The following is a 56,563-nucleotide window of genomic DNA, read 5'->3' on the forward strand; positions in this document are numbered from 1 at the left end:
ATAAATTGCCGTAATAAGGTTGAATATTTTTGATATGTTAAGCTTTTAAATAAAGATAAATTAGTTATTCAAAAACAACATGATACAATTGTCAAATAATTTCTAATAAATTATATTCTTTAATTTTATTGGTCCTAGGACACATATGTCTTGGCCTAGACGGTATAAAATTTCAAGAACCTGAAAAAAAGTGATACATTAACCTGAATTTCTATCGAATTGTCGCTAACCTTTACTTTATATAATGTGCAACCGGAAAAATAGAGGATGATTAAAAAAAACAAAAACGAACGCAATTAATGATAAAAGATTCCAACGAAGAATTTTTTAAACATCTGATCAGTCGCTTATGCATTGTGAATTTTATTCAGATCTGCGATATAATTTATTTTTGAAAGCAAGCGCAATTAACCCAAATTTTAAAAGTAGAGTCACTCTGTGGTCAATGTAACATATAACTCAAAACTGGATAGTAAAAAAAAATAACTGCAATAGAAAAGATACATCTTTCATAGTTTATAATTGATTTATTTCGAACATTTTTTTATTCTATATCCAACATACCTTTTTTTTTAATTTTATTTACAGAGTAAATGAATCTGGATAGGCTGGAAGCAAGTTAACTCGTACCATTGATAGGCTAACCCCTTTTAACTCGTCAAAGAATTTCGCGAACAAAACTTTTAGCACGTTCTGAAATTTGAAAAAAATCTTTCAATCTTAAATAATAGTATGTTTCAGGGAAATGGATTTTTTTTAATTTAAGGTTGTGTTACAAAATATTAAATTTTCTCCAATAAATGTGAACCACCAAGTGGAAAAGGGCAAGAATCTAGTCTTGAGTCTTAAGAAGCATAAAATAAGTAATTCATTAATTCTGGTTCCATGCTATTACCAAGCGGCAATATGAAACAATTATCATCGTTATTATAAACTGCCTAGATTATCGTAAAAGAGTAAGGTTTTAAAGACATGGCGATTCCAACTGTGAGGACCGAATTAAGACACAGCTTTGTTTTTTTCATTTGTTCCCTATAAATTGCCGTGATAAGGTTAAATATTTTTGATATGTTAAGCTTTTAAATAAAGGTAAATTAGTTATTCAAAAACAACATGATACAATTGTCAAATAATTTCTAATAAATTATATTCTTTAATTTTTATTGGTCCTAGCAGAGACACATATGTCTTAGCCCAGACGGTATCAAATTTCAAGAACTTGAAAAAAGCGATACAATAACCTGTTTTTCTATCGAATTGTCGCTAACCTTTACTTTATATAAGATGCAACCGGAAAAATAGCCGATGATTGAAAAAACAAAAACGAACGCAAATAATGATAAAAGATTCCTACGAAGAATTTTTTAAACATCTGATCAGTTTCTTATGCATTATGAATTTTATTCAGGTTTGCGATATGATTTATTTTTGAAAGCAAGTGCAATTATAACCCAAATTTTAACGATTATAATCATGATGACAAATTTTTTTTTGATGTCACATGACTCTATACAACCATTTTTAGAGAAATCTTGATGTTTTCTGTTTAATCGCAGGAAATATGGTGTACAGTATGTTTCTTTTACTGTAAAAGCTTTACTTTGATTTATTCATTTTTAATGAATGTCTAGAATAAGTCTTTAAATCAAAGTGTCTCATAAGTCAGTTGTGGCTTGATACCGAAATTTTAACTCAGATTAAAATGTGTTTTCGTATTTTTTTTACTGATGTTATGATGTATGATATTGTATTATATTGGTATGTGGTGACACTATAATAAAATATTCTGTCCGTCTGTCGGGTACAAGTCAAATCGGCACCTGGTCAAATCGGCACCTATAGAAAAAGTCAAATCGGCACCCGGTCAAATCGGCATACGATCAAATCGGCACCTATTTAAAGTCATTTCGGCATTTGGTTAATCACTTTGGCACCTAATATTTTTTTTACCATTTTTCTTTTTTTTTTTTATTTGAGATATGGGGAGAATATTTTTTTTTATATATTTTGTTTAATTTACTAACCAGAAGCTTTTACATTATTTTTTTTATTTCTGTTTGTCATTCTTTGTGTTTTGTGTTTTTCCATAGTTTCTTCAAGTTAAGACCAGCCGTTATGGATCTTCCATGTGATAGTTTCTTTCAAAAGTGTGACGACATGATGGCAGCTTTATTTGATGATGATGATTCTGGTCTTGGAATGGACTTTGATTTCAGAAATGTAAGTATTAAGATACTACTATATAATGTTCTCAAGATAATGGTAAAACACCGACTTCAACGTTGTCTGAAATTATTTAGCCTTTCAAATATTTGAAATATACAGGAAACAAAACAAAAGCAATTTGTAATGTAGAATCAAGTTCACAAAACCATAAAAAAAAACTAAATAAAACTTGTTAATACTAAAGATTTTTACTATAAAAATCCTTATTCCCAACTATACTTTGAAACTTTGAAAACACCGTTACCTAACAACCAATTATCAATACGCTAAGTCCGTTTGCAATTTTTTTTTGTGAAATAGTGAATAAAATAAAGAGCAAATATTACCCCCCCCCCCCCCCCCCAAAAAAAAAAATATAAAAAAGTCAAAGACACGACTAACTTAAATAATACCATTCAAAAAATGAAAATAAATGACAGACATGGGAAGATTTCAAGGACAGAGAAAGCGCTCTGATTGAATAAAAAAACTAAAGAATAAAAAAATCGATCATTATGTTGAAAAGAACAACAATCAAGCCAACTTACTGAGTTTAAGTTTTAAAAATATAACAGTTACCTATTTTCTTATGCTTGAAGTTCATGCAGTAATAGTCTTTTTACTTTCTCATTAGGATGGCGCCATTTCACCAGTCAAGCAAACAGCTATATCACAGAAACGTCAGAGGAGGTTCTCTCCAGAAACTGGTACCTACAGCAAACAGAGCCATGATCTTATAGCTGCTAAGTCGGAGGTAAGTATCGTTATTAAATAATTTGATTTTAGACTATTTGTCGAATGAATATAACAACACAGATTTTAAAAACTGAAATAACAAAATTAGGCTTCGTCTCATCGAAATTTCGTTTTGTGTTGCGTTTACCACAGCGTCTAAATGACAGAATTTGGAAATTTTACGTTGAATCCATGTATAAATGGGGAATAAATGTAATATTCAACGACTAAAAATGTCAAAAAGTACAAACTTTTATGAACATTATGTCTCACTGTAGAACATAAAAAACAAATATACTAGAAAATAGATAAAATCGAAAATAAAAACGTATTCAGCTATGAACAAGACTGCATGAGTTAAAATACTCGTCTGTTTTCATATTAATCTATTTTTTCCAAAGTTTAAGTTCTTCTTTAATCTTAATGCTGATTCTTTTTTTAAAGAACTATTGATTCATGATAGTATATGCAGTTTCAAATAACAACAATTTTTAAACAAAATAATCTAATCTATTATTTATCTTCTAGGCCCAAGCTACTGATCCTATAACTGATGGTGATATGATTGGTGACGGTTCCAGAAACTGTCGTCTGCCCACGGTGTTTGATTCCCGCCATGACATCAAATGTATCTCAGCAGATACGGTAAATATAAATAAATAATTTAAAATAGTTTTAATTACTAGAACCATTATTTGGGGATCAGTTTTGGGACCAATACATTCCTGTTAGTCCTATGTCAGTTTCTTTCTTCTTATGTTATCGAGACAAGGCCACAAACACACAACCCACTTTTTACCCCCCCCCCCCCCCCCCCCCAAAAAAAAAAAAAACAAAACAAAACAAACAAAAAACAAAAACAAAAACAACAATAAAGAAAAAAAAAACCAAACACATGATGTGACAACATGGTACTTGACGATTTAATTCCTACACTCTAGAAACAAGACTGATAACATTGTATTAAAAGTATATGCTATGTGAAGTTCACAAAATGAATGTTGGTTCTATTTTTTGTTCTCCATAATTAAAGTACATTTAATGATAATAGTCTTACATATTCACAATCTTGTATTACATATTTGCTACTGGACATTAATCAACTAGCAATCATTGAATCTATCGATCAAACATTTAATTATCTATTATAATAAAAAGACTAGTTGCTTATCATACGATGTTTTTGGTGTGTGGTCACAGTTTTTATGAGTAGGCACATTTTACCCTAATAATAATTTACTATGTTTTTTTTTTTTTGTAACAGCTAGCTGACGTCATTAGAGGTTCACACAACATTGGTAGCTATTCCATCATTGACTGCAGATATCCGTACGAGTTTCAAGGTGGACATATTATTGTAAGTTTTATTTGTACAATGTATCCATATACGTTCCTGTTCAGGTAGACATACCAATGGCAGTTCTTACAAAAATGTACATACATAAATATATACAAAGATATAAGTAATACATGTACTGTGAAAAAAATATATTGCTCCTATATATTATATAGCTAAACCGTTCGTGGTCTGGAGGCAAATATAACAGGATATATGCTGGGCATACATCAGAAGTCAATACAAAGCTATCAGAGCGCCGTGGTTTATTAGTTTTCACCATTATAGTTTTTTTAAGTTTAATTTAATTCGTTGGTTATGTTTAAAAAAAGATGTGGGGTATGCCTCAATGAGACAGCAACTCAAAACGAGACGAAAAACCATAGGACATTAGACATTAGACATTATTTTATGAACCAATCATGGGCCCTAGTCAGGCAAGATACATAAACATCATAATACAATTATTATCGTAAAACATGCAAGTTTTTAGTGAAAATACACAATACACAAATGACATCTAAAGGTCAACATACCGTCTCCTACAATTAATAAACAAATGTCTATTAAATATGTCAAATTCTAAATCGCTTCGACACTTAAAAAAATTGAATCATTTCAACAGAGAATATCAAAAATATTCTATTAACACTAATTCTTCAAATGATAAAAAAGCTTGCTTAGAGTTTTCATATGATTTGTTTTGTATGTGTGAGTTGTTCCTCATGTTCTGTCCTATCGTAAAATGACAAATTAACATTGTAGAATGCAGACAACATGTTTAAGCCAGAAGATATGAGCCGTCTGTTTACCGACACATCACCTACTGTGTTGATCTTTCATTGTGAGTTCTCCATTGAAAGAGGTCCAGCTATGTAAGTATCATTTACATACTATACAATTAGACGTAGACTTTTCAAGTTTTCAATTTAGTATTTATGAATGTATTTGCTACTTAATTGTGACTCTCTGCATTGACCAGCAGCTAATTACCTCCCTGCAAACCTACATCTTTTGATTTCTTATTCCTTTAGAAATTTAAATTCACCTCTTACAGTTGGTTTAACTTTCCATTCGAAAAATAGTTTTTCCCCAAAAGAAGCATTTTTTTCTAAAGTTTTTGTCGATGTATTGTTATGGGGAGGACATTCGTTTATTCGGAGTGGGTTTAAAAAAAAACGATCGTATTTTCTGATCAATAGCTTTCACTTTTTGGTAACGTCTTCGTTGATTATTACATCCACAAGCATTTTTTTGCAAAACATAAGATATGTTTAGATTAGTTACTGGTACATTATATAGAACATTGGTTTTCAAATTGTAATTTTCTTTTATAGATTGTCTTTTTTCTCTCTTTATAGGTGCCGCAATCTGCGACAGAAAGACCGAGAGACCAACGCTGATAACTACCCACATCTGTTTTACCCAGAGATCTACCTTCTACAAGGCGGTTACAAATCCTTCTATCAGACATACCCGGTAATTTAAGTTTACATACAGTATTAAATATATTTTTTTCTAAATGTATACTGTACATAATTTTAGTTAAATGTGATTTTTAAAAAATATAACAGTTTAATGAGTCCTCTACGGTCCGGCAGTCAGTCTTGATACTTGACGTGTTTTGGACTGGCCATTCCAAGACGGATATAATGAAAAGTAGAGGAATTATGAATTATAAGATACTAAACTGGTTCCCGAGTAAAGATAGCCCAGAAGGCAATAAACGAGCTATGCAAACACCAAAAATTAAAACAAAATTAAAATAAAACAAAAACCCATCATACACATGGATGATACTTCACATATAAATATGACTGAAAACTTTAGCCTTAGGCAATGTGAATATACAAACTTACACCAAGAAAATCTATGCAATTTTTTCATGATCCTTTAGAAGATATGTCTGAATATTTTGATTACGATGAAGGGTTTGATTAAAGAAAAAAAAACAAAAAAAAAAAACTCTTTGCATTTGGAACAATTGTTAGTAAAGCTAAATTTTTGCATGGTCTTGAGCACTGATTAAGTATTTTATAAGCTCCGTCTGGCAAGTCGTACATACTTATATCGAGACAATTATTGGATACATTTTACAACATACATTATATTTTTCCCTTTTTCAGGAACTATGTACTGCGGAAGGCTACCTGCCAATGCTTGATAAGAGTCATGCCTCCGATCTACGTCACTTCCGGGTAAAGTCCAAGTCATGGTCTGTTGGTCAGAAGAGTAAACCAAAGAAGTCCGTCCGTTTGTTCGATTGATTTAATTGTTAATAATTGTTGAATAATAGACATAGTCTGTTTTAGTTACATATATTTATATACAATTTAATGCTATGTAATAATAGTGCATATATTTCTTTATAATAATAATTTAAAACCAATTTATAATGTGTTTGTACTTTTATTGAGAGCTCCATTACCTAACTTGGCCTATGCTTAGCACTTGATACATTACTTTACTTTATCTATGCTTAGCACTTGATACATTCAGAGTGCAATGACAAGAACTGACTGAATTCACCGGATAGTTGAAACCATGCAACGTTTATTTCTTCCCAAAGGTTTTTCATTTATTACGTAATAAAATAGGGAAATGGTTAATTTTCAAAATTTGCATTTGTTTTAAACCACCCGTACTACAAGAGAAAGTTTGGTATAGAAATAAGACCTATTTACATTCGACAGTAAGACCTAAGCTAACAATCATTTTTTTTAAATTTTATTTTATACTTGATTAGCAATAATCAGCATATTTCACCCCGAATGGTCATACTCATGCCACCAAAGGTCGTTTGATAAGGAACTTTCCTTTTTGATGTTTCCTTGGAGTTTGTTATTTTACTTTTGGCTATATTAGCTGCTTAATGTCCGACGTCTAGTATGTCATGTATATTTTTCTAGATAAGAAATGCACAATTCATCAACACGAGAGTTTTACTAGATTGTTTTGGAACGTGAAGTGTCAATATTTTACCATTTCGAAGGGTTTTTTCTCATACTACAAAATAAGCCTTTTTCTCTAGTTGCAGTTAAAATTATCTTATTTTTGTCTGATAAATTTGATTGTCACTAGACACTATTGGCGGCAGCCATTTTCTATACACCATCAAAGATCCAGGACTGGAAAATTGACTATTCACTATTTCGCTTTTTACAAGAAATTCATCATATGAATTGTCTTCGTAAGTTTTCATAAATATATCGCAAAACCCTATCTTTATTTCTAATGAAAAAGGGGCGATGAAAGCAAGAGAATCGCAGACACCACAATGGCCAAAAGGAAAACGGCAAGATGACAATCAACAGTCAACAAAACAATAACAGAACACTTGATATTAAACAACGCGAACCCCACATAAAAACCAGTGGTGAACTTTGGAAAGATCATCGGTTTCTGCTCCACTAGTGACAACCGCCGTGTTACGACTGTTAACATACGTACGTAGAGGAGGTGAAATACTTATGTATACAGTTGAAAGTGAAGTTGAAAACATACTGAAGTAATGTTATAGATTATTGTTTTTATGAAAATATGTATTTTAAGTTTCTGCTCGACAGTTTCAAATATATTTTCTGGATTTTTTTAAAATTTTGTTTCGTGATCATATAACACAATCAATCATTTTTAACATAAAATGGCGTTGATGTAATGAGATAACTTTCGGTCAGATTATTCATGCTATGGTCAGTTTTGTACAGTTGCATTCGGTATTGAATATATCATTTATAACACCCATTTATAATTATTTTGACGATTGATTAAATATGTTATAACCACATTTGTCCTCTTAGATTCCATTATGACATTAAATCGGGTGTAAAATATTTAAATGATTCTGTTTTCATTACTTTCCAAGATTTCTAGCAGGGACGTATCTTCTTTTGGTAAGTTGATTATTTTTGCATGCTTGCTACAATGTATTATTTTCATTCCTTGCATTGTATTGCTGTACGTGTTTATTTATTTGTTTTCAAATAAAAAAGAAAAAACAACTAAATCAAGGAGCAGGTGACAAAATTTGATAAATACATATTAAGACTCGTTATGATTGAACTTGATAAGCGATTACTATCTACCTAAAAATCAAAAGAAAACCTAATTTCCATATTTATAAAAATTGTTTGAAAAATGTCAATTTTCTCAGCTTTAGATCTGGTAAGAAATATTTCTTACACCCTCATTTTCATCCGGCAATTTACCATGACATAACCAAAGATTTCGCAAATTTTATGTCAATACAAAGACATCGACGAAAATACGATATCGAAGATTGCCCCCCTCCCCCAAAAAGATGATTGTTTAAGAGGTTTTTTTATTGTTTATTATTTTGCGTCTTCTCCTCCTGATATATTGTTTATACGGCATTAGGAAAGACTTCTTAAATCTGTTTTAAACTTTAATTGATTCGTGGTTGAGAAGTAGGAAAATGAATTATATATAAGACCGTGTCCAGAATAGAAACTGGTGATTTTTTTTTTATTTCCTGTGGAGAAATGGACCATGTTTCCACACATTAATGAACGCATATTTTCATTAAAAAAAGATAAATTGGTACGTGCAAAGTCTGCCTTTTGTTACAATTTTGTATTCCCGAATGTCTGCTGCGTCAAACTTTTATTCCTTTGTTTATGTCTCATAGGGTTGAGCAGGTTGTATGTTACAAATTATTTTCACTCTGCTTGTTTGATAGCACTGTTCAATAGATTACAACACTCTGCTTAAATGATAGCACGGTTCATTAGATTACATCACTTTGCTTGTTTGATAGCACTGTTCAATAGATTACATCACTCTGCTTGTTCGATAGCACTGTTCAATAGATTACACCGCTCTGCTTGTCTGATAGAACTGTTCAATAGATTACACCACTATGCTTGTTTGATATCACTGTTCATTAGATTACACGACTCTGCTTGTTTGATAGCACTGTTCAATAGATTACATCACTCTGCTTGTTTGATAGCACTGTTCAATAGATTACACCACTCTGCTTGTTTGATAGCACTGTTCGACAGATAACACCATTCTGCTTGTTTGATATCACTGTTCAATAGATAACACCACTCTGCTTGTTTGATAGCACTGTTCAATAGATTACAATTGTGACCGATAATCATGTATTTGTAAATCGGTTTGGATCGTTTCGGTGAGTATCTTGCCTATCTTCGACTTTGACTTTTTATCCCATAACTAGGCAACACCCTGTATTTGTAAACCAAAATAACGCAACGTTTTATATTGCCTGACATTTATAACTCCATCAGCCTTTAAAAAAATGAAATGCTCGGTAAACCCTCGGAGGACCATTTCAAAACTTTTATGGTAGGGATGAGAAGTTGAGACATCCAGTATACCTAACCGTCATATATTTCACCTCGACCTTCTCATATACATCATGAAGCTTGGCATAGTGACCTATTCCAGCGGATCACCCCTATCACTCATTACATAGAAAGTGCATCTCCCCGAGCATTTTACAGTTTGATGATTGGTTAATGTTGTTTGCTTCATGTCCAGTAGCAAACGTTTCATGCATATAGGGACGAGAAGAAATTAACAATAAATACAATAGGTAGGTTCTGCAAAGCGGGATGAAGCAGAGGAAAATCTAACTGCAACTGAAAATTAGGGTATGTTAGATAGGATCAGAAATGTTGCCTTGCAACTGTCCACCTTCGGACCCTTAAATGATTTTTTTTTCAGTGCAGATAGCGTTGCACACTCTCTACACGAGGCATCGGATCAAACGTCCTCATTCTGACCAGATGTGGCTGCGAATACGGAACAGCCAAAGGGACGTCACACTTTGGCAAGGATTTTACTGCCGAACGGAAGAAGATCAATATGACCATATTTCTATACTCCAGTAATCCCTGGGGTCTTTTTAAAAGTTTTAAAAAAATATTACCAGTGGATAAATACCGATATAGACCGAGCAGTGTGGTATAATCTCTATGTATTATCTTGATATTTTTACTTTATTGCAGATTATTCTGGTTCTAAAATGGAAAGAATTGTAAAGTACCTTAATAACATAAAAGAAGACCGAAAGTTTATTGTCGCTATTGTTTTTTGTACCAATATTATTGACAATTTACTGATAAGTTGTATTGGTAAGTACAATTGTAAACAGTATTGGTAAGTACATTGGTAAGTACAATTGTAAACAGCATTGGTTAGTACAATTGTAAACAATATTGGATAGTATAATTGTAAACAGTATTGGTTAGTACAATTGTAAACAGCATTGGTTAGTACAATTGTAAACAGTATTGGTTAGTACAATTGTAAACAGCATTGGTTAGTACAATTGTAAACAATATTGGATAGTACAATTGTAAACAGTATTGGATAGTACAATTGTAAACAGCATTGGTTAGTACAATTGTAAACAGCATTGCTTAGTACAATTGTAAACATCATTGCTTAGTACAATTGTAAACAGCATTGGTTAGTACAATTATAAAAAACAGTATTGGTTAGTACAATTGTAAAGAGTATTGGATAGTACAATTGTAAACAGCATTGTTACAAATGTAAGTACAATAGTAAACAGTATTCGTATGTACATTGGTAAGTACAATGGTAGACAGTAATGTACAATGGATAGATAAATCTCGGATAATTTCAAACCTCAGTTCTAGGACACGTGAGGGGACAAGGATTTGATTATTATAGGAGATGTTGGCTGGAACAACAATGAAGGCGATGGAATTTCTATTTTAATATGAATAAAAGGATCCAATGTCAAAGAGACTACAACTCCACAACACATAGAAAATAGAAAAGTCATTTATCGGCTAGCACATGGTCTTCATCAATTATATACAGTATCTCCACCATACCATAAGCTCTAAAGCGCCAAGAGTAAATTATTTACAGCGTCTGCAGCATATCATAATCTCTACTTTGAAGCGCCCGGAGTCTAGATAAAATCAGAAGTCCATTATTAGGCAAGTAGCGGACTTCTGATAATAACAAGGATATAAGAGGTATATGATATGATATATGATTGTTTGTCTTAGTGGGGGGTGTACCCATTCCAACCTTCCCTCTTCACATCTTAACTAAAGGACACCTATCATTCATTAAACAAGAACGAAAGAAAATTATATTTAGAAAGAATTGATTTATTTCAGTCGTCATAAATGAGATCGCCAACACTCAATATTCCTGAAAATACTATTAAGACGTTTGTTCTTCCATGAAATCGCCTGATTAATATCTTAATATACTTGTCAAATGTATTTTTTTTCACAACTGAGAAAATAATTTGGGATTTCCTTATAAAATTGTTAAATGCCTTAAATGATTAAGTGTGATTATTTCAGTGTCAGTTTGTTAAACATTGGCAGATCAATAGAAGAGAAAAGCTGGAGAGAGAAAATTTGTTATACAGCCCGTCTGGTGAATTTTGAATTGCAAAAACTAGACTAAAATCTTAAATATCTTCCTAGCATTTAATCATATGGTTAAATAACAAAAGTTGTCTATATACCTTGAAAATTGGTATACTGATATTGGGTTATGTCAACAATTTTGTTCATAAGATTGGTTTACATGAGTGTAAAGTACCAATATTGCATTAATTCTAAGTAAAAATAATACTTCAAATACGCCAAAAATCGAGAGGGTAGAATAACCCACAAATTTATAAAAAAAAACGAAGCGGGAAGAGAAACTCGATTCGGAAAAAACAAAGTTTCTTTTGACAACTACGATTAAGGTTGATTCTTCTATATATGTGTGGACGACTCTGTTTACGTTATATTCGGGTGTCATATAAAGATGTTAGATGTGTAATCATCATGGCACTTTCCCCATCCCTTTCCGATCTAACGTGGCTGCGTATTTATACATCCAGCACAGCCGAAAGATGGTCATAGGTATTTTACCCATCCTCTATATTTAGAATTATAACTTAATTTAAATTAACATGATAAAGCTAAGAATATATATTGATTGTAAATAGAAACGCTACTATCATGATGATGTTTTTGCTCTATTGAATAAAATTCAAAGCGACGGATCTTCTTTGGAAGTTGACCATTCGTTCTAAAACTTTGAAGACTTCTTTAAACTAGATGTATGCATTCGATTGTAATTAGTTTTTAAAGCTTTTCGATTTTCGTTTAAATTATAAGTAGCAAAATATTTGAGGAATGCATTGAAGGAACATTTTATTCCAAAAGGGACTTAAGTGCCTTGAAAAATAATATGTTGCGTTTCTATAGGCACCCAATATTGAAAAAAATCGTATTACACACAGTATTAACAATCGATTGATTTCACTATAGAACCTTTGGTCCTCTACTTATATTGGTAACTTAGCATTAGATACGGATCTTTTCCTGCTTTTTGTCGAGCCTTCGACTTTAGTCGAAAAAGCGAGACATAGCGATCCTACATTCCGTCGGCGTCGTCGTCGTCGTCGTCGTCGTTGTCGTCTGCGGCGTCCACAAATATTCACTCTGTGGTTAAAGTTTTTGAAATTTTAATAACTTTCTTAAACTATCCTGGATTTCTACCAAACTTGGACAGAAGCTTGTTTATGATCATTAGATAGTATCCAGAAGTAAATTTTGTAAAAATAAAATTCCATTTTTTCCGTATTTTACTTATAAATGGACTTAGTTTTTCTGCCGGTAAATATTACATTCACTCTGTGGTTAAAGTTTTTAAAATTTTAATAACTTTCTTAAACTATCCTGGGTTTGTACCAAACTTGGACAGAAGCTTGTTTATGATCATAAGATAGTATCTAGAAGTAAATTTTGTAAAAAAATAAATCCATTTTTTCCTTATTTTACTTATAAATGGACTTAGATTTTCTGCCAGGAAACAACACATTCACTCTGTGGTTAAAGTTTTTAAAATTTTAATAACTTTCTTATACTAATTTGGATTTGTACCAAACTTGGACAGAAGCTTGTTTATGATCAAAAGCTAGTATCTAGAAGGAAATTTTGTAAAAATATAAATCCATTTTTTCCGTATATTACTTTTAAATGGACTTCGATTTTCTGCCAGGAAACAACATATTCACTCTGTGGTTAAAGTTTTTAAAATTTTAATAACTTTCTTATACTATTTTGGATTTGTACCAAACTTGGACAGAAGCTTGTTTATGATCAAATGCTAGTATCTAGAAGGAAATTTTGTTTTCTTCCAGTTAACATTACATTCAGTCTGCAGTTAAAGTTTTTAAACAGTTATTTTAAATCATAAACTATCCTAGAATTTTACCAAACTTGGACAGAAGCTTCTTACAATCAAAAGATAGTATCAAGAGGAATATTTTTATTGATTTACTTCCTCATTTTTGTTGAGTCTGCGATTAACAGAAAAAGTAGGCGAGACACTGGGTTCCGCGGAACCCTTACGAATTTTATTCTATAGTTCTAAAGTCAATTTTGTTTGTTTGAAGTACCCATAATACCCGAGATGCTTGTAATCCAAGATGAACAGATGATGGAGGACTGTTTGAATGTACAAAATCATTCCACTACAAATACTAGCATGAGTGAACTAATGGTTAAAAGGTGTCTGTCAGGCGACGAGCAAACTGTAAACATTAGCCTCAATATGACAACAGATGCACCAAGTACAAGTTTTTCAAGCATTAGCTTTGCAAAAAGACTGTTTGAGTTGTCATTTAATCCAGCGACAGAGAACAGTAAAATAGGATGGATATTAGCAGTAAAGGCTTTAGTTCAGATTGTTTTTAACCCTTTGACTGGATATTTAGCCAACTCGTAAGTATTAGACTAGTATTTACTGTAAATGATGTTCATCTTGTAAGTATGTTGGCTTTTGATCGTTAAGTACATCATACTAAGTAACCAAATTGTTGCGTACAGTTCCCTTCATCATATATTACAGACCCCATGGAATACTGAGGAATAAGGAATAAGTAAATAAACTTGACGACCTTTCATACATCATATATCCGTCGTTTAATTACTTTTTCAATGTTTTAATGTTTATTCTAATTGATTGATTGATTGATTGATTGATGGTTGTTTTATGCCACACCAGCACAAACGACTATATCTCGGTGAGGTGGCTATTCATACACTGAAGTTGACTAAAGTCTGGGAGAACATGATTTATTTATCATAGTTGTAATTGACTTTGAACTAGCTTTCAGAAACTGCGAGCCAGTGCTTTTTGTCTATTTTTATGCTAGTTGTTTTTTATGCTTCGTACTGTTCTATTGCGTTTAGTCATGTTTCTGACAAATTGTTCTTATGTTGTGCTGTTACACAATTGTCCCACGTTAGGGGGATGATTGAGCGATCACAAACATATTTAACCCATTCACATACTTTATGTGCCTGTTCCAAGTCACGATGATTGAGCTGCTCGGAGGAACTATCATGATGAAATGTTTATCTTATTTATTGTAGATTTGGAAATAACATTGTGCTGCTCGGAGGAACTATCATAATCGGCATTTCTTCTTTGGGTATGTAATAAAATTTATACAGATAATCTATGGTTTAAATGTAAGCGGAACGTCTAGATTATGTTTCATATCACACATGTTACAAATTTATGGACAATAGGATATGCTCACCCTTCCGAAGCATCCGATACCAATGTTTGTTTTTATAGAGTCTGCCCAAGCTTGAATTTTCCTTGGTGTTTATTTGTTTGTACGTCTGTTTCTATGATTATCCGTCTTTCATTGTCAGCTCGATTATCCGTCTTTCATTGTCAGCTGGATAAGTGATTGTTCAGACGCGAATCACCTAAATAGTAGATTCAGTTACCTTGAAGCATCTTTAGGATTAAGTTACACACACAGAGCCACTATAACTGTCTGGCAAGATACAAATTACAGAGCGTTTGCCAGTGTCATTCGGGCTTCACAGTTCTTATGGCATATATATCTAAATTTTGTGACAAAATCTGGGGTTTACAATGTTAAATTCCTTATGGTAAGGAGACTAATAACTATATAACGGCACAACTTTCAATTGTAAGATTTTCACCTTGGTTGTAGGAAGGACAACTCTGTGAACATGTTTTTCTACTTGTTGTCATTTTAAAACTTTGATTTCCCGAAATTCCCCCGTTTTCTCACGTCCCAAATCGCACATCTCCTTTATACAGTACCAAATAGATACGAAAACGTAACTCTTCAGGTAGAGTAGCGGACACATGGCCCTTCAGGTAGAGAAGCGGACACATGGTTACGTTATCGTATCTAAGTAACAAAGAAAACAAAAAATCGTATTTGTTATATACCGTAAGGTAACACAACTCTTAAAAAGTTTTTTAAACATTTTGTATTATTTTTTTCTACTTTTCTAAATGTCACCGTTCTTATCATTTTAGTTTGTCTAATTTTCATTGACCACACATTTTTATTGTGTCATTGTATTTTCCACTTTTGATAACGATAAAACTAGTTTGACCATTTATTTTGGTATTTTCTATTGGATCAGTTTATTCCATTTCCTCTTCGGTAGCCGGTTTATTGATTGCTAGAGGAATGCACGGCCTAGGATCATCAGCTACTAATGTTGCAGGTATATTCTCAGATATTCTCTAAATATAATGATATTCTCTAAATATAATGATATTCTCTAAATATAATGATATTCTCTAAATATAATGCGAGTGCGAAACTTAATGTAATGTGAGTAATATGTTTGTCAAGAATTAAATTACGTCTTTGAGAGTAAATGCTTACTTTGTTTAGTCGCTTGAAATTATTTAAGATTAACCTACTCGATCTTATCTTATATTACAAAAGACATTATAACATCATGCACGTACATTTTCCTACCTCCATGACAAATATGTTGTCCCCGCAGATAAAGCCCTAAACAATATCGTTTTTGTGTGTAAATCACAAATGCATAAACTGCTTGATAAATGAATTAGGTATTGACAATTCACTTGGAAACTCAACATATATCCCACGACACTTACTAAAGAGGAAATCCTGGATAATCATAGTTCTGTTCTGTGTTTCTTTGGAATTTCAACCAAAGATGAAAACTGGATCTTCCATCACTGTATTGGATACCTAAACTACATAAGTGTCCTTACAAACAACAGTATATTGCTGGGTCTTCCAAGTGTTCCACGAAACCTCGTTCCAAATTATTAACATCAATTTTATCAGAAATCAAAGCCAGGCTTCAAAGTTATTGTGAAACTACAGATTCTAGAGGTGGCGTGAATCAGATGTGGATACTAAAACATTCCAAAGATCTTTTAGAGTACATACAATCTAAGACTCTTTCATCTTGCAATAGTATTTAAACATTTGACTTTTCTACACTTTACACAAAGTATTCTCCATTCCAAACTAAAAGCCAAATCGAAAGAGTTGGTCCTGCTTTGTTTCATAAAAAAGAATTGGCAACGTAGAAAAATATCTTGTCTTAGGGAGGGATAAATCCTACTTTGTAAAAAATCACTCTGATTCTAACCAAAAAAATCTCTGAAACTGACATTATCAAGATGCTTGATTTCTTGATTGACAACATATTTGTTACGTTTGAAGGAGGTGTTTTTTAACAAACAATCGACATTCCCATGGGAACCAATTATGCCCCTCTTCTTGCCGACTTGTTCCTTTATTCATATGAGGCTGACTTCAAACAGGAAGAAAGAAAAGAAGTTAGCAGTATTTTTTAACTTTACTTTCCGCTACATAGATGATGTTCTCTCACTAAATAATTAAAAATTTGGTAGCTATGTTGAACGCATCTATCCCATCGAACTTGAGATAAAGGATACAACAGATACAGTTAAGTCTGCCTCATATCTTGACTTACATTTAGAAATTGACAATGAGGGTCGGTTGAAAACAAAAATTTATGACAAAAGAGATGATTTCAGCTTCCCAATTGTGAACTTTCCATTTTTATGTAGCAACATTCCAGCAGCGCCTGCATACGGAGTATATATCTCCAAGTTGATACGATACTCCAGGGCTTGTATTTCCTATCATGATTTCCTTGATAAAGGGTTGCTACTCACAAGGAAGCTATTAAACCAAGAGTTCCAATTGGTGAAGTTGAAATCATCCCTTCGTAAATTTTACGGACGCCGTCACGAGTTAGTTGACCGTTACGGAATATCCGTTTCACAGATGATAGCGGATATGTTCATAATGTCGTAAACTACAATCCCGTCCCCTTTTCCTGAATGTAACCTACCGAATTAGACTTATTACCGGGTTTGTACCAACATGAGCAACACGACGGGTGTCACATGTGGAGCAGGATCTACTTACCCTTCCGGAGCACCTGAGATCACCCTCAATTTTGGTGGGGATCGTGTTGCTCAGTCTTCAGTTTTCTATGTTGTGTTTTGTGAATTATTGTTTGTCTGTTTGTCTTTTTTCTTATTTAGCCATGTCGTTGTCAGTTTATTTTCGACTTATGAGTTTGAATGTCCCTTTGGTATCTTTCGCCTCTCTTTTATATACATTGTACAATGATATTTTGTGGATAAGAAATTGTGGCAAAGTTGGTTTGAGATCTTTGGTATTTATTAATTGTGTCTGCACTGAGCTAATGTTTCTGCATTTAATCTAAAACAGATAAATATCTACATGAAATCAGCATTTTATGAATGATAATATCAACGGGTATTTCAGTTGTTCTTATCTTATAACAACTGATATCTCACTCATTTCAGGTATGAGTTTATTGGCTGAGAGATATCACGAGGACGGCGAGAGAAGTCGTGTAATGGGTACAGCAATGGCAGGAATAGCAGTCGGAGTGTTGAGTAAGTGATGACAACTACAACACAGCGGTCAAACTCCAACTCATGTGTATTAGACAAAATTAAATTTAGGAGATATACGAGTCAATGTGCAAAAGTGCTGATAAATTCTTATATTAATCGCTGCATTATATTTCTGGGAAAAGTTTTATAAAACTTTAGTTTGCTTAATATATATCTAGATGAACCATGAATTCGTGATTAGCTATATTAATTGTAAATAAAGAAACAAACGGCCAAAAGATGATTTTTGGTCACCCTATTGTAACCAGTCCCAAGATTTGAGTGGTCCTAACAAAAACGAAAACTTGACTTTCTTATGTTTTTACATAATCTGGTCGGCTGTTAGTGAACAAGCGCTTACTTGAAGGATAAGCTATAGCTGCAGTAATCATGTAGTCCTTCATAAAACATGCAAGTAAACAACTTTAATTTCGTTCATAAGATACTTAGGTTTAATTTCTCATTTTAGACGTTTCCCTTATCAATTTAGTCTATACACTCGCAAACCGGATGAACCATTTTATGTCCCTTGATGAACTTTCTTTTCTAGTCAAATTAAAAAAGCTTTTAAGCAAACACTGTGTCACCTGTCAATTCAAATATATTCATTCACAGCATAAACAGCGACTATCGTGTCTACCAGGATGTGATGATTGTAGTAGATTTACAGAAGAACGTTCAGCCTTACTATTTAATTTTTTTTCTGTGTCATATGATAATGTTTCTCCCATTCTTTTGAGGACAATTGGTATCACCTTTTCCATACTTATGCCACTAACATAACATCTTGGAGTATATTATCTCTATTCCCTTTCAGTTGGATACCCATTTGGAAGTTTGCTTTACTTCTATGTAGGATCGAGTGCACCATTTTTATTGATCTTGGTATTTGTTGTTCTTGATATTGGCAAGTATATATATGTTCATTTGTGGCTTGTAAAACGACTTTAAGGATTCGGGAAATCGGGTGGTAATTCTTTTATAAAAAACAAATAAATAGGACTCCATATCTTCGTAAGAATGGTAAAATTATTTATATTTTTCATCCTTGGCAATTTAAAAAGAAGAAGATGTGGTAAGGTTGCCAATAAGACAACTACCTACCAAAAAAAGATCAAAAGCCTACCAGTCACTGTCCGGTTTTTCAACAATAAGCCAAAACCCATTCCATATTGTAAGCTATAAAAGGCTCCAGGATAACACACTGAAACCTTTCAATATAGAAAACAAACGGTCGTACTGTAAGCTATTACCATTAAACGAAACATAATTATGAAAGACGGCAACCAAAGACAACCACTAGACTGGCTTGGGACAGACCCATAAAGAATGTGGCGGGGTTATACATGTCTGTGATCGCTCAACCCTCTCACTTACATTGTGTAACAACACATCATAAAGAAAAAAACAGTAAAGACTCCAGTAAACATGAGTTGAAAAAGGCTTGACTCATCAGATCGAAATTAAGAACAAAATATAAATGGATTAGATATCAATGGTCAAGAAAAGCTTTCCAAATACGGGTACTAGTATTTAAATATTTAAGAGTGTAATCGGAAAGGATTTGTAAACACATTTACAAATACAATGTATACTTAAAATCAAGATTCTGAACTAAGTAGTTTAATCTGTTTAATTTGTTTTTATAAAAATTTGTCATCATGAATTAAGTAATAATTTTTGTTAACTTGTTTTTTTTTTTCTAATTTGTTATTGGTTTTGTAATGTTTTGTCCTTTTTTTTTTGTAATTGTATGTTGAACCTCTTGGTGTATCAGGGCTGAGTGTTCTTTTATAAGTCTTAAAATCATGTATGAAATAGTAATGCACAAGTATAATTGGCTGAATAAAAATCTCATCTTTTAAAAATCAATATGAAACACATATAATGGTACCATACTGTAGTGTCGTTTATTGTATTGTATTGTAATGTATTGTAGTATTATCCTTACAACTTTTGATCTTGATGATTTTTAAGTATTTTTTTGTGTGTTTCAGCCTTTATCATCCTTGTATGTAAACCAGTGCTTTTAGAAAAGGTACGATTTAATGCAAGATTATGCCATATCATATTTCTCCTTTTTCGAGTAAACAGTCGAGGAAATTCATGATTATTTTCCCCGAGGATGTTACACTGTCAACAATCAGTCAATCTTTTATTAAGTAGTTGTTTTTACTTTAATGAAATATTTTCAATAAATATCAATCGAAGGATTGACTTGTGTGTAGAAATATCGTACATGAACGTATTTGTTGCAAAAATAAGGCTAATGCTGAGAGGGCGTCCGTTTTAGTATGCGGGATGTATACATACACAGCCACGTTTGGTCGGAATGGGACTTTAATCCCGACGCCTCGTGAAAGGAAATTACCATGATCTCCGTCCACTCAAGAACCTTTGCAACGGCTGTTTAAGGGGTCCGTAAAGCAAAATTTCTGTCCCTATCCATATATATATATTACTTATTTTTTCTAAATTCACGCCCTTAATTCACCCCGGTCAACACACTTTGCAAAATCCTCTCTCAATGATATATTGATTGGTAATTAATAATGCATGACATATTTTTACTAGACTTTAAAGCAAACAACTACCAATCATAAAACTGATACCGTAAGATCTTCAATATTGCTACTATTATCGCTGTAACTCTACGCAGTCGCTTATGAATAATCATTGATTCAATGTTTTCCGCAACCTAAAAATAAATTTGAAGTAGCAATACTTTAATAATATTTTCCTTTTACTTTCAGAGAAGTTATCACGGATCAACAATTACAGTCCTTCTAAGAGACCCATACATATTAGTTGGAGCATGTAAGTTTATACCATTTCTGTATATTATAATGTCGATGACGTTCTTTGATATCCACATTTTAATCATATCGCCAAGTACCTGTATTTTCATCTAGGTATTCAATTTAAGAACGCCTTAGAACCATTAAACATTGATTTTGTATTTTAACAGAATGTCTGAACTTTTGTGTGCATCGCAGTGTTATCTTCGAGAGCTAATTCTAATATTAATATGTCACTTTTGAAAAAAAATACAAGTTTACATTTCACAAAATCTGTATTTTCTATTGTTCGAAACATATACCTCGTGGTGTCACAAACTTTCATATTCAAAAGCAAGTGATGAAGCACACTTTTTAAGCAAAAAGAGCTCTATCAGCACATAACACAAAATGCTGTACGTTACTTGCATACTTAGAAAGAGATTATTTCTATTGAAACGTCTATCAAATGTTCAATTCTGTATTTATCTTAGTATCTTTGACCGTTATTTACTGTTTTAATGTTTACAGGTATAATTATGTTAGCTACTATGTCTATTTCAACAGTAGAAGCAACTGTACCTATTTGGGTTCTTGATACAATGGATGTTGAAAAATGGGAGCTAGGTAAGATAAAACAAGTCAATATGTGCATCTTGTCCCTAATGGTCTGATTAGTGAAAGGACTACATGTATCTACTATTGCAATTATTTACCAAGTCAGAATGCACATATTCAAAATATATAGGAATTTTTTTTCTTTCGTAAAGCAAAGACTCGGATGTTGATCAAAGTTGACCCAAACTTGCCAGGCTTAAAAACTGGTTAAACACTTTAATCACTTACAAAATAAGAGATACGGCAAATATTTCCTGAAATGTCCATTAATTGCGCTAAAATCCATAAGTGTATAAAACCAGGTGGATTTAATTAACATTTTTAATTGGTCCAAGAATGGTATTCGTCTTCGTTTCATTGATAAGATGAGTGAATACTTTAGTATTGTTTAAACATGAATTATAAACTAGAAGTTTACAGATAAAATGTTGCATACCAATGCGAAAGCACATGCTGCTAGAGAATAGTCCTCTCTTGCACTAACAGCCCCGGTTCAGCCGTAGTTAAAACTTATATACCGATTTCAATGCGGACGACCCGTGTTTCAGGAATAAGCTTCGTCGGGTACGACCAAGATCAAAAGTTTAAGTCGGAGAAAAGTTACGTAGTGCAAAATGTCTTATTACAATAATCGTTTTATTCTTTTCTTTTTTAGCTGTGTTATTTATCCCAGATAGTGCCGGTTACGTGATAGGAACAAACTTCTTCGGGAATCTAGCTTTAAAAATGGGAAGGTATTCTACTTGATTTAGAAAAGATGAATTCAATTAATCATTAATAATTAAAAATTATTATTTTTAATCAACCCCAAAAATCACGATTCTTATTCTATTCCTTCAACATTTCTTAATCGTGTCTTTTTCACATCATGAAGTTGTTTACCTTCATTCTTAATTCAGCTGAATAGATACAATTGTTCCAGATATATTTTACTTGGAAAAGCCTTTGTCATCTTGACTTTTCTAATACATGATTTATCCAGTTGGATCAGCACTCTCAGAGTAAAAAAAGTACTTTAGTATAACGTATAATATAGATTACAAAAACAATAGTACGTACAGAAACAATAATAAACAATAGCATTTCAAAGAATGCTCGCACATTATAAGCTTATTCTATAATCATGTAATGTTATATGCTAAATAAACACAACAATTCCAATAAAATCTATCAACAACATAAAAAAAATCAAAAATAAAGTAATAACTCCTATACAAACACCGGACATAACTTTTACATTTGTTTCAACCAAAGGTCAATGCGACAGACGCCGAGAAGGATATATTAGTTCTGCGGATCGTAAAACAAAAGTTATATGCAAAACTTAAAAAATTTTCCGAATTGGTTGTAGACTAAAAATAGTTTTTTTCATACAGCTCTCAGATAGTGGCTCTCAATTGACTTCAATGACCCATCTTTCTTCTAAAAGTGTGAATATGATTATTTTCAGATGGATAGTCAGTATGGTGTGTTTGTTGTTAATTGGTATTTGTTTGATATCAGTAAGTACTAGTTAATAGTCTGCAGGTCTTTATGATGGATAGTCGGTATAGTGTGTTTGTTGTTAATCGGTGTTTGTTTGATATCAGTAAGTACTAGTTAATAGTCTGCAGGTCTTTATGATGGATAGTCAGTATGGTGTGTTTGTTGTTAATCAGTATTTGTTTGATATCAGTTAGTACTAGTTAATAGTCTGCAGGTATTTATGATGGACAGTCAGTATGGTGTGTTTGTTGTTAATCGGTGTTAAATTTTGTTTGATATCAGTAAGTACTAGTTAATAGTCTGCAGGTCTTTATGATGGATAGTCAGTATGGTGTGTTTGTTGTTAATCGGTATTTGTTTGATATCATTAAGTACCAATTAATAGTCTGAAGGTCTTTATGATGTTTAATATCTGTTTCTAAAACAATTCTAATGGACTCATTGTAAGCTTTGAATACTATATAGCCACTCAACTGATTTTTGTATTTGTAAAATAAAAATTCAATACGAAATCCACTGTCTCAAGATTATAGATAAAATATGCACCATTTAAAGCAAGCCATAATGAAATGCGTCAAGTTTTTCTTTTGCTAAGACGAATTATAATGAGATGCTTACCAATTTTTTAGTACACACGCAGCTCATAATACTGCAGATGGAAGCTCGTACAGCAGATACATAGCCTTTTACTTTCAGTGTTATCATTTCAGATTCCCTTTGCCACAACGCTGCCACATTTAATTGTCCCTCATTTTGGATTTGGATTAGGACTAGGTAAATATATCATTTTGATTTCAATTTAAAGAATATTACAGTTTTCCACAACATATTTAGGAAACTTTTTATTAACAAGCAATGTCAGCGTGGGTTCTATTGCATTTCATATTTGCCAAACCTAGATTCCATATACCATGCCGCTTTCTTTCCGCAGTTTTCTTTTTTGTCGTGGTGATGTCTGTATTTTTTAAACTCCTTTGGTATCTACCATCTCTTTGTCGAAAGTTTCGACCGTAATATTCTTTTCCAGGAGATACAAGAGATAAACCGTTTCCAAGTCCAGAAATACGCTTTCAATAATTATAATATATAATGAAAATTGTTTTACATTTCATAAACTTCCATCTACTCATAAATGCAGCTGAAGGATAAATTCTACCAAATGGCGTGACGAAATATCCTTTCAAGAAAATTGTTCTAAGTTATCTCCCTTAGACTTTCCGATACACTCTCACTATCGTGTACTTCTAGGAAAAGAAAAAAAACTTTTACTTTCGTACATTAAATTCTTATATTTATAATATGAGCGTTAATAAGACAGCAACCTAACAACCAAGAGACATATATCAGCATACGGTCTTCGACAATAGTGAATATGTATCTCATTAGAGTTAAAAAGAGATGATAGTTTGAAAGAATCATATATCTTTTAGGTATAATAGATGCAGCGATAGTGCCATTGTTAGCCTTGCTAGTAGACACTCGTCATGTAGCCATGTATGGATGTGTGTATGCCATTAACCAACTTTCAGTATGTCTAGCGTATGGACTAGGTAAAGACAATTACAGTGAAATTGCATTTAAAAATCTTTTGGGAGATTATAGGTAAAAAGTTAAGGATATAATTTGTATGGCCCGCCTACGATAGTAGGTAGCATTATGTGTTCCTATCTGTGCGCGCGTCCGTTTGTCACGTGATGATCATGCAGGTAAGGTAGTTTACCATGAAGCTGTGGTCAAATCAACAAGACATTTTTTTTAAACATGAAAAACTTAGTACGCATGTTCATTATGATGTGAACTTTTGAAAATATATGCCAAATAAGTTTTTTGACCAAATGTTCAGAGAATAGTCATTTAGCCATTTATACTATGAAAAAAATCAAGTCTGTTTACATTGTTGATGTCATTGAAATGTTGATGAGCTATCTACCTTTTGTAGTTTTGTATAAACATTGAACTATTTTGATTTTTTTCCGATACTTATCATAATTTTGAACCATTTTGACAGACATAATTCTTTTTCGGATTTTCCCAGCCTTTTGACAATACAACAGATTTCCCCATATATTTTGCAATTGGATAGCATTTAATTGTATTCACAATCCGATCTCAATACTTGTCCGCCGTTACTTATTCTTTCACGATAATTTTTTCCATTAAAACCGACAAAAACACCATTCACCATTGGATCACTGTGTTTCTATTGTTAATTCAAGTGTATTACTGTATATAATAATATAACCCGAATAATTCAGTCGTTATATTCCGCTGATCTACGAAGGCTACATTAACGCCTGAACGTCTTCCTCGATTAAGACCGTCAACCGGAAAATTCACACCGCTATGCAATATGGGAATTTTTATTTAAGTTGGCAGCTAAAGAAGGAGGAGTTCCGGATGTTAATTGATGTTAAATGATGTAAACTGATGTTAATTGATGTTAATTAATTATTATCGGATTTGTGTTAATTCAACACACGTGTTTGGTAAGACAATTACAAGACAGTTGCGCAGACTCATTATCCTGATCGCCGCCGATTGGCTCTCTCTCACAGAGAGCAGGCGACGTGGCCAATGATCATAAGGAGTTCAAGCCCTCGTGTGGGAGAAAATCGGACACAGAAAGGGCTTGAATTATTCGAGTTAATAATAATATTGGATATTTCATAAGTGAACACAGTTGGACAAATACTTTTCGTTTAATCATGTTTAAACAAACAAAACTAGAGGTTCTTAGAGCCTGTGTCGCTCACCTAGGTATATGTTCATAATCAACAATGGACTCTCTCAACATGGTAGACAAGAATAGAGTTCATGACAAAAATTTCTTTTTTGTTGATCTTGTATTGCTGATCATTTTGTCTGTTTATTTTCTCTCTATCTTCTTTGTTTTTTTCTCAAAACACAAAAGAGGGTAAAAAAATCCTCATTTAAGGGCAATCACTCCTATGAAACGTGACAGTCTACTAACTATATCGGAAAAATTTGACTTGTTTGTGGCTCTTGCCTTGCTGATCATTTTTATTATCTAAAGTTTCTATTTATCTATTATAATTTTTATCATCTAAGGCAAAATGCAAAACAAATTTATAAAAATCGTCATTAAAGGGCAACTTAGTAACTCCAATAAGGGGTCGTAGGAAAATTTCCTCCATATGGTCTTAAATGTAGATCTTGTCTTGCTGATAATTTTTGCTTATTTAAGTTTCTATCTTTCTATTATAATTTTAAGATATAAGGCAAAAACGCAAAAAATAGGTATAAATTGTCATCAAAGTGCAATAACTCTAGGAGTCGACTGACGATTTCAACCATGCATACTTATTCGTAAATGTTGGTTTGCTGATCATTTTTGCAACTTAAAGTTTCTCTCCATCTGTTATAGGGTTCAAGATTAAAGGCAAAAATGAATGAATATGGTAACATTTGTCATTTAAGGGAAATAACTCCTATCAGAAGTCGCCTGAGTTTTGACGTCAATGAACAATTGGTAGACCTCAACATTCTGAACACTTTTGCCCTTGACAGAATTTCTCTATTTATAACAGTTTTCTAAATAATAGACAAAACTTGAATTTTACCCCTATGTTCTATTTTTTGCCATGTCGGCCATCTTGGTTGGCGGGCGGGGTCACCGGACACATATTTTAAACTAGATACCACAATAATGATTGTGGCCAAGTTTGGTTAAATTTGGCCCAGTTGATTCAGAGGAGAAGATTTTTGTAAAAGTTAACGATGATGACGACAGACGACGGACGCCAAGTGATGAGAAAAGCTCACTTGGCCTTTCGGATAGGTGAGCTAAAAATTGAAATATAAAATTCGTTGTTTATAAAAATCTTTTCTGTATTATCTTTTGCCTTAGCAGCTGAGGTACACTGTATTATAGGTTTCACTACTACTTAACTACATACACAGATATATGAGATGACGATTAGAACTTCAAAAATGTATCGCACTTTTAACCTTGAAATAGTCCAACATATACATCTTATCGTTACATATCTTTCCTTCAGGACCCGGAATAGCTGGACAGATTGTAAAAGGTCTTGGCTTTTCATGGTAAGTATTTAATAGTCATCAAAGTTTATCTCTTATTATACCCCCGCTTTAAAAAAAGTGGGGGTATACTGTTTTACCTCTGTCTGTCCGTCCATCCGTCAGTCCATTCACCCGTCAGTCCATCCGTCAGTCCGTCGTCCGTCCCATGAATATTTTCGTCGCATCTTTCTCAGGAACTACATTACAAAGATTTCTGAAATTTGGTTTCAGGGTTTATATAAGTCAGTTATACTGTGTGATGCGTTTTCAGATTCACCACTCAACAACTTCCTGTTTATTGAACACTTGTATCATTTTACACATGATAGCCAAGTTGAAAATTTTCATCACATTTTTCTCAGGAACTACATTACAAGGATTTCTAAAATTTGGTTTCAGGGTTTATATAAGTCATCTATACCGTGAGATGCGTCTTCAGATTCATCACTCAACAACTTCCTGTTTACCGAAATATTTGGGCGGGGGTATCATCAGTGAGCAGTAGCTTGCAGTTTCACTTGTTTTTTTTTTATTTATTTCTTACTGAATGAATTCTTTCAAAATACCTTAATATTTGTATATTTTTTTTTTACATAAAATCGGCGAAAAACGTTCATAAATATTTTAAGCTTATATTTATATATATTATAAAACAAACCTCTGTGTTTTTATATGGATATTTCAATTTTATAGAGGAAGTTTTACCTATAGCATAAACACATCTCGAGTTTAATGATATTAGTTACTGACTCTTTTTTCAGGTCCATGTGGGTACTAGCTTCCGTAATCATCTTGGTTAGTCCAATCTGTATTTTCCTAAAAAGACCACCTGTAGAACAAGAAAATAAGGTAATTCATCTTCTAACAGTAAAATTATATGATATAAAATCTCTTGGGGAAAAGACATTTTTGAATCATGCTTAATAATAATGTATAGTCTAAAGATGCATAAATTAATTTCACAAACTCCATGATTGGTATGTTTTAACAAAACCCGTCGAAGAATGAATATTAGCTTCCGCAAGGGAAAATAATAACACTTATTACCCATTAAATTTAAAATAACCATTCAATAACTTACAATGGGATATTGACATTGTGTAAAAAGTTCGTCAAATTCAGAACGTTCTTGTTGAATAATGGAAAAATCTATTTTCCCCCAAATTCACACATCTTTCCATAATAAAAAAAAAAAGATGAAAAAAGTCAAACAGTATAATATACTAAACTAGTGATTATTGACGTTAGAAAAATTAAAACAACACGCTATAAATTTCATGTGTCCGAAGCGCTTTTCTGGATTTACCTTCAAAACCGAATATTTGAAAGCCAAGGATGTATAAGAACCGAAACAGTTGAAGAGCTAAACACCAAAAAAGGACCTAAAAAGTAGCCAAATCCATCTAAGGTCAACTTTGCTTGAGGGAGTTGAAACCTTAGTTTCTAACAATTTCAAAATCTATCAACGGACAATTTTAGAAAGGTTTGTTATAAATCATGTCAGTACCGAAGTACTAAAAACTGTTGAAAGTAAACACAAAAGAGCTCAGACATTCAGAATGATGCTCCTAGCCTAAAACACAACTCTTACAGATATAGTTAAGTCTGCTACATATCTTTATTTCAACTACTTTTTGACAGTGAGGGTCGGTTGAGAGTTAACTTTACGACAAAAGATTTGATTTTAATTTTCCCATTGTAAACCTTCCATTTCTAATAAGCAACAATCCAACAGCCTAATCAAATGGAGCATATATCTCCAAGTTAAAACGATATCTTCCTATCGGGATGTCCTTGGTAAAGGATTGTTTGTTGCAGGAGGGCAGAATATACCATGGCGTTGTCAGACTTTCATCGATCTATAGTTTTGTACTACCTGGTCTCGTTTTATTTAGATTTTAGATGACAGAATTGTTTAAATTCGAAATGTAATTCAGGCAAATTAATTACCGTTAAAGTTGCAAAACATTTTCTCTGTTCTCTTTGTATTTCTTTTCATGTTACACAACCACACCATAAAAGCGAAGAAAGTAAGATATATTAATGTCTACAACACATGATATTTATCTACGCACAACACAGATTTAAAATGAAAACAATGTACAATATCAACAATAGACAAGCAATATAATTATTTGCTGAATACTGTGGGTATATATGGCTAAAGCAGTGTTTTTGTACATTGAATGATATTTTAACAAAGTCAAACTATTCTTTTTATTTCAGCCTATTCTGGACGACAAAGAAACAATTCAAATGTACGACTGAAATGAAATTTATCGTATACAGCCTACAACAGTATGACACATAGCCTACCGCGAATTGTTGATATTAAACATGCTTGACTATTGTAGTTATTAGATAACCTGACTTTACGGACAAATCCTAGGTGATTCATTGGTTCAATATGTGACGTAAAATTAACGATTATGATTTCTAAGGTACATTGCCTATGACTGCCTATACATTGTCTATGTCTGCCAATACATTGTCTATGTCTGCCTATACATTGTCTATGTCTATACATATCGATATAATATATATCACATAGCTTTCCGGTATACGTCACTAGGATTAGGTTTTCAGTACTATATTTTGATTTTGCTGTTAAGTACAGTGTAATATATACTATAGTTTAGTCTACAATTTACTGTATAAATTACTATATTAACACGGTTTGTCTATATATATGCTTTAACGTCTAGTGGATAATTTGTTAATTAAGCGCATTTAATAAAAATGAAGTCAGCTTAACAATGGTTTGTTTTCTACGCTGCCCTATTTTGTATCATAAAAAACAAATTCTTAGACAAAGAACATACACACGGAAAAATACAGACAAATACTAGTATCGAAAGAGAAATTCATTTTTATAACACAAACACGCACATTACTAGGACATCATTATGATACAGAAACAAAAAAAAAACAATATTTGCTTGTTACTGAATCCAACTTGTTATCGTGAGAAATATTTTATTAATAGATATATATTTCATTTTATGAATCATTATTTACAGTAAGAAGTGTCCTATTGCAAGGTGATAGAATGTAATTTTACGTGACTTCCAAATGGACGTGATTGATTTGTTTCTAAAGGCATTTCATGTTTTGGTCAGTCGATTTGTTTCTATAGGCAATTCATGTTTTGGTCAGTCGATTTGATGGATTATCTCTTGGTCAAATCGTGCTTGAACATGTCGCTTGAATCAAAATTACTCTTAGAAAACTTGTGATTATAAATCAATTGATATGATGGAAAGCTACAATTTAATAAGATAGAAACACAAAATTCGGGGATGGGGGATGCTCCTTTGTTGTTGTATTTTCACCAAATTTAATGATTTTAAACCATTTAATACTGATGTAGAATAATAAAAGAAAAGAAAAATAACCAGTTGTCGCCTTAGATTTTATTTCCTTGCACAAAGGTTTTACTGTGAATTATTAGCATGTTCACTGGGTGTCTTTCTAAGCCATCAGTTTTGTCTAATAGATTTTACAACTAAAACAATCTTGTAAATTTACTTGTTGATTGTTGAGTTTGATATTTATTGTTGATATCATAACTTATCTCACTCCAAATTCAATTCAGCTAGATAAAAATTAAAATAGAAAATAAGACTCACTTCAGGTCTCGAGCGTATACGATGAATTTTTTCTCTCCAGAAACAGGTGTAGTGTACACTGGAATATGTATCATATGTTGCAGTTTTAGCCCGCCATATGTCTGGAATTGGTCAGTGGCTTTTGTTGAAATCGAGGGTGAACTCAGATTCTCAGGGAGGGTAGGCAGTTCTTGCTTCTTGTAAAGCTGGAACCTTGTCGTTGGGTGTTCTTTTATCTCAATGTTTATTGTCACATTTCGGAATTTAGTGTTGGGTGCAGTTCTTGAGATCTTTTGTTATCTTTAATTAGTTTAACAACTTTTGAAAACTCGCAACGATTTAGAAGTTGACCGATTTAGAAGTTGACAGATAGAATGGCCACTTGACTATCATTATTGACTGGCGTTTGCCTTTAAATGCTTGTGTATGAATATTTCCTGCTTTGTACTAAACCGATAAACTAAAGTGACAGTTCCCAAGAATACATATCGCCATACCAAGACACATTATTTTGACTCCGATCCGGCCACTCTTTGTTCAGTACACACTTAGTACCAATATAAGTGTACTTGTCGTTATTGAAAGATACTTCAAAGTCTAATTTTAGCTAAAAAAAATAGACCATGTTTTCAAATGTTAAAATATCAATCAGTACACCACAAATGGATGCAATGTAAAGACATCCTTAGCAATCTGATAAAAGAACGACTTTGTGCAATGCATTGCAATATATAGGTGTCGACAGGATGTAGGACCATAAGCGCTAGTTCTGGAAAGCAATATCTTTTACGTTAGGTCGTTATCTTTCTCAATTGAATTGTTTCACATTCTTCCTGTCGGGACTTTTATAGCCGACTATACGGTATGGGGTTTTCTCATTGTGGAAGGTCGTACGGTTGCCTATAGTTGATGGCATCCCATGTCATTTAAACTTTGGTGGATAGTTGTCTCTTTGACAATCATACCACATCACCTTATATCTATTAAAATATCCAAAAAGCTTTAACGGTCAGCCCAATTTCTTCTGTAGTTGTTTCACTCACGCATGGTCAAAATCTAAAAACTGTTTAAAACTTCTACTGGTATTCGGTAGTTAAAGAATCTTAATAATATTCTCTTACAATTTATCAGCAATTTTGAATGTTATAAAACTAGTAATATAAAAGTATTATTCTGCGCTGTTAAAGATAATACTGCAAAATGTACATGCCTCATAGGACGGCTTTATACAAAATAAAATCATTTGTATTCGAAAGAAATTATATTCCTTTACTTCTCATATAAATTGTGTTTATGTAAAGGATGTCTTTTCAATACCGTTTCAAAATATTAGTATATATTCCAAATGAGTAGGTCCGGTAAGACCCCTTTTCAGCCCCAAAATATAGCGTTTTTACAAAGATGTTAAAAATGTAAACTTTCATTAGCTATTTATTGGAGAGTAGAATACTTTTGTTACATAAATATGGGCTGTTTTTGACAATACAATGGATATGCATCAGGTACTAGCATCATTATGTCATGCAAAAAAAATGAAATCTTCACAATTTTAGCATTAGTGCTTATTTTAAGACGGTTTTTGTCTAAAATGGAAGTGGCCGCACTTGTGTTCAGTCTTAATTTTTAGATATATGTTGTATTTAATGATTATACACAACGTATATAAATGTTGAGACTGAACACGAATGCGGCCACTTCCATTTTAGACAAAAACCGTATGAAAAGTGACGTTTTATGGCATATTTGATAGATTTTTCATTTTTAAGCTTAAATTTGAGCGTCTTTAATTACCAAATTAGTTCAAATCTTTAACATAAACTAATTGAATCGACTGGAGTAGACACTTAAGTGTTTAAAAAAATCTTTCATCAGATGTATTTTGGTAAAATTTTTGAACTTTAGGCCGAAATTAGCCCTTAACGGACCTTCTCCTTTGTCAAAGTCTGTCAAAATTGCAGTTTAGAGTTTGTCCACATGTTTGAAAGTACACCAAAATATTGTGAAAACCTTTCAGTAAAAATTGAATATGTGAATTTTAGAAAAAAATAAAGATTAAAGGAAGTCTAGAAAATGACCCTAGTGTAAAATAAATTCAGGAAAAAGTGGCCTTTCTATTCTATAGAAAATAAGATTATTTGGTCAGTTGATCATTTGATGGAGTAAAAGGTATATATAGATGTAAAAAGTTAAGAAAAAGCACGAAGAGAGCACGAAGTCGCGACACATGTATATGTTACACGAAAAACGAATATCCATAAGTCGAAGTTTGATTTCCAATACAATGTGAATCAAAAGATTTTCAAAATCCTACACACGAATGTGTTAAATCTGTCTTGTTTAAAAAGTATTATGATAAGTTGTGCATTATTAAATTCATCTCAAATAATGTCCCTTTATTATAGCGATTAAAAAAACTTCACATCAAAATGTGCGTCAACGACGACTTTTTGGTATTTCAGTTCTGCCTTAAACCTATATCAAAGATGGAAGTCTAAAAAGTAAAACCCCAATTGGCAACAACACATGATAACTATGAAACGAATTAAATGTATAAGTAAATTATAGTTTGCATTTTAATGAGGAAAAATACACGGGTCATTAATTTATGCCATGAAGCAAATTTCATTTAAACTTGGTATCGTCCGAGTTGATTCTTCAAAAGAAAAACATATCGTTTTGAAAGAAAATAACCTCATATAGGTATAAAACAGCTTTTATCGTCTCACCATAGCTCTAGTAAGTATACCTTGCGTTACACCGAAAAATGGCTTAATATGGGTTGCAGCAATCAGATAGTTTAAAGACCATTTGATTAAATAACACAACCAGTAGATTATGAGCAAGTGTAGTGCAGAGATTTAAAAAGTATTAACAGTCAACGGAATTGAAAGGGCCTTTAAAAGCATGCAATTTATCTAAAACTCCAAAGTTTTTTTTACACTGGAGAAGTAATCAACACTATTATTTCATATGGTTTACTACAAAATTTAATAATATCAAAAATATCGTCATTCACCTCAAAAGCTAACCAAACATTTAAACAGACTTATTCACAACGGATATAGTTTGATACTGTTGTCAAGTCATAAAAATGGTATATTTCGGAATTAATATTGATTCACTCATAGGGTCTTTGCATCGGAAATAAACACGTTTATTCTAAAACAAGTTGTTGGCATGATACGGGTTATGTTCTTCTCGTATAATTTATGATGGCATGATACTAAACCCCTAATTGGAGGGATTGTTGTTGTTTTTCATATGATGAAGACATAATCTTTCGATCAGTTTGATTGAAGTCGAGAGCTGGCATGTCAGTAACTGCTAGTAGTCCTTTGTTAATTTATGTATATCATTGTCATTTTGCTTAGTTTCTTCTGTTACATATTCTAACATCGGACTCTGACTCCTTTTTAAACTGACTTTTACTGAGCGTTTTGCTGTTTGTTTGTTTTTTCCACATTGGCTATAGGGGGAGGGTTGAAATCTCTCAAAACATGTTTATCCTTGTCGCATTTTTGCGCCTGTTGTCACAGTGGTAAAATGGACAAAAATTGAATTTTAGACTGTTTAAGTCAGGAACCTCTAGCCTTTGTTAGTCTTGTGTGATTTATAAAATTTTGGTTCATTTGTATGTTTCGGAGTTGAGCGTGGCGTCCATTTCGCTGAAATAGTATACATTATTGTTTAGGGGCCAGCTGAAGCACGCCTCCGAGTGCGGGATTTTCTCGCTGCGTTAAAGACCATAGGCTGTTTTCTGCTCTTTGGTCGGATTGTTGTCTCTTTGACACATTCTCCGTTTCCATTCTCTATTCTAAAGACCTTCCTTGTACAACTTAGTACTTGAACTTCAAATGGACGTTTTACAAACCCTTTTATCTTAATTCCTAAATTATTTTTTTAAATGTGATATGCGAATATCTACAACATTTTTACGTTGATTGCAATAGAACTTATGTGATTTTTTATCAGATTTCTCTCGTTTACATTTCATTTTACCAACAACTGAAACGAATCGTTAATAATCAATTTATTTTTGATGGTATATTATATTTTGGTCCTTTTCCAGAAAGTTTTGAGCGATCACAAACATGTTTAACTCCGCCACATTCTTAATGCGCCTGTCCCAAGTCAGGAGCCTGTAGTTCATGTCCGTCATATTTGTGTTTCGTAAACTGCATTGTTATAAATTAGGCCGCGAGTTTTCTCGTTTGAATTATTTCACAGTATGTATCTCCCAGTTGATACGATATCTTAAATAATAACTAAATAATGACTTTCTTACATGATAGAGGGTTGCTGCTCACAAGGAAGCTATCAAACCAAGAGTTCCAAGTGGTGAAGTTGAAATCATCCCTTCGAAAATTTTACGGACGCAATCACGAGTTGGTTGACCGTTATGGAATATCTGTTTCACAGATGACGACGGATATGTTCCAATCGTAGTAACCACAATCTCGTCCTGCCTTTTCCCGCATGTGACCTACCGAATTAGACTTATCACCGGGTTTGTACTTACACGAGCAACACGACGGGTGCCACATGTGGAACACTGTCTGCTTACTCATCCTGAGCAACTGAGATCTCCCCCGATTTTATGTGTTGTTCGTGTTGCTCAGTCTAAAATGTTTCATGTTGTGTTTTGTATACTGTTGTTTGTCTATTGGTCTTTTTCTTCTTTTTTTGTAATGGCGTTGTCAGTTTATTTTCGACTTATGAGGTTGAATGTCCCTTTGGTATCTTTCGCCTCTCATTTTCATATCGAGCCTTTCATAGATAACTATACAGTATGGGTTTTTCACATTATTAAAGGCCGTACGATGGCCTATAATTATTAACATTCTTTTTATTTGAATTTTGGTCTCATTGGAAATCATACGACATCTCCTTATTTTTATATTCGCTCTTTCACAGTCACACGTTAAAGGAGAATTATAGTCTATATTTACGCCTGCTGTAACTGATGAACATACTAAAAAAATAACTTAAACAGTTCTTGGTTGGAGGTATTCGGTCGGATGGTGTCGAGTCAATAAATATGTACTTGATAAGTTGATAAAAAATTGTTTTAAACAATAATCCTGTTGATTTATTTTATTTTAAGAAAATGCCTTTTATGATCTTCAGGTTTATATACGGTAAAAAAAACTGTAATGGTACACTTACCCTTATATATTGGACCATAAACGGCATTAGTTCACACTTTTTGAAAATATAATGTAATTTACTACTTTAATACTTCAGTTAGGAAACAGCTTTGCTTTGCAAGCTTATGAATATTTTAATTGTATTTGTTTTCCAATCATTTGTTCTCAAGCCGGTATCTAGTGCAGAACCATGTGTTGTACATTATTCGTTTAATTAAAGCTAAACACGACAGCAACTTAAAGTAAAATGAACAATATTTAGATGTCAATTTCTCGTCAGCCATGAAAGATTTATAAAAATAAAAAAACTAGTTTTCAAATAAATCTACCCAAAAAACGTTCAACTCTACTTGACCTTACACGTATCATCTACTACACTATGTGTATTATATAGCGTAGCAGAAACACATTGTACCCGATAGATCAATTTAGACACTCGGAAGCTCAGATTAGATTCATTTACATAACAAACCAATGAAACATGACGAGAAACCTATATAAGGTGCAATTCACGAGAAATTCAGTGCGGCATCCACCAACACAAGAACAGGTAGGGATTTAAAAAAGGTCGAATTTTTTGAGAGAAAGACTGCACTAAAAATCATGATTTATAATATATATATATATATATATTAGTCAAATGCGTTTTGTTTAAATATACTTTTTCACGTTTTTGGTCTTTTGGAAAATGTTCTTTGTGCTGTATTTAGACCCCTCTAACAAGAAATTTGTTTTGCATATAAAAATTGCGGTTTTTATCCAACGCAATCATAGGTTTGAACGTTGTTTTCAATTTAGACTTGTTTATATTTTTTCATTTGGGCTTGTATTATATTTGCCTTCGGGTTCATATGATCCGTTCATCCTATTTTGACTCCTCAAAATTCAAGAGTCTGTCCTAAATTGAGGTAAATTGTATGGCTTTCCAAATACCGTTTCGATTCCTAACATCACTGAAGCGACATTAATTGTCGAAATCCGGATATGGTGTACAAAAACCTTTGCACCTTTTGTTAGCGGTATATCATCTTTTCCGCAAGTTTGTTGTTTTCTGTTTAGTATTAAATTTATAATTAAGATCCATTTATTACATCGGTGATCCGTTTATTTGGCAATCGCCAATGGCAGTCAGCAGGCTTTAAGAACATTTGTTGTTCGACCTGTTAGTCAAATGTGTTTTGTTTAAATATACTTTTTCTCTTTTTTGGTCTTTTGGAAAATGTTGTTTGTGCTGTATTTAGACCCCTCTAACAAGAAATTTGTTTTGCATGCACACGTATAAAAATTGCGGTTTTTATCCAACGCAATCATAGGTTTGAACGTTGTTTTCAATTTAGACTTGTATATATATATATATAAATCATTATCTATTCATGCTTCAACGACTGTTACCCCAGAAACAATATGTTTTAGCCGATTATTGTTGAAACAAACTAGCTATCAGTAACAGCGAGTACTTTTCGATCGGTACTTTATGTGTAACTACCTTGGGTTCGCAAAACATGATTTCCTTGGGTGAGGCTATACATCTCTGTCGTTGCTCTTAAGTTATATTAACAATATAGATGACGGTATATTTAATTTTTTTTATGGATTTTGTATTATTTTTCCATTTTCAATGACGTACATTCAAACTCGAAACATCTCCTTTCATTCATATTTACAAATACAAATTTTTTTCATTTGATAATCCTAAATTTTATTTTACAGAATGCGGGTCGCCCTTGTCGTTCTGTTTCTCGCCTCTATGGCGGGAAGTTTACTAGCAGCAGGATATGGAAAAGGCTATGGCGGATATAGTGGTGGCTATGGGGGTGTATACGGCTACGGTGGTGGTAATAATGGTTACGGTGGTGGTAACTATGGTTACGGGGGCGGAAACTATGGATACGGTGGTTATGGCGGTAAAGGCTATGGTGGTTATGGTGGTAAGGGGTATGGTGGTTATGGCGGTCGCAGTTATGGTGGCTACGGTGGTCAAGGCTATGGTGGTTATGGTGGTCAGAGCTATGGTGGTTACGGCAGTTATGGAAAAGGAATGGGATATAACAATCTAGCAACTTATATTCCTACCCCAGTGGAAGTTCCAATGCAGTATAATTTCCAACAACCGAATAATATGAATTTTAACTGGCTATGGCGTAAGTATTCAAGATGTCCTTGAACCGTCTTGGTTTTGTATTGATACTTTGGAGTTTTCTCATGACTGAGTACCTTCGACGAGTCTCTGACCTGAATCTTTTAATTATTGTCTTTCTTCGTACGGTATTTCGTTTACTGTTATATCAACATTATAACAAAACTCTGTCACGGTTCCCGCGTTGGGGGTGTTTCAGAGACATAAAGTTCAGGTTATAAACACAATTTAAATCATGATCATTCAGCTATTGAAAAATCCTTATGTATACCCGGCTACAGTATATCTACCCGTTCAGGCTACATTAAATCTATCCGTTCAGGCAACAGTATATCAACCCGTTCAGGCTACAGTATATCTACCCGTTCGGGCTACAGTATATCTACCCGTTCAGGCATGGAAACAATCACTTATCAAGTAACTTCAAGAATTTGGCTTTTTGACTCTGTATAAATGGAAGTTAGAAGCTACTTTTAATTATTGTATGTAAAGTAAAAATACCACATGAGATAATATATCAATAAAGTTTTTCCATTTATATTTCAGTTGCTATAGGGATTCTTGCTCTGGCTTCCGCTCTCAGGAACGATTGAAACAATACGATTTTCGTTCTTTTTTCAATGTATATAGGTGAGTATACATACTATTTTTACATACATATTCTAAAATACATTCTTTGGGGCAAAGGGCAGTTTCATCAGATTTTAAACAAATGGAGATGAATCTTTTATATTTGAGGGATTATACCATTATGCCTACAGCCTACTAAATTATGTATATAAGTACTGATGGCCATCTTTCTGAAGAACGATGTCCGTCTCCATATCATGATTGCTTAGTACTATGGTCGACTCAATAAATTTTTAGGGGTAAACAGTGAATTCAATCAATTAGTTGGGCCTAAAGAAATCGATTCCTTGTGTTTACTAGTGCCGTCTACAATAACTATCATTAATATGAATTTGTTTTTAAGTTTATGCAACCTGTATTAAAAATACCACGTAGTAAGGAATGAGAGATATCAAACAGTTAAGCTATCATTCGATAGGCCTTCTAAAACTAATTGTTGATTTCTTTGCACGTATGAATTAAATCTGATATATCACCTGATTTTATTTTACATACTAATTTTTTTTTATTTTACAGGAACTTGTCAATATGCTGTGATACGTCTGGTCGTCAACTACCAAAGCCCCCGTTACTTTTATTTATTATAATATTAAACAGATTGCAAATGGTTCTTGTTCTTAGCTTCATCTTCTATTCAGTAGTTGTCGGTTAACACAACTTTATTCTTCAAGAAAAGAACATAGGAAATGTGCTAAAATCCAAGATTGCATCAACAAATACAGTAACACAAATAGGAACATACATGAAATATTTGCCACTGAACGTTAAGCAATCAACAATCAATAAACTCGAAACTGGTGTATTGATTTTTTTATAACACTAATTCATCCTATTGTATGGTAGTCTGTAAGATCAACCAGTTGAAAGAATAATAATAATAATAATAATAATAATAATAATAATATATTATTATTATTATTGTCATAAAAGCATGAAAACGGCTTGTGACAGAAAAATACAAACTACTTAAAACATATATCCAACATCAAGACTCCCTTTGTCTTCATTAATCGACTTCCACAGTGACAACTTCATCCTACCATAAAATGAAATAATCTTAGATGCATGATTTTGTTATTTGTTTTTGGCTTTGAACTGGCTGTCAGTAACTGCGAATACTTTCATATCTGTACTTAGTGTCTTTTTTGTTGTCGGGATGTATAAACACCCTGCCATGTCAGGTCTGTGTTTTTGTGAGATGTTTTTTTTTTGTTGCTTTGTATCGATCTGATGAGTTAAGCCCTTTTCAACTGATTTTATAGTTTGTTCCTATGTTGTACTGTTACGCCACTGTCCCAGGTTGGAGGGACTTTTTTTGCATCAGTAAACTAGTTTAACCCCGCCACATTCTGTATGTGCCTGTCCCAAATCAGAAGCCTGTAATTCAGTGGTTGTCGTTTGTTGCTGTATAAAATATTTGTTTTTTGTACATAAATCAGGCCGTTAGTTTTCTCGTTTGAATTGTTTTATATATATCATTTCTGGTCCTTTTATAGCTGACTATGCGGTATGGGTTTTGCTCATTGTTGAAGGCCTTATGGAGACCTATAGTTTTAAAATTCTATGTCATTTGGTCTCTGGCGGAGAGTTGTCTCATTAAAAATCATACCACATCTTCTTATTTATATATGAACATGGAACATAAAAATTCTTAGCCAATTAAAAATATTGTTTTTTTATTAGTTTATAGGGAAAAAATATATTTATAACATAAAAGTAAGAAATGTAAAAGGGATTCACAGAGAAACCAACTTAATTGGCCGTTCTTGACGACACCAAACAATGAATTTAATTCTGTAAGAAAAATCATTTGAACATAAAGCAATTATTGAACTAGACTAATGATGGGTTAAATACAGTAGCAAATCGTTGATCAGTTACTAGTACATACGCATTAAATGATTGCATTAAAATCTTGTTGAGCTTGCTGCAATTGAAATATCCAATATTGACAGAATTTGGTATTTGTACAGTTTTCATTGTTAATTTATTTGTTAAAACAAATGAGGAACATATAAAAAATAATTTACACTGAGGTAAGACTGACAATGTAATGTCTTCCACTGAAGGTGTTGTGAAATCATAGTAAGATGGACACAATGATAAGCTAATTAATGGAATAGTAACACAATTACCACCGGAAGTTATTTCTTAATAAACCTGGGTACATTTGGAATTTCTTTTGCGATACAGGCGTTATACCATTAAATCATAGGACGTCACACCCGGTTTCATAAGAAAAAGGGTCGAAAAAAATATTCCCTTGAATTTGACGGTTGTAGGAAATTAACCCTGCATTTTACTGATTTATTTTTTTTGGAAACTTGAGTTGACATGGTTACCAAAGTTTGTAAACAGGAAAAAAGGGGGTGAAAATTTGATTGATTTAACTTCCAGTGATGGTAATGATCTTATATGCAATGAAATGTTATGTGAATTTTTTACTGTAGTACTGAACAGGACAAAAAATTACTAATAGCAAGTATTTCTTTATTTGAAACAAAGCCATAATATGATAAATTCTGCACAATTTTTTTAAAATACCCCAATTTAACAAAGACTAATAGGGGAAAACAATGGTGGTATTACTCCTAAATAGGGAAATTGCACATTCAATTTTGACCTTGTATGTCCTTTTATTGGGTCCCGTCTTGCCATTCGACTCTCAGAAGTCTTCGACCATTTCGAAGAACTCCATTTCTAATTTGATGAAAACCTAATTTCTCATGATCATTTAAATTTTTTGTTACTAGGTTTATTTACTTGAATATCAGTCTGATAATTATTTGGTTGTTGAAATGTCTCAAAAATAAAATAACAAAAATACCGAACTCCATGGAAAATTCAAAACGGAAAGTCCTTTACCAAATGGCAAAATCAAAAGCACAAACACATCAAACGAATGGAAAACAACTGTCATATTCCTGACTTGGTACAGGCATTTCCTTATGTAGAAAATGGTGGATTAAAACTGGTTTTATAGCTAGCTTAACCTTTCACTTGTATGACAGTCGCATAGAATTCCATTATATTGACAACAATGTGTGAGCAAAACAAACAGACATAATAGGTAAAAATGTCAAAAATTCAGGGTACAGCAGTCAACATTGTGTTACAATCTTTTATAAAAACAAATAACTATTTCAACAAAGAAAAGCAAAATGGCATATAGACAAAGTACATAAGCAAAAATGAAAGAAGTCCATAGCACAAAAACACAATGGCGGGATGTATAAATACCGAGCCACGCCAAAAGTATATTACCAAAAATGGAATAAACAGTAAATAGAGTATATCATATGGCTTTTTCAATATCACACCTGTATCAACCTGAGACACCAGTATAACGTCACAGTACCCAAATTGCACCGAGTACCCAAATTGCACCTATTCAACAAAAATAGCTGCGGAAATCTTACAAGTTTTCTTTGAGACTAAACAATTTTTATTTTTATGATTTGACATTATACACGTCTTTCAACATAGGTAAACATATTTAAATATTCATAAAACGTTCACAGTATATATCAACAGATTAAGCATTCCCTGGAAAAAGTAAATATATATATAAAAATTAGCAAATTAATAGAAAATGAAAGGATATGGAGTAAATGTACATGGGACAAAATCGCACACAATAAATAGAAAACAGAAAATTATCAATGAGCAGGGCTTTTATTCCTGTTCTTCATCTTGACAGTTGATGTAGGGTCTTCAACAATGAACGAATCATGCATGATACCCTACAACAAGGTCAAGACGGCCCCTAGCGTCGACTTAAGCGGTACTATTGATAAAAAAAACCCACAGTTCACCTTCATGTTTGATGTAAACATGTTGCAAGCATCAATTTATTAAAAAATGAATAGTAAGCATGGAATAATGTCAAGTTGTTCAAAATATTTGAAGAAATAAAACAAAACATCTGTTATTCGATTTTTAAGGATGTGAATTTAAACATGGATGCAATTTGGGTACACCTCATTACAGAATCATTGATCGTTTGAGGTCGGTTCAAACCCATTTTTCTATGATTCAATATGAATTCAAAATTAAAATGGTGTAACTTTAAAGTTAATAAGGAAACGTTTTCAAAATAAACACAGAATGGAAACTTTTGTCTGGATCATAAAAAAAAACAAAGGTGAAAAAACTGTCAAAATAGGTGCAATTTGGGTACCCTCACGTTTATAACAAGAGCTCTGCTCGAGGGATTATATTGGTTGAGGGTTGATACAAAGTGTGATATTGAAAACGCCATATCATATACACTTTATTGTATACATGTACCTCAAGTACAACTAATTTATATGTTTTTTCACGTGACATGACGTAAAACATATATAAGGGGTATGAAGAACATGTAAGCATCTTTAGCGTTCCTTACATTTTCTTCATAGAATGATAATGGAGCAAAATCTACACGTACATACCAATGCAGGACTACGATCGGATTCTTAGAACGTATGGCCTTGAGGCGATATCTTGCAGATTTAAAATCATGTCACGTCACATTAGGTTTATAAGTGAAAAATGGGAACTCGTGCGCAGCCCAAGTAACAGTAATGTTATGTGTCTTACTTTTACTGAGAGTTTTGATTGGGTTATGATAACCTCGTAAAGCTTAGAAGTCCGCCCAACCGTGAGCGCAAGATTTAAAATCTCAACCATTCGCACAAACCATTGTCGCAGTGTAGAATCTCCCTGTTTTTAAGATAAGATATATACCTATTGTTACTTTGTTCAACTATGTTTTGGCATAAGAGATTATACCATGTTCTGTTATAAAAATATCCCCTCGGAGATGAACTGTTCCAGGTGACTGAATGATTAATTTCTCTGCACAAGTTCTTTGCAGGATATATGGTTTTATCACCATGTACATCAACTTTAATTTCTTTTATGATTTCATTACTGGTAAAACTTAAGAAGTGCTTCTGTGTCTTTGTTAGTGTCGATATGGTCAGATCTCCTATTGGTGAATACCAGCCGCTACAAGTAAACCGGGTGCATCTGGTAATTAACAAAACCATCGCATTCCATAATTAATTGATGTAAAGTCAGAGATACCGTGTCTTATCAGTGTGTGAATCCCACAGATACCTTTATCAGTTTCTCCACGAGCATTCTTAAAAACTCGTTTTAAAGTCCGCAACATTCCATCCTTGTATATGTAGTTTACAAATAATCAGATATTCTTTAGGAAATGACAATGCAATTTTGATGTGCGGTGATCCGGTCCACAATGCCTTTATCGCTGCAATATACGTACCATTACCATGATCTATAACATATCCCACTGATCCTGCACCTTTCTCAGTCATCCAAATATTAATAAAATCTCCACCATCAGTTAAAACGTCACCATTTTGATTATGGAGGATACTTTTAAGTGTTATAATATCACCAGGAGTAAACGTAGCTGATTTTTTGTTTATTATTTCTATTGTAGATTTTGGCAAATAAACAAGAAACGTTCCGAAATCTAGTTTTTATACTTCAAGTATCTTTAATAATACTTGAAGGCCGTAAACGTTCCAATTTCTTTTTGTATTCAAAATACGCGATCTGGCGGCCGAACAATTTTGTCCTTGCAAGTTGAAGTATTATGACTGCAAATATCAATAACCATGAAACAAGTTTCTTATCTAATTTGAATGTAATGCTGAATATCCCGTTGTTTCCTATAAGGAGTAACTATCTCTCAGAACGAAGGGTATTTCTTTTGAAGAATCAGCCCGGACGATACCAAGTTTCAATGAAATTTGTTTCTGCTGTGTCTGATGACTTTTTTGTTCTGTTGTGTCTGATGACTTTTCTGCTGTGTCTTTGTCTGTTGACTTTTCTGCTATGTCTTTGTTTGGTGACTTTTCTGCTGTGTCTGATGAATTTTCTGCTGTGATTTGTCTGATGACTTTTCTGCTGTGTCTTTGTATGGTGACTTTTCTGCTGTGTCTTTGTCTGATGACTTTTCTTTGTCTGATGACTTTTCTGCTGTGTCTTTGTCTGATGACTTTTCTGCTGTGTCTTTGTCTGGTGACTTTTCTGCTGTGTCTTTGTCTGATGACTTTTCTGCTGAGTCTTTGTCTGATGACATTTCTGCTGTGTCTTTGTCTGGTGACTTTTCTATTGTGTCTGATGACTTTTCGGCTGTGTCTGATGACTGTTCTGCTGTGTCTGATGACTTTTCTGTTGTGTCTTTTTCTGATGACTGTTCTGCTGTGTCTGATGACTTTTCTGCTGTGTCTTTGTCTGATGACTGTTCTGCTGTGTCTGATGACTTTTCTGCTGTGTCTTTGTCTGATGACTGTTTTGCTGTGTCTGATGACTTTTCTGCTGTGTCTGATGACTTTTCTGCTGTGTCTTTGTCTGATGACTTTTCTGTTGTGTCTGATGACTTTTCTGCTGTGTCTTTGTCTGATGACTTTTCTGCTGTGTCTTTGTCTGAAGACTTTTCTGCTGTGTCTTTGTCTGATGACTGTTCTGCTGTGTCTGATGACTTTTCTGCTGTGTCTTTGTCTGATGACTGTTTTGCTGTGTCTGATGACTTTTCTGCTGTGTCTGATGTCTTTTCTGCTGTGTCTTTGTCTGATGACTTTTCTGTTGTGTCTGATGACTTTTCTGCTGTGTTTGATTACTTTTCTGCTGTGTCTTTGTCTGATGACTTTTCTGCTGTGTCTTTGTCTGATGATTTTCTGCTGTGTCTTTATCTGATGAATTTTCTGCTTGGTCTGATGACTTTTCTGCGGTGTCTTTGACTGATGAATTTTCTGTTCTGCTGTGTCTGATGACTGTTTTGCTGTGTCTGATGACTTTTCTGCTGTGTCTGGTGACTTTTCTGCTGTGTCTTGTCTGATGACTGTTCTGCTGTGTCTGATGACTGTTCTGTGTCTGATGACTTTTCTGCTGTGTCTGATGACTTTTCTGCTGAGTCTTTGTCGGATGACTTTTCTGCTGTGTCTTTATCTGATGACTTTTCTGTTCTGCTGTGTTTGATGACTGTTCTGCTGTGTCTTTGTCTGATGACTTTTCTGCTGTGTCTGATGACTTTTCTGCTGTGTCTGATGACTTCTATGCTGTGTCTGATGACTTTTCTGCTGTGTCTTTGTCTGATTACTTTTCTGCTGAGGAAGTTATAGTAAATAAAGATGTTTATTGGTTGAACCAATATTATGATCAACAACAAAAATATAGTACACGATGCGAATAATAGGAACATGTAATTCATATAATTTCACAACTTAAATATTAAACAAAATTTACTTACGTTGTATATTATAAAAGATTGAGCTGCTTTAATATTTGAAATTTAAAAAAAAAGTTAAAAGAGTTTATTGAATGATTTTTGTTTTATTTTTAAATTATTGATGTTGTTATGGCAAATGTTTATGTCCTTCGGGTACCTTAATTGGATTGAAATATTCTTCTGCTTCGTGTTATCTGTTTAATAATAATAATAATAATAGTCTTCTATTCAAAAGCAATACAGCTTAGTAGAAAGGTCAATTGCAGGATAAAGTAAAATATGTAATGTAGACAGGACATCTCCGTACACTTAACTGTTACCGATTGACCACTACAAGAATACGCCTCTAGATATCGGAATCAATCATTTCAATGGCGTAAGGTTAATTTAGGACAAGATTTTCTTCCGCTTGTTTTCCAAATAACATACAATGTCCAAAAATCGATGGAGATATTGTTGATTTACCGACGCGTTTGTGTTTGTGTGTGAAATCTGAGATGACAAATAATTTTAACAAACGTCAAGACCAACGTTATTAAAGTCTTGTTTGAAATACACAATGTTCCTTTTTTTTTAACATCTTTTGTCATTATTTACACTTGTGAATGCAGAAAAATACATCTGTATAGTGTATCCCTCTATACCACATAGCTGTGTTAAACAGTACCTGTGGATATTTAAACGATCATTTTTTCTCTGTAAGCAATTTATATTTTTTTAACCCAGTATTGTTAACAATGAATGATGTTCTTTTTAGAACTTGATGTTTCATTAATTTGCATACATGAAAATTTAGGATAAACGGGATGACTTTTGCATTCATTGAGGTATAACGGAAAAGCTAGAATTTATACTACTAAAATAAAGAGGTCCAATTTGTTAGCCGGCATGACGTAAAAACGACGAATACAAAAATTCCACTTTATGTATAACTAATATACGACTATGAGCTGCGCCATGAGCGCATGATACGCCCGTCGCTTTTTCAACAAATAAAGTTCCATAACTCCGCGATGTCATATCAGAAATTTATAAAAAAAAAAACTAAAGGGAGGTTATTTTAATAAATATAAACCAGTCACCAAAGTTACATGAAAACTGCTGAAAGCACTTTTGAGTTATTGTCCGAAAACTGGAAAATCCACCCTTTTTTATGAATAAAATCCCATGACTGGGAAACGTTAATTCTAGATTTTATAAAAATCAAAAGGGAGCTTCAGTCAATAGATATAAAAATTCACCAACGTTTCGTGAAAACTGCTCAAAGCATTTTTAAGTTGTTGTCCGAAAACCGAAAAATCCCCCCTTTTTTAATGAATAAAACCCAATAACTCAGAAACATAAAATCTAAAATTTATAAAAATCGAAAGGGAGCTTACTTCAATAGACATAAACAAGTCATCAAAGTTTAATGCAAATTGGTTAAAGAGTTTTTGAGTTATTGTCCGACATGTTGACGACGGACGGACGGACAGACGAAATTAACAAGTTCCGGGTCGAATCCGATACCGATACTAATAGTATATAGCACATGTAGTTTCCGATACCTGTTGCCTTCTGTAAATCTTCCCTCTATCAGGAGAACCTGGAATTCTTCCAGTAGTTGTTTATAAATCTATGTTAAACTATAGTACACTATTTAACAAGTCAGTTTTTGTTTTCTTTCCACCTCAATACCACAATTAATTTTGGTTAATTAGTTAAAAAAAAGTTTATAGTAAGATTATTGTAGTAAAAAAACCAGGACGGGTTCAAACAGAAAGATTTTGAAAGCAGAGAAAACTGTGCATCTTACAATCAGCATTACTTTATTAGATGACAATACGAATACTAAAAAAACAGGCTAAAATAAGGCATAGGTACTTTAATTCAGTCACGGACCCGTGATGTCGCAGGTGTGTTCTAGTCATCTATAAGAATTAGATTCGGTAAATATCTGGACTACGAATTAATTTGAGAGTGTACATGTTTATATATAAATCACTAATTAGAGTTTTAGAAAAGTCATGCTTTGTTCTGATTTGGCGAGTCAAGCCATTTCCAACTGATTTGTACAGTTTATTCTTATGTTATACTGTTACACTTTTGTCCCAGAAAAGAGGAGGGTTTAGCTCCCACAACGATATATAACACCACCACATTCTTAATGTGCCTGTCCCAAGTCAGGAGCATGTGATTTAGTGGTTGTCGTTGGTTGCTGTCTGTTATATCTGTTTTATTTTGTTTATTGCTTTGTCAAAAATCAGACTGTTCGTTTTCTGTTTGAATTGTTTCACATTTAATTCGGACCTTTTATAGCCGACTATACGGTCAAAGGGTGACGTATACTTGCTTGAATCCACGTTATTTTGATTCTGTTGTCTCTAGAAATTGCCAATGAGGGTTGGTTGAGAACTTTATGACTTAAGAGATGATTGCAATGTTCCTATTGAGAACTAACCACTTCTGTGTAGCAACAACCCAACAGCACCTGCATATGGAGTAAATATATCTCCCAATTGATACAATACTGTTTTTTCTGTCATGATTTCCTTCATAGAGGGTTACTGTTTACAAAAAAATAGGCGGAAGTAACCAAAGGGAGAATCAAAAAGCGATAGGTCTGATAGAATCCGACAAAACCATGGCAAAAAACGGAACACGGCTAAAAGATACAAAACACTGTAAAAAGTAAAACAACAAAAATACCGAACTCCAAGGAAAATTCAAAACGGAAAGTCCCTTAACAATTGGCAAAATCAAAAGATCAAACACATCAAACGAATGGAAAACAACTGTCATATTCCTGACTTGGTACAGGCATTTTCTTATGTAGAAAATGGTGGATTAAACCTCTCACTTGTATGACAGTCGCATAAAATTCCAAGATCAAGACTGATGTTGTCTGTTTTTATAGTCTTATGATTGCCCCATTGGTCTCTGATTATTTAAGAGAATTCATTCTTTAGTTTTAATTTCTTCTTGCAAAGTTGACTCTGTCTTGTCTTTTATAGCCGACTATACGGTATGGGTTTTTTTTCGGTTGCCAATAATTGCTTACATTCACTTCATTTGAACTTTAGTGGACATTTGTCTCATTGGCAATCATACCACATCTCCTTATTTTTATTTTGATGTTTTGACGTTGTATTCTCCTCAGCTTATTGATACTATAGTAGCAGTTCTTTAGTGGTTATTGATACTATATAGTAGCAGTTAAAAAGTAAATGTTTATTGATACTATAAAATAACAGGTCTTAAGTGTGTAATGATACTATATAGTAGTAGGTCTTAATCGTTTAATGATATTTTAAAGTAACAGGTCCTAAGTGTGTAATGATACTATAATCCTAAGTGTTTAATGATACTATAATCCTAAGTGTTTAATGAGACTATAATTCTAAGTGTTCAAGGATACTATAATCCTAAGTGTTTAAGGATACTATAATCCTAAGTGTTTAAGGATACTATAATCCTAAGTGTTTAATGATACTATATAGTAGCAGGTCTTAAACGTATAATGATACTTTATAATATCATATCTTAAGCGATTATGATACTGTATAGTAGCAGTGCCTACGTGTTTAATGGTATTATATGGAGTGGATAGCAGGTCCTAAGCGTTGAATGGTACTATGTTGTACCAGGTCCTAAGTGTTTAATGATACTATATAGCAGCAAGTCCTAACTTTTAAATGATACTATACAGTAACATGTCCTAAGTGTTTAATGAAATAGTAGCATGTCCTAAGTGTTATCAATTCTATATAACAGCAGGTTCTAAGTGTTTAATGATATTATATAGTAGCAGGTCTTAAGTGTTTAATGATACTATATAGTTGATGGTCTTTAGTGTTAATGATACTATATGGAAACAGGTCTTTAGCGTTTGATGATACTATATAGTAGAAGTGTTTGATAATAGTATGTAGTAGCATGTTTTAAAAAGTGTTAAATGATACTACATAGTACCAGTAAAAAGTAAGTGTCGCATGGTGTTGTTTTGAGGAACAGCCCTTTAACTGAGTGCAATAAAGATATGAAATTCATAAGTGTAAACGTTTCTCCAATTGTAGTTCAACCATTCAAAATGCTTGAATATTGTTCCCCGATTATAGTTTCAAAAAACTTCTTAGACTAAAAAATGGGCGTATCTTCATGGAACTGAAGCAAGATATAACTAATTATAACAAGATTTGTATGGTGTTAAGGGTTTATCGCAACAATAAACAAACTACATTAAGGTGATCTGCAATACATAATGCAGTACCTTTACCTTAAGCAAACAGACGATTCAATGAACATTATTGAAGACAACCATTTTTTTCAATAAAAATAACTGTGAAATTATTTCCAAAATTCTGAACAATAACTTTGATTGTTTAAAACAAATTTCCCCATTTGGCCCAGAATGCCAAGTTTGAATAATAATGATGGAAAACGGTTTCACATGACACATACATAATAATAAAACAAACAAAGTTTTAATTTATTGGAAGTGTTGTGAATAACGTATACCCTGTATAGCATTCAATGCCAAAAATGACAGTTTCACACATTGAAAACCTGGACAAAATAACCAAAATCTTTCCAAAATAGAAAGTGTAGATCTTTAATCTATGAGCAATCACTGTTCAAAGTCTAAGACTGTTGAAGACAAACTGTTGGAGTTGCACATGACACAAACTATTTACCATTTATAGCATTCATTATAAAATTGACGAAGTTTAACAGCTGAGAAACCTGAGTAAAATAATTCTGTCCAAATTAAAATGTGCACTTCTGTTATCTGTTTACAATCACTGTGCACAGTTTGAATAATGTAAAGGAAAATTGTACAAACTATGTTTTTTGCAGTGCATGTACTGATTTTGTGTCATTGATGGATATCCCATATCCATTCGTTTCTATTATGTTCTCTCTCTAGCATTCAATGACAAAATTTACTAAGTTACACATGGAAATGAGAAAAATTAAGTGTCTCTCTGTACTCTTTATGTTATTTCTGTATGAAATCTTATATGAAGAACTGCGATATCAGAGTGTAGGACGGCATAATTTCATATCAAAGTGAAAAGTGGTTTGCGTTAACTTTCATTAACTGAGAGCATCCTTGATAAGGTAGAGCTTTATTTGAGAGCATCCTTGATAAGGTAGAGCTTTATTTATGATTGTTTTGTTTGATATTGTTATGTTTTGTTGTGTGTACTTGAGGTTTTTTTTGGTCATTTGTGGTCATTTGTGGTTCTTTGTAATCTATTATACTAGAACACACCCGCGAAATCGCGGGTATTTAGAGCTTGGTTGAAAGTATGTATACTCAGGCTGTTGTAGGATGAATTTTTGTAAAAGATTTTATGTCTGGAGAATTTCAGAAAAGGTATCAAACTGAGTCATAGGCACTTGGAAACAGGACAATTATTTTAAGCCCTCTCCATTTTTTTCAAAGTCCGTTATTTTTTTGCTCTTTGTTAAATTCCATGATTTTCGCGTTTCTGTATACTATGAACATACATACAATATAAATAAAGTGTATTTACTATTAACTATCAATTCCAAGTTTCTTCTCCACGGCGATCACTGCTATATTATATAGAGAGTCTCTATATATTATAGGGTTATAATCATAGTATACATGCAGAATAACGCGAAAATAATTGTCCTGTCCCCAAGTAATTATGAAAATTATGTTTAAAGAGGGGAGTAAAGGGGAGGGGTATCTGCACGGAAGAACGCGAAATAAAATTGCCATTTCACGATGAGCGAACAATTAAAAATTTCTTGCACGTTGATCTTTTTATCGATTTCAAGAAACACGGTGAATAACGAACCTTTTTCACGGCTGCACGTGAAATAAAAAGTGGCTTAACACGTTGCACGAAAATAACCCTTTATCCCCTCTTTTAAAGTTTAAAATCGGAAGTTTTGGGTTTGACTTAAAAGTCGGTCTGATGACGGAAACAATATCCGGACGCCCTTTTCTTCGTTTTTCTCCCAAAATAACTCAAACTGAATAATCATAAGAATGGATGACAAATGCGACTATGCATAGTACCTATAGGACACAGAGGCATGATGATTAATTTATTGGGGAAGGAAGAGAAGCGACACACAAAATGAGGTCTTCTCGTTTAATACTATAGATGTATTATACCCTTATTTAAGAGTCATGTACTGGTTTGTTTTGTATTATTAGTTACACAGTGTACTTTGGTTAGTCCACTGTTTCGGATGAAAAGTACGAGTATTAATATTACAAACTAGTTTAATCCCGAAACATGTTCATGTCCAGTCAGCACCATTGTCAGTGGTTTTCATATGTCATGTCTTAATGTTTATGTGGTATCGAGAATTTAGTGTTGATGACATATTTTTGATAATTTCTGTTTTATTTATTCACAGCCTTTTTTTTAAGACCTGCGGTGATTTAGAGCTTGACATATTCTAAAGACAACTGTCTGTATGTTGTGAACTCTGGATGTCAAGGTTGATTATGTCATTGGGTTGGTGTCTCAATGACGTATATCCCACATCAGATTGTATTCATATGCAAGAGCGTAGTCTATATAAACATTGTAACAAGTCAAACGAAAAAAACTAAAAACACAGATAAATCATTGACTCGGTACTATCAACTGCTTTAATTTTTCCTGTTTCATATTGAAAAAGGAAAGCTCTCAGTGACATTAATCATTTCCTCACTTAGATCTAACTACTATGTAGATATATAGCAAGGAAATTTCGTTTAAAGATGAATTTAAATATCTCCAACATAATGAACACTGGAAACAAAATATGGACGGGAAAGTATATACTAGTATCTGTACTATTTGTACACAAACAAAACAAAAGATATTGTTTAATTATGCATCCGTTTATTGTAATATGAAAAAAAAATATCGAGGGCTTTGGTATTGACGACCAGAAACATCACAGCGTATTGACAGATATCTACAATAAAAAGAAAACACATAATCTGCATGGAAGAAAAAGATAGATACACATACTACTTGTAACAGGTCGTAAAATTCTTCTATTGCTAATTAATAATTTGTTGAATACTATGTAACTCTCATAACACAGTTTTTATGTAACAAACATAACTATGTTAAAGAAAAGCACTGAGTTATTGGAATAGTGTGCAGAGGCTTGTTTGCTATTTCCAGTGATTCTACTATCACTCACAATTTATTGTGGAATTGGAATTTTTGTTAATTTTTAAAATAATTATTCGTATTATTCTTTTTTGTTATGAAATGTTATTTTTTCAATTTAGTTTGAACATTTTATTTTCTAAAAAGCAAAAATGGATTAGACACAACTAAAATATGCTGATATAGTCTTCTCCACAGTACAATACAATAATACACCATTATAGTAAGCAAACATTAGTATATACCCTCATGCTAATTTAAAAAAGCCGAACAGGAATACACGAAGAAGAGACAGAAAAAGAACAAGAAAGATGAAGATGACAATGTTTGGGGGGATGGACACGTTTGAGAGTGTTACATCTATTTCGACAATTTCATGAGGGGTTGGTCTTTAAAAAAAACTTAGAATCCTATTTTTTAAGGCAGTGCCGTAATGCCTTTCATGGTATCAGGCAATAGACATTTTGTTTCTACGTGGGGGTTAATATGTCACCATTGAAACCCCGAAAAGTGGAATTCGTTCTCCTTCTATTTGTGATATTCTGTGTTTTTTATTGTAATTCATTGACATTGTGAAGTAAAAAATCGAACGGAGTTTTTTGTAAGTTTTCAAAATTTACGATGGAGTTGCATTTTGCATTATGAGCAGTCAACCGATTGACATATTGATATTACTTAAAAACCCCTGTGAAAGAGTTCGGGTTTATTTCGAGTGGTATTTTAATCTTTAGTTACTTTTAGATCGTTTCAGTCGTTGATATAACAATGAAAAGTCGACTGATCTATGCTTAGTTGCCACATGTCAATAATAACTCAGTTTTCTCGGGAATCCGATTATTTTTCTTTTTCTCATCACTGCCATCAGAACATTTGGTACGTTGAATATTGCCGAAATCCGCCTAAACTATCAATATCCATCTGGAATTCATTGAAAACCAAAGCTGTTGTAAAATCATCTGACCTTCCGACATAATTATCATGTCAGACCCATTGTCATCTAAAATTTCGATCTATTAGTTCCGATAAAAGTTTATTTTTTTCAATCCGAAACTAACAGTGCCAAAGTTGACATGTGGAAAATTCGATACATTCGGGTTTCTTCCTCTGAGAAAATTGAAAATGTAAAAACCCTAGTGTATCGAACTTATTAGATTTAACGGCCCAACCTGTCCAATGCTAATTTTAAAATAAGTGATAATAGTTTGATAGAACAATCAATAGGTGATCGAATATTAATTATTCGATACGGCTTCTGTTTATGGCACACGCCAAGGATGATTAAAGGTAAATACCGGCATCAATAAATGTGGAATGTTGTTAAAGTGGATCGGAAGGTTTCGATGCCGAAAAAAACATTTAATAAACTTTCAACACTCCAATGCGGACATTACAGAACCGTCAGCATGATCGAACAAAAATATGGTAGTATCATGCTCTCTCAGAGTTGGACGTAGAAAATCACAAACAATAATTGGTGACCTGGCATGGTCATTTCTTGGATTTATTCTTGGAATTATTTAATTTTTTGCTCGGAATAGTTTTTGAAGAAAAACGATTTTCTGGGAAAGAGTGGACACTTAGAGATGCATCATTATAACTCAATGTTTTTGAGATAAATTCTCACCAAACCATCATGATGAACTGAAATGTTGGGTTTTTTTTAAAACTCAATGTGAATAACCACAAATGGTGAAAATTAAAATTGACCCTAAATATTAAAAAAGTAGAAAAATTCTAAGTTGCTCTGTAGACGGTAAAATTTTATATTAAAAGATATTTGTGCATAAATATACTCATACAATAATATGTTCTTTGGAAATGCACTGTAGCATTATCATTGCCATGTCATAATAATTGAAAAATGTCTAAATATCTGATGTTGTTAGCCTTTCCTGAAAAGTATTTTGTTTGATTATAATCAATCCAGGCTATAAAATCATAAATCATGTAGGTAACTGCCTTTACACCGCATTTGCGCTTTGATTTTTCTTTTGCAATCAAGTGTGTACGACTTCAGGAATGACAACAAAAATGTCTATTTTATTTCCAATAATTGTATGATTTCACAATTGTTTATATCACATTTAGACTTCGGCTTTCTCTCTTTTACATATGGTCATGGAAGCAGGTTATTTGGAGTTAAATCAATTAACCTATTATATGTCAGTACTTTTGACTTACCTATATACAAAGTAGCAAGCACCATAGCCTAGATAAGGATTATTTACCAGTGTTATCATCATCATTATTTGCGAGTAGTGCCCATAGGGCTGCAGCGCCAATTACTGGAAAAAAAATTAAAAAATTAAATATTAATAGGCAACATTTACAAGCAAATATCACTTAATCTCAATGTTCTGTTTAAGTTTCGAAGTGACAATTTCCTTTAATGAGATCGATAAGGCTAGGATACATTCAAGGGTTAACGAATCCAAATTTCCTGGTTTGAATGGAGACCCCTTCAAATTACCAAAGTAGAAAGCCCTACGATATCATAAATGCCAGGTAAGCAATAAAGGTTATTTTGTGCATATAGTTTCACAATATATTTTTTCAGAATAAAATAAGATCCACTTACTCCACCAAATAAAGTTGTTACCATAGCCACCATAGCCACCTCCTCCACCAAAGCCACCAATGCCCCCTCCTCCACCAAAGCCACCGATGCCCCCTCCTCCACCGTAGCCACCTCCAGTCGAACCAGATAGTGGAACCGGAAACTCTGGGAGTGGATACGGGTATGCCTGATAAACAGCTAAATTCGAACCCCCATAGTTTTGTCCATATCCCTTGCCATAACCGCTGTATCCGCCATACCCTCCATACCCGCTATTACCACCATAGTTGCCACCTCCATAGCCATACCCGGCGGCACTGGCCAGCGCTACCACACAAGAGCATAGAATAATGTTGATGGCAATCTTCATCCTGTTTATCAAATTTAAACGTTGAAGTAAATGTAAATTAATTTGAAAAGAGCATAATATTTATATTCTGAATTTAATATTTACATTACAAAGATTTTCTTATTTAATTTTTAAAATGAACAGTAGGCTTTTTATTTCACGAGGAAGAGGTTGCTGTGAGTAAGATCCATATTGCCAACAGATATATCATTGTGATATAAAAATAAGAAGATGTGGTATGATTGCCAATGAGACAACTCTCCACAAGACACCAAATGACACAGAAATTAACAACTATTGGTAATCGTACGGCCTTCAATAATGAGTAAAACCCATACCGCATAGTCAGCTATAAAAGGCCCCGAAATGACAAATGTAAAACAATTCAAACGAGAAAACTAACGGCCCGATTTATGTACAAAATAATGATGAAAAACAAATATGCTATACAGAAACACAGCTTGTTTTTAGTTACCACGATAATTCTTTGATACGAGGCCAGAAATTGCAAATATCACTTGAATCATCGCTAAATTATTAGGATTTAGAAAACTAGGATTAAAAATATAAAACGGCAAAAAAAATCGAATACAGTGCTTTTTTCCATATTTTATACTTGATTGAGCATTCTACGAAATTCATGGAGCACAAAAAGGTTATGGAAGTCACTTTCGAATTATTCACAATTGTCTTTGTTTTACACAATCAGTCAATCAGCATTGTATTATTTACCGAAACAACGTCAATTGCAACATGAAAATCGGTAGTTATTTGAAGCATGTGCCACTA

General features: G+C 33.0%; 1 protein-coding gene and 1 long non-coding RNA gene across 2 annotated transcripts; both read left to right on the plus strand.

Annotated features, from left to right (window-relative positions):
- The first annotated feature begins 2,115 nt into the window (after positions 1 to 2,115).
- Positions 2,116 to 26,992, plus strand: LOC127733756 (synaptic vesicular amine transporter-like). The gene is made up of 19 exons (XM_052243071.1): positions 2,116 to 2,220; positions 2,840 to 2,959; positions 5,042 to 5,151; positions 5,638 to 5,755; positions 6,403 to 6,508; positions 10,273 to 10,398; positions 13,713 to 13,766; positions 13,839 to 14,040; positions 15,782 to 15,822; positions 17,951 to 18,043; positions 18,861 to 18,950; positions 20,041 to 20,081; positions 20,797 to 20,860; positions 21,352 to 21,447; positions 22,094 to 22,172; positions 22,889 to 22,940; positions 23,634 to 23,697; positions 24,354 to 24,473; positions 26,943 to 26,992. The coding sequence occupies exons 1-19, from the start codon at positions 2,116 to 2,118 to the stop codon at positions 26,990 to 26,992; spliced, it is 1,731 nt and encodes a 576-aa protein (XP_052099031.1).
- A 9,248-nt stretch (positions 26,993 to 36,240) lies between these two features.
- Positions 36,241 to 39,098, plus strand: LOC127736150 (uncharacterized). The gene is made up of 4 exons (XR_007998828.1): positions 36,241 to 36,272; positions 37,433 to 37,863; positions 38,406 to 38,489; positions 39,006 to 39,098. It is a non-coding gene; the product is annotated as an uncharacterized LOC127736150 (long non-coding RNA).
- Positions 39,099 to 56,563: the final 17,465 nt, after the last annotated feature.

Source organism: Mytilus californianus, unplaced genomic scaffold (genome assembly GCF_021869535.1).
Source record: "Mytilus californianus isolate M0D057914Y unplaced genomic scaffold, xbMytCali1.0.p SCAF_3, whole genome shotgun sequence".
NCBI lineage: Eukaryota > Metazoa > Mollusca > Bivalvia > Mytilida > Mytilidae > Mytilus > Mytilus californianus.

Excerpts from the sequence above, each read along its gene's own strand:
- LOC127733756 (XM_052243071.1), top strand. The coding sequence starts at position 2,116 with ATGGATCTTCCATGTGATAGTTTCTTTCAAAAGTGTGACGACATGATG. Across the intron at positions 15,823-17,950 it reads ATCAGCTACTAATGTTGCAG|GTATGAGTTTATTGGCTGAG; the intron begins GTATATTCTCAG and ends CACTCATTTCAG. Across the intron at positions 24,474-26,942 it reads ATGTCTAGCGTATGGACTAG|GACCCGGAATAGCTGGACAG; the intron begins GTAAAGACAATT and ends TCTTTCCTTCAG.